This window comes from Ranitomeya variabilis, chromosome 3, assembly GCF_051348905.1.
Source record: "Ranitomeya variabilis isolate aRanVar5 chromosome 3, aRanVar5.hap1, whole genome shotgun sequence".
NCBI classification, from domain to species: Eukaryota; Metazoa; Chordata; class Amphibia; order Anura; family Dendrobatidae; genus Ranitomeya; species Ranitomeya variabilis.
This window is the reverse complement of record NC_135234.1, coordinates 455,895,717-455,967,805: the sequence shown is the minus strand read 5'-3', so window position 1 is coordinate 455,967,805 and position 72,089 is coordinate 455,895,717. Positions and strand designations below refer to the sequence as shown.

Genomic DNA, 72,089 nt, shown 5'->3' with positions numbered 1-72,089 from the left:
CGTTGTCTCCACTAGGGGCAGGATTTTTCTTTGTAGGTAAAAAGGATGGTTCATTGAGACCTTGTATCGACTATCGACTTTTGAATAAGATTACAATTAAATACCAGTACCCGTTACCTTTACTGACTGATCTGTTTGCTCGTATAAAGGGGGCTAAGTGGTTCACTAAGATCGATCTGCGTGGTGCGTATAATTTGGTGCGGATTAAGCAGGGGGATGAGTGGAAGACCGCATTTAATACGCCTGAAGGCCATTTTGAGTATTTGGTAATGCCTTTCGGTCTCGCAAATGCTCCTTCCGTTTTTCAGTCCTTTATGCACGATATTTTCCGTGAATATCTGGATAAGTTTATGATTGTGTATTTGGATGATATTCTTGTTTTTTCGGAGGACTGGGAATCTCACGTTCAACAGGTCAGGAGAGTTTTTCAGGTTTTGCGAGCTAATTCTCTTTTTGTAAAGGGCTCAAAGTGTAGTTTTGGAGTTCAGAGAATTTCCTTTTTGGGATATATTTTTTCCCCTTCATCTATGGAGATGGACCCTGTCAAGGTCCAGGCTATTTGTGATTGGATGCAACCTACTTCTTTGAAGAGTCTGCAAAAGTTCTTGGGTTTTGCTAATTTCTATCGCCGATTTATAGCGGGTTTTTCTGCCATTGCTAAACCTTTGACTGATTTGACCAAAAAGGGTGCTGATGTTGCTAATTGGTCCTCTGCGGCTGTGGAGGCCTTTCAAGAGCTTAAGCGCCGCTTTTCTTCCGCTCCTGTGTTGCGCCAACCTGATGTGTTACTTCCGTTCCAGGTTGAGGTGGATGCTTCGGAGATCGGAGCAGGTGCAGTTTTGTCGCAGAAAGATCCTGACTGCTCAGTAATGAGACCATGTGCGTTTTTCTCCCGAAAGTTTTCGCCCGCTGAGCGAAATTATGATGTGGGAAATCGGGAACTTCTGGCCATGAAGTGGGCGTTTGAGGAGTGGCGTCATTGGCTTGAGGGTGCTAGACACCAGGTGGTGGTCCTCACTGACCACAAGAATCTAATTTATCTTGAGTCGGCCAGGCGTCTGAATCCTAGACAGGCGCGCTGGTCGTTGTTTTTCTCCCGATTTAACTTTGTGGTGTCATATCTGCCTGGGTCCAAGAATGTGAAGGCGGATGCCCTCTCTAGGAGTTTTGAGCCTGACTCGCCTGGTGATTCCGAACCTACCGGCATCCTGAAGGATGGGGTGATATTGTCAGCTGTCTCCCCAGACCTGCGGCGTTCTTTGCAGGAGTTTCAGGTGGATAGGCCTGATCGCTGTCCGCCTGGTAGACTGTTTGTCCCTGATGATTGGACCAGTAGAGTTATCTCGGAGGTTCATTCTTCCGCGTTGACAGGTCATCCTGGAATTTTTGGCACCAGGGATTTGGTGTCTAGGTCCTTCTGGTGGCCTTCTTTGTCTCGAGATGTGCGCATGTTTGTGCAGTCTTGTGATGTTTGTGCTCGGGCCAAGCCCTGCTGTTCTAGGGCCAGTGGGTTGTTGTTGCCCTTGCCTATTCCTAAGAGGCCTTGGACGCACATCTCTATGGACTTTATTTCTGACCTTCCGGTTTCTCGTAGGATGTCTGTCATCTGGGTGATTTGTGACCGTTTTTCCAAGATGGTTCATTTGGTACCTTTACCCAAATTGCCCTCCTCCTCTGAGTTGGTTCCTCTATTTTTTCAGAATGTGGTGCGTTTGCATGGTATTCCTGAGAATATAGTGTCTGACAGGGGTACTCAGTTTGTGTCTAGATTTTGGCGGACGTTCTGTGCCAGGATGGGTATCGATTTGTCTTTTTCGTCTGCATTCCATCCTCAGACTAATGGCCAGACTGAGCGTACTAATCAGACCTTGGAGACTTACTTGAGGTGTTTTGTGTCCGCTGATCAGGATGATTGGCTTGACTTTTTGCCATTGGCAGAGTTTGCCCTTAACAATCGGGCTAGTTCTGCCACTTTGGTTTCTCCATTTTTTTGTAATTCAGGGTTTCACCCTCGGTTTTCGTCCGGTCAATTGGAGTCTTCGGATTGTCCTGGAGTGGATGCTGTGGTTGATAGGATGCATCAGATTTGGGGACAGGTTGTGGACAATCTGAAGTTGTCCCAGGAGAAGACTCAACAGTTCACTAATCGTCATCGGCGTATTGGTCCTCGTCTTTGTGTTGGGGACCTGGTGTGGCTGTCTTCTCGATTTGTTCCTATGAAGGTCTCGTCTCCTAAGTTTAAGCCTCGGTTTATCGGCCCTTATAGGATTCTGGAGGTTCTTAATCCTGTGTCCTTTCGTTTGGACCTCCCAGCATCTTTTAATATCCATAATGTTTTCCATCGGTCATTATTGCGGAGGTATGAGGTACCGGTTGTTCCTTCTGCTGATCCACCTGCTCCTGTGTTGGTTGAGGGTGAATTGGAGTATGTGGTGGAAAAGATCTTGGACTCCCGTGTTTCCAGACGGAAACTTCAGTATCTGGTTAAGTGGAAAGGTTATGGCCAGGAGGATAATTCTTGGGTGACAGCATCCGATGTTCATGCTCCCGATTTGGTTCGTGCATTTCATAGTGCTCATCCAGGTCGCCCTGGTGGTTCTGGTGAGGGTTCGGTGCCCCCTCCTTAAGGGGGGGGTACTGTTGTGAATTCGGTTTGTGGGCTCCCCCGGTGGTCTGTTATGGTAGTGTCTCTTATGTGCCTTCCTCCATCTCTGATTACCTGTCGCCACCCTCTTGGGGAGTTTCCTATTTAAGGCTGCTTGGCTGTTAGTCACATGCCGGCCAACAATGTGCTAGTAGCATTCTGTTGCATTCACCTGCCTCAAGTTCCAGTTCAGCTAAGTTGAATTTTGTTTCTTGTTTTGCTATTTTTGTCCAGCTATCTGCAATGTGACTCTTCAGTGCTGGAAGCTCTTGTGGACAGAAAATTACTACTCCAGTGGCATGAGTTGTCACTGGAGTTTAAAGTAGTTTCTGGATGGTGTTTTTGAATAGTGATTTTTAGGTCGACCGTGAAGTAACTCTTTCCTGTCCTTCTGCTATCTAGTAAGCGGACCTCACTGTGCTAAATCTGCTGTTCATCCTACGTATGTCATTTCCTCTGAACTCACCGTCAATATCTGTGGGGGCCTACTATCATCTTTTGGGGTTCCTCACTGGAGGTAAGGTAGGCCTGTATATTCCTCTTATAGGGGTAGTTAGATCTCCGGCTGGCGCGTGGTGTCTAGGGCATCGTAGGTACATCCCCCGGCTACTGTAAGTGTTGGGTCAGGTTCAGGTCACGGTCGACCTTAGTTTCCATCACCCGAGAGCTAGTCCGTTTGGTATTTTTTTCCCATGGTCATTGGGGTAACTATAACAGGTGCCCAAGGAAGGACTAGAAGCGAGATAGATTGTGCTGAGTGAGAAACGAGATCAAGCAAAAGGAGAAATACCAGTAGGGGTCGTGCTGTAAGACCGGAGCAACACCCTACTGAGGCGCATTACCGGTGGCCGGAACGCCGAGGGAGTATTATAACATTCAGCTTCAAGCAATACTCTAAACAGCGGCAGGACAGTCAGTCTTAGGCGGGCTGTCTAACTAAAATCACCTATGCAGTCTTGGGGGGCAACTTGTGGAGAGGGGCAACTCTAGGGTCCCGGAAGAGCTCCGAGCCTACCCGTCAAACGGGTGCCGTCCCAACCAGAACATCAGGGAGGGACGGAGGATTAGAAGAACATCATTTAATCGAGTTGTGAGGGAACTTAAGAAACAGACACAACGGTTGTGGGGGACTTTCCGTAAGCACAGCAGGGAAGGACCACAACACATAGCGCTAGAAGGAAGGCACCGATTTCCACCTGTGAGGAGAACTCTGGAGGTGCCATTGGACCGGCCGGACTTGCGCAGCCTGGTGAACCGTATTCCGGACTGAGGACCCAGAGATCTTCAGTAAAGAGGTAAAGAGACTGCAACCTGGTGTCCTCGTTATTTACTGCACCGCACCACCACAGCCTCACCCCCCATCTACATCATCCACACCTGTTATTCACTGTGCGCCCCACGGCAGGGTCACGGACCGGGGCCTAGCCGCCGTGACAACCCCAGAGCAGAGGCTCACCCAGGCCCGGTACCGGGTACCCCTCGGCCCTGCGGCGGTGGGGGCGCTACAGAAGCTTTCCACAATCTGATGGCGGTGGCCGTTCCAAGGTACTCGGTCCCAAACCGACACTATTTCTTCCGGTGTGCAGTCCCAGCATTACACAAGACGTGTCCCAAAACATTGCCCGTGCCCTCAACAATGTTGTTACTGGAAAAGTCCACCTAACCACGAACACGTGGACAAGTGATTGTGGGCACGCTGGGTTAACATAGAGGAAGCCGTAACCTAGTCGGACCTTGAGATGGAAGACGTCTTCCAGACGCCAAGGATTGCGGGCCCTACGTCAATCAGGGTTGCCCCAACAGTCTATAACTCCTGCACCTCCTCCTCCTCCTAATCTTCATCCTCCATCTTTGAAATGAGCACATCAGTCACAAGCTGGAAGCACTGCAGCACTGCCTCAGCCAAGTGGCAACAGGTTGTGCTGAAGCTAATATGCTTAGGTGACAAACCACACGATGCTGAAGAGTTGTGGACAGCTCTGAAAGAGCAGTCAGATTAGTGGCTGACACCGCTGAACCTACAGCCAGGCATAGTCATGTGTGACAATGGCTAGAACCTGGTGGCGGCTCTGAGGGTAGGCGAGCTCACACACGTACCATGCCTGGCCCATGTGCTAAACCTCGTCATTCAAGCCGGATCTTCTTGTGAAAGTACGCTGCCTGTATGCCCATTTTAGAAAGTCAGCTACAGCTTCAGCCGCTCTTGCCGTGCTTCAGCAGCATTTGCAGCTTCCGGCTCACCGACTGGTATGTGATGTCCCCATGCATTGGAACTCTACACTGTATATGTTGGAAAGGATTTGTGAGCAGAAGAGGGCAGTTGTTTACAACCAGCATCAACAAACAAGGCCGTCTTTATTCAGTTCAGACTCCACACATAAGACCTCAGGAGTGGGCATGGATGTCAGACATATGTACCATCCTACAAAACTTTAAGGACTCCACTAAGATGGTGAGCAGTGATGACACCATAATTAGCGTCACCATCCTGCTTCTCTGCATTCTGAAAAGCTCTCTGTTCACAATGAAAGAGGATGCATTGCAGGCGGAGCATGAGGACATGGAGCAAGGAACCATACAGATTGATTACACACAGCCCAGCTTCATGTCATCCCAGCGTGGATTGGTAGAAAATGAGGAAGAGGAGGAGGAGGAAGAACAGGAGCTACTTTCATTTGCTATTGATGGTACTACAAACACAACTGTCATACCGTCTGTTCAGCATGGATGGCCTGAGGACAGGGAGGACGAGGAGGAGGAGGACAGCATGGTCAGTCATTCTGTTAGTGAGGACACGGAAGTCTTGCCTGTTAGCAGTCTGGCACACATGGCTAACTTTATGTTGCGCTGCCTTTCCCGTGACCCTCGCATTATGAAAATTTTCGGTGACACTCATTACTGGTTGGTGACACTTCTAGACCCACACTACAAGGAGAACTTTCAATCTCTTCTTCCAGAGGCAGATAGGTGTACTAAAATGGTGCAGTACCAGAGGGCCCTTGTTGCGGAATTATTATAAAAATTCCCATCTGAAAACGCTGGCGGCAGACATCACAGTTTGTTGGACAACCAATGAGTACAGGCGAGAGCGACACAACTTCAATCCAGCAGAGGCAGGGGAACACTTGCAAAGTTCTGGGAAAGTTTTCTCAGACCCTCCCATGGCCCGGGTCCAGAGGCGTGGGGTACTGTTACAAGGAGTGCAATGTTTGGGAAGATGCTGAGGGAGTACCTTGCTGACCGTACCAATGTCCTCCGTGATTCCTCTGTGCCTTTTAATTATTGGGTATCCAAGCTGGACACGTGGCATGAACTGGCTTTCTACGCTTTGGAGTTCCTGGCCTGCCATGCGGCTAGTGTTTTGTCAGAACGGGTTTTTAGTGCCGCTGGGGGAATTATAACTGATAAGCGCATACGCCTGTCAACTGAAAATGCTGACAGGCTGACTTTTATAAAACTGAACAAGGGCTGGATTTGGCCAGACTTCTCTACACCACCGAATGTTAACAGAGAAACATAACCATGTCTTTTTTGGGGAGGTGTAGTTCCATGCACCTCTTCACACCAACACATGGGTACAAGCTTCCTGATTTTGGCTATTTGGTTTTATCCTCCTCCTTCTCCTCATCATCCACCACCACTAGAACAACAGGGTGAACATGTTCCGTGATGCTACAACCACTCTAGTTTTTTGCAAGGGTGTTTATGATGCCCATAAAAAATGTATTTTAAAAAAAGCTGATGTGTACCCCCCAGGGGGAAATGTTTGTCAACCCATTCACTTAGTGTATAGACATTACAAGTATAGGAAACCAGCTCCTTTAAATTGGGAAAAGATTCATAGGAGGACATCCTTCACGTCTCTTGAGACACCACCACTAGAACACAGTAGTGAACGTATTCTGTGATGCAACAGACACTCGTTTATGGCAAGGGTGTTTATGATGCCCATAAAAAAATGTAAACAACAAATGCTGATGTGTACCCCCAGGGGGAAATGTTTGTCAGCCCATATACTTAGGGTATGGGCATTACAAGTATAGAAGACCCGCTCCTTAATAATGGGAACATTTTTTTATGAGGCCACCCTCTACATCTCTTTCAAGGGGCATTGGAGTGCCTCCTAATTTTTTGCAGGCCTTGTAATCACTGCATAGGCAAACACTATGGGAGACCCACTTCCTAATAATGGGAACATTGTTTTCAGGAGGCCCACCTCTACGTCTCTTCCCAGGCTTATTGGGATGCACGTAACTTTGTGGCAGGGCAGGCCTTACATTCAATGCATAGGCTAATAGTATGGCAGTACCAAATGAAAAAAAAAGGGAACTTTGGTTTCATGTGGCCATCCAGGACGTCTGTGTTATAGGTTATTGTGGTGCGTCTAAATTTGGGAAAGGCATTGCATTCACTTCATGGGCAAACTGCATGGGAGTACAAAATTAATAATAATGGGAACTTTGGTTTCATGTAGCCATCCAGGACGTAGGTTCAAAGGCTTATTGGCGTGCGTGTTACTTTGGTGCAGGGCAGGCCTTGCATTAAATGCAAAAGAAAACAGTATGGGAGTACCGAATGCATAATGTGAACTTGGTTTTCATGTGGCCATCCAGTACGTCATTTCAAAGACTTATTGGGGTGCGGGGAACCTTGGGGCAGGGCAGGCCTTGCATTCAATGCAGAAGCAAAACAGTATGGCAGTACCAAATTAATAATGTGAATTTGGTTTTCCTGTGGTCATCCAGTATGTGGTTTCAAAGGCTTATTGGGGTGAGTTTAACGTTGGTGCAGGGCAGGCCTTGCATTCAATGCATAAGCAAACAGTGTGGGAGTACCAAATGAATAATATGAACTTGGTTTTTATGTGGCCATCCAGTACATGGGTTCAAAGGCTTATAGGGGTGCATGTAACTTTGGGGCAGGGCAGGCATTTCATTCAATGCATAAGCAAACAGTATGGGAGTGCCAATTGAATAATGTGAACTAGGTTTTCATGTGCCCATCCACTACATTGTTTCTAAGGCTTATTGGGGTGCGTGGAATTTTGGGGCAGGGCAAGCCTTGCATTCAATACATAGGCTAACAGTATGGCAGTATCAAATGAAAAATAATGGGAACTTTGGTTTCATAAGGCCATCCAGGACGTCTGTTCTAATGGTTATTGGGGTGCGTGTAACTTTAGGGCATAGGCAAACACTATGGGAGACCCACTTTCTTATAATGGGAAATTTTTTTCAGGAGGCCCTCCTGTGCGTCTCATTAAAAGGGGTATCGGGGTGCGTCCTAATTTTTAGCAGCCCGGCCACTCACTGCATAGGCAATAACAGTATAGGAGACCCACTGTTTAATAATAACCCTTTAAGAATATTAATGCTGCCTGATGCCCCTACAAAAATAGGCTTCGTGACTTTAAAGGTATGTTTCCATGTTCAGGAAACGCTGCGTTTTTGACGCTGCATTGAGCCGCAGCGTCAAAAATGCAGCATCCAGATGTTACAGCATAGTGGAGGGGATTTCATGAAATCCCGTCTCCACTATGCAGTAAAAGACGCATGCGGCAAACCCGCAAAAACGCACATGAGGCGCGTCTTTTAAGAACGCAGCATGTCCTTGCATTGCTGAAACAACGCAAGGACAATGCAGGTGACCTGCCAGTGACCTCAGGTGCAGATTTGGTCAGGATTTTACCTGCATAAAATCCTGACCAAATCCTGAGGCAATCCTGAACGTGGACACATACCCTACGAGTCCCTCATTCATAAAGGATACAAGATGTGTCTGATGATGTGCCACACATCACATGGCCAGCTAAGGTTGCTAAATGTTAAAATTACATTTCCCAGTGAATGCATTTGTATTGGTTGAAAGCAATGCTAAAGTTGAAAAATGCATAAAAAACGCTACGTATGAACATAGCCCAAGTGGTGCAGGTACATTTTTGGGAGGTTCTTTATTTTGCCTTACATACAAATTATTACCCTGGAGAGGATGTTCCTTAACATATTTCCAGGGAAAATCCATTTTGGTTTAGTTTTTGTATGTTTTAGTGTGCGCCAGTAAAAGTGGCGTCACACTCTGACAACATTGGTCACAGCTGTGACCTAGGAGTCAGAAATGCTTCAAGGGGTCTTCCCCATTATGTTACCATGTCATTTGAGCACTGTTCCCATCGATTTCAGATGCTTTTAGACTGCGGCAAAAATGCTTGGGCTTCCCATAGACTTACATTGGGCTCGTTGCTGAGATCGAGTACCTGAGTATTCCAATTTGCTCAACCCGAGCAACGAGCACCTGAGCATTTTAGTGCTCGCTCATCACTAGTGAAGAGGCCAATGATGTAAGAAATGATTATCAAAGAAAAATGTAACATAAGACAAGTGTATGGAAGAAGATGTGGACAGACTCAGACTGGCACACGGGGGAACAGGTGAATCCTCTAGAGTGCCCCTGTATAGGAGGGGTTTAGGCTGGTTTCACACTTGCGTTTTTGTCCGCAGCGTTTTTTGCACAAAAAACGCATGCGTTTTTTTCTCCTATATTTAACATTGAAAACGCATGCGTTTTTTTGCACATGCGTTTGGTCGCGTTTTCAAACGCATGCGTTTTTTGTCTGCATGCGTTCATTTTCAAAAATGCTATCTGCAGTATTTTCTTGCGCGTTTTTTTGCCGCGAAAAAACGCATGCGTTTTTTCGCGGCAAAAAAATGCATTGCTGTCTATGTAAACGCATGCGTTTTTAAGCACATGCGTTTGTTTGCGCTAAAAACGCATGCGTTTTTATAGAAAAAAACCAGAAAACACACTGAAAAGCCACCCACCACCATCAAGGTGATAAAGGGATCTAAACCCTAACCCTAACTCTACCCCTAACCTCACCCCTAACCGTTTAATGAACATTTTCTGACAGTCATATTGCCACGTATTTAAGTGCCACGTATCACGTATTTCAGTGCCACGTGCCACGTATTTAATACGTGGCACGTGGCACTTAAATATGTGCCACGTGGCACTTAAATACGTGGCACTTAAATATGTGGCACGTGGCACTTTAATACGTGGCACGTGGCACTTAAATACGTGGCAAGTGGCATACGTGGCACTGAAATACGTGGCACGTGGCACTTTAATACGTGGCACGTGGCACTTAAATATGTGGCACGTGGCACTTTAATACGTGGCACGTGGCACTTAAATATGTGGCACGTGGCACTTTAATACGTGGCACGTGGCACTTAAATATGTGGCACGTGGCACTTTAATACGTGGCACGTGGCACTTAAATATGTGGCACTTAAAGTGCCACGTGCCACGTATTTCAGTGCCACGTATTTGAGTGCCACGTATTTAAGTACCACGTATTTCAGTTGCACGTATTTCAGTGCCACGTATTTCAGTCACGTTTAGGGTTAGGGTTAGGGGTAGGGGTAGGGTTAGGGTTTTCTTGTTTTTTCTTGTGTTTTCTTGTGTTTTCTTGTGTTTTTCTATAAAAACGCATGCGTCTAAAAACGCATGCGTTTTACCGCGTTTACATGCGTTTTTCACACATGCGTTTTTTAAAAAAAACGCATGCAGACAAAAACGCAAGTGTGAAACCAGCCTTACTCATTTACATGAAGAATAGTTGGCACAAGACACTAGATTTATTATGTACAGACACAGGAAGCATGTAAAACTACCCAGTATATGATTATGTAGAAGCATAGGTAAATTTCTGAATGACAGTAATATATTTCCATGTGGCTGAACAGTGGGTCACTAGAGTCAATGTTACTTAGGGGCCTATGATGTAACTACTGGGGAAGACATGTGGCACTGTTAGCAGGGGGGCTGTGTTTTAGTGACATTTCTGGGTGGTGTGTTCGCCGCCATGCTTCTCATTATGCAGTGTCGTTTTTCTCTTCTGCTGAGTGGGTCATGTGCCACCCAGCTGTAACATCCCTATGAGTGATGAGTGATTGGAAAAGTTCCCATGCTCGAGTTCATATGAGGACATCCAGCAGAGGGCGCATCACCGTGACTCAAGGTAACTACAGGACATTCCCCTGCATTACATTCATTCACAACATTTTACAGACAGGAGCGACTGCATTAGCAGAGCTCCTGGGTGTAAAATTATTTAACCCCTTCAGATGGATTTACATCGTGGGACTGACTGAACGACGGAAGGTATGGGACATTGTTGATTTTTTATTTTACCTTTTTTACAGAACGAGGGTCTTCAGGTGGATTAACAGTATAATAAAATATTAAAACACCCTGTGTCTTTATTTCATTAAAATACTTTTAAATAATGTGTGTGTGTTTTATTAACCATTTCGTACTATTGGATTAATAATGGATAGGTGTCATAATTGACGCCTCTCCATTATTAATCTGGCTTAATGTCACCTTACAATAGCAAGGTGACATTAACCCTTCATTACCCCATATCCCACCTCTACACGGGAGTGGGAAGAGAGAGGCCAGAATAGGTGCATCTTCCAGATGTGCCTTTTCTGGGGTGGATGGGGGCAGATGTTTTTAGCCAGGGGGGCCAATAACCATGGACCCTCTCTAGGCTATTAATATCTGCCCTCAGTCACTGGCTTTACCACTCTGGCGGAGAAAATTGCGCGGGAGCCCACGCCAATTTTTTCCGCCATTTAACCCTTTATTTTAACAGCTAGAGCGCCCAAATTTTGCTCATACACACTACTAACATTAGTAGTGTGGAATATGCAAAAAAAAGGGATATGAGATGGTTTACTGTATGTAAACCATGTCTCATATCCTGTCGGGTTTGTGAAGGAGAAATGAAAAGCCGGCAATTGAATTACCGGCTTTTTTGCAATCTAGCGCTGAATTAAATATAAATACAGTATATATATATATATATATATATATATATACACTCACTGGCCACTTTATTAGGTACACCTGTCTAACTTCTTGTTAACACTTAATTTCTAATCAGCCAATCACATGGCGGCAACTCAGTGCATTTAGGCATGTAGACATGGTCAAGACAATCTCCTGCAGTTCAAACCGAGCATCAGTATGGGGAAGAAAGGTGATTTGAGTGCCTTTGAACGTGGCATGGTTGTTGGTGCCAGAAGGGCTGGTCTGAGTATTTCAGAAACTGCTGATCTACTGGGATTTTCACGCACAACCATCTCTAGGGTTTACAGAGAATGGTCCGAAAAAGAAAAAAAATCCAGTGAGCGGCAGTTCTGTGGGCGGAAATGCCTTGTTGATGCCAGAGGTTAGAGGAGAATGGGCAGACTGGTTCGAGCTGATAGAAAGGCAACAGTGACTCAAATCGCCACCCGTTACAACCAAGGTAGGCCTAAGAGCATCTCTGAACGCACAGTGCGTCGAACTTTGAGGCAGATGGGCTACAGCAGCAGAAGACCACACCGGGTACCACTCCTTTCAGCTAAGAACAGGAAACTGAGGCTACAATTTGTACAAGCTCATCGAAATTGGACAGTAGAAGATTGGAAAAACGTTGCTTGGTCTGATGAGTCTCGATTTCTGCTGCGACATTCGGATGGTAGGGTCAGAATTTGGCGTAAACAACATGAAAGCATGGATCCATCCTGCCTTGTATGGAGCATCTTTGGGATGTGCAGCCGACAAATCTGCGGGCACAAATAAGGAAGTTGGGGGTGGCGGTGGCATGGGGGGTGGGGTTAGAACAGTTAGTAATTTAAGAAAGAATAGAGGTACAGAGAGTAACATCAAGTGCATGTATACTAATGCCAGAAGCCTCGCCAACAAAATGGATGAATTAGAACTAATGTTGTTGGAGCATAATTATGACATGGTGGGGATATCTGAGACGTGGCTGGATGAGAGCCATGACTGGGCTGTTAACTTGCAGGGCTATAGCCTTTTCAGAAATGACCGTACAGATAAGCGAGGGGGTGGGGTGTGTCTGTATGTAAAATCGTCCTTAAAACCCATCCTGCGTGATAATATAGGTGAATTTAATGAAAATGTAGAGTCCCTGTGGGTGGAGATAAGGGGAGGGGGAAAAAATAATAAATTACTGATAGGGGTTTGTTATAAATCTCCAAAACTAATGGAAGCAATGGAGAATATCCTCGTAAAGCAAATAGATGAAGCTGCGACTCAAGGAGAAGTCATTATTATGGGGGACTTCAACTACCCTGAAATAGATTGGGGAACAGAAACCTGCAGTTCCAGCAAAGGTAATCGGTTTTTGACAACTATGAGAGACAATTACCTTTCACAACTGGTTCAGGACCCAACAAGGAGGGGGGCACTGCTAGACCTAATATTAACCAACAGGCCAGACCGCATATCAAATATAAGGGTTGGGGGTCACTTGGGGAATAGTGATCACAAAATAATAAGTTTTCATGTAACCTTTAATAAGATGGGTAGTAGGGGGGTGACAAGGACACTAAACTTCAGGAGGGCAAATTTCCAACGGATGAGAGAGGATCTTGGTGCAATTAACTGGGACGATATCCTGAGACACAAAAATACACAAAGAAAATGGGAGACGTTTATTAGCATCCTGGATAGGACCTGTGCACAGTATATACCGTATGGGAATAAACATACTAGAAATAGGAGGAAACCAATATGGCTAAATAGAGCTGTAAGGGGCGCAATAAGGGACAAAAAGAAAGCATTTAGAGAATTAAAGGAAGTAGGTAGTGATGAGGCATTAAATAAATACAGAAAATTAAATACATTCTGTAAAAAGCAAATCAAGGCAGCAAAGATTGAGACAGAGAGACTCATTGCCAGAGAGAGTAAAAATAATCCCAAAATATTCTTTAACTATATAAATAGTAAGAAACTAAAAAATGACAGTGTTGGCCCCCTTAAAAATAGTCTGGGAGAAATGGTGGATGGGGATGAGGAAAAAGCCAATATGCTAAATGACTTTTTTTCATCAGTATTTACAAAAGAAAATCCCATGGCAGACAAAATGACTAGTGATAAAAATTCCCCATTAAATGTCACCTGCTTAACCCAGCAGGAAGTACAGCGGCGTCTAAAAATAACTAAAATTGACAAATCTCCGGGCCCGGATGGGATACACCCCCGAGTACTGCAGGAACTAAGTACAGTCATTGATAGACCATTATTTTTAATCTTTAAAGACTCCATAATAACAGGGTCTGTACCACAGGACTGGCGTATAGCAAATGTGGTGCCAATATTCAAAAAAGGGGCAAAAACTGAACTCGGTAATTATAGGCCAGTAAGTTTAACCTCTACTGTGGGTAAAATCCTGGAGGGCATTCTAAGGGATGCTATGCTGGAGTATCTGAAGAGGAATAACCTCATGACCCAGTATCAGCACGGGTTTACTAGGGACCGTTCATGTCAGACTAATTTGATCAGCTTCTATGAAGAGGTAAGTTCAGGACTGGACCAAGGGAACCCAGTGGACGTAGTATATATGGACTTTTCCAAAGCTTTTGATACGGTGCCACACAAAAGGTTGTTACATAAAATGAGAGTAATGGGGATAGGGGAAAATATGTGTAAGTGGGTTGAGAGCTGGCTCAGGGATAGGAAACAAAGGGTGGTTATTAATGGAGCACACTCGGACTGGGTCACGGTTAGCAGTGGGGTACCACAGGGGTCAGTATTGGGCCCTCTTCTTTTTAACATATTTATTAATGACCTTGTAGGGGGCATTCAGAGTAGAATTTCAATATTTGCAGATGACACTAAACTCTGCAGGGTAATCAATACAGGGGAGGACAATTTTATATTACAGGCTGATTTATGTAAGCTAGAAGCTTGGGCTGATAAATGGCAAATGAGCTTTAATGGGGATAAATGTAAGGTCATGCACTTGGGTAGAAGTAATAAGATGTATAACTATGTGCTTAATTCTAAAACTCTGGGCAAAACCGTCAATGAAAAAGACCTGGGTGTATGGGTGGATGACAAACTCATATTCAGTGGCCAGTGTCAGGCAGCTGCTACAAAGGCAAATAAAATAATGGGATGTATTAAAAGAGGCATAGATGCTCATGAGGAGAACATAATTTTACCTCTATACAAGTCACTAGTGCGACCACACTTAGAATACTGTGCACAGTTCTGGTCTCCGGTGTATAAGAAAGACATAGCTGAACTGGAGCGGGTGCAGAGAAGAGCGACCAAGGTGATTAGAGGACTGGGGGGTCTGCAATACCAAGATAGGTTATTACACTTGGGGCTATTTAGTTTGGAAAAACGAAGACTAAGGGGTGATCTTATGTTAATGTATAAATATATGAGGGGACAGTACAAAGACCTTTCTGATGATCTTTTTAATCATAGACCTGAGACAGGGACAAGGGGGCATCCTCTACGTCTGGAGGAAAGAAGGTTTAAGCATAATAACAGACGCGGATTCTTTACTGTAAGAGCAGTGAGACTATGGAACTCTCTGCCGTATGAGGTTGTAATGAGTGATTCATTAATTAAATTTAAGAGGGGACTGGATACCTTTCTGGAAAAGTATAATGTTACAGGGTATATACACTAGATTCCTTGATAAGGCGTTGATCCAGGGAACTAGTCTGATTGCCGTATGTGGAGTCGGGAAGGAATTTTTTTCCCCATGGTGGAGTTACTCTTTGCCACATGGGGTTTTTTTGCCTTCCCCTGGATCAACATGTTAGGGCATGTTAGGTTAGGCTATGGGTTGAACTAGATGGATTTACAGTCTTCCTTCAACCTTAATAACTATGTAACTATGTAACTATGTAACTGTGTGATGCCATCATGTCAATATGGACCAAAATCTCTGAGGAATGCTTCCAGCACCTTGTTGAATCTATGCCACGAAGAATTGAGGCAGTTCTGAAGGCAAAAGGGGGTCCAACCCGTTACTAGCATGGTGTACCTAATAAAGTGGCCAGTGAGTGTATATATATATATATATATATATATATATATATATGTGTGTGTGTCTCAATTAAATATATATACAGTATATATACTGTATATATGTTTTAACGAACATTTGAGCCCATAAATCCATTAGATGTTGGTTTTGCAAGCCTGCGAGAAAATCTACCAGTACGGATGCCATACGGATTACATACGGAGGATGACATGCGCAAAATACGCTGCCACACCCTGCCTTCAGATGACATGCGGATCCCTATTTTTGGAACATTTCTGCGTATTACGGCCGTAAAATACAGACCGTATTTTCATACACTGAGTGTGACGCCGGCCTTAGGCTGCCGTCACACTAGCAGTATTTGGTCAGTATTTTACATCAGTATTTGTAAGCCAAAACCAGGAGTGGAACAATTAGAGGAAGAGTATAATAGAAACATATGCACCGCTTCTGTATTTATCACCCACTTCTGGTTTTGGTTTACAAATACTGATGTAAAATACTGACCAAATCCTGCTAGTGTGACGGCAGCCTTACAGAAAGGGCAGTAAGTTCCATTGTTCTGTACACATTGTACTTATCGCCCACAGGCCAAACACAAGACACATGTACTGTCAAGTGCTGCCAAGACCCGAGCCTCTACATCGCCAGAGTGCAGAGCCTTGCGTCCCCATGCCGGAATTAGTGGACGCTCCCGAGGACCGTCCGACAAGGGAGCGTGCCACACCAGAGGTGCGGAGAGAAGAGGAACAGCTACTGCAACATCTGGGACCAGAGCGGTAACCTGAATGGATGGTGGAACCTGCATCTCCAGGGTATGTTTCGCCACCATGGGAACCCGAAGATGCCGTGTCCACCTACAAGGAAAACCAAAAGAAAACCTTGTGCCCTAGCAATTCATGGATAAAACTTATTTATTGTTCACTTTAAAACATTGAACGCACAATCAACATGCAGACAACCATGCTAGACTAGAACTATCCCTCACACTGTTATTCTACTAAATAACCCCGCCTTGCAGCGGAGATTGGCACCCTATAATGCATATGAGATAGGCGCCCCCGCTCACCGGCGGCTGTCCCTGTTACTCCTATCTGTCAGCTATGAATAGTGTGATACAGCTAAACCACCACTCCAGCATGACAGGAAAAATGAAATGGACAGTGATTGCCTTTCAAATTAGTAGTCTACGGCAATCATTAGACAGTGTGAAGGAGAGTGTATAACAAGATAACATAAAGTGCAAAAAAGTGCATAATAGACACAAAATACCTCACTATAACTGTTCCCTGCTGTTTACAGCAGCCTACCTGACTGTGGGGGTTGGCACCCTACTGTTCAGCAGATATGGCGCCCCACTCCTCGACGGCTCACCCTAAGGACAGCTCTATAGATAAACTAATATCTTCCAGATGTGTAGCATGGTGGGCCCAAAAACCTGCAGCCACAAACATTAGTCTTGGATAGGCTGAATCTAGTTAACACAACATGAGCACAGTACTGATGTGAGACTATGCTCCCATTCTGTAGCATATAAATATGACAGTTATAACAACGGGGTACTCATCATTTCCGATGTTTGAGGACAAACACCTCTCACCTCAACGCGTTTCACCGATCATCAGGAGGCTTGGATAAACAGATGCTGCATGATGACCACCCATGTCACTACTAATTATAGATAACATGAATGGGCCCTAAACCAATGAGGAGACACCCTCTTAAACCAGTAGAGGTAAAGGAAGCATTTCCATATTAAGGGCCCAAAGTATATACGCCACTTACCCTCTACTTTATAATCATATCCACACACTTGAACTGGCACTTGATCATTGGTCTATCGCTAATGGGCTAATGCCTGCGGGTACCGCCAGACCGGAAGTCCGGTGTCCAGAGCGCATGGAGTCCCGGCATGTGTATGATTGACATTGCGCATGTCCGAATATACAGTAGTTTGAAGGCCATTTTACTGGGGAGCAGTGTGCTAAATCATGTTGCGCATGTCCAGTTGTATTGCGGCGGCCATTTTTCCAGGGATCAGGCATTGCGCATGTCCGGATGTAGTTCAGAGGCCATTTTGCCAGGGAACAATATGCTAACCCATATTGCGCATGTCCAGATGTGTAGCGGCGGCCATTTTGCCAAAGATCAGTCCGGATCCCAGTGCAGTGGAACGCTGATATGCGCTCCATCAATTTTGACCATTGCCTGTTCTGTCACGAAAACAATTGTCTGTTCCAGGCCCTTTATGAAGTAGCCTCCTTGGAACTTGTGCACACGTCTATGTGTGTGTCGCCCTAGTGGTCCGCTTTAGACAATAGAATAGGAGGGGTTGTGACAAGCTGCAAATATCAGTACACAACATAAACGATAATCCCCAATATCTGAACTAATATAGATGTTTAAGAATATGAACAGGAATGATTACATATTACACCTCAAATTCAGGGGAATAAATCATTTCATCATGTTATTACTGCGTATACTGGTAAGAAATTGAAGTTGACAGATGGGTGTTTAGATAACTATAAAAAGATTGATAATCAGCTATCAGTGATATTGAATGATAAGCCATAATAATTTATGGATCCCATTGAAAAATAGGATATACAAGCTGTATCATGACAAGACTAATTCATATTTATTGTACAGGAACCCTTCTTTCATAAAATAATGGTTATTTGGAAGCGCAAATCAGACTTTAGGTGCATGACCTTGTATGGTTCTGAAATTGAAATTAGGCATACTAGGTGTTGAAATCACAATAGGATTAGTGTTCCCCCTAGAGGAAACATGCATATGATGTCTTTTCATTTAAACTCCTTGGAGTGACACAATTAAACCGATGGATCCAGGCACATTCTTTTTGCAACAATAATCTATCAAAATTCCCACCTCGGGGATTTGGAGTGAATGTTTCAATAACACTGAATGAAATGTCACTCACGTTGCCGTAATGTGCCTCATTCATGTGTCTGGCAATAGGGGTATCCCGTTTGTGCCTAATATCCCCAATATGCTCTCCCACCCTCCTCCTCATCTCCCTCCTTGTTTTCCCCACATAATTTTTGGGGCACCCACAAGTGGCTACATACACTAAACCACTGGTTTTGCAATTAGAGAAATCACGCAGATAGTATTTCCTACCATCATATGCACTAATGATCGATCTACATGGCCGCATATACTGCAATTGACACAGTCTCCACATCTGAAAAATCCACATGTTCTACGATCCAACCAGGTGCCCATCGGGGCTGATCTCTTAAAATGACTGTGTACTAGTCTATCTCTAAGTGAGCGACCCCTTCTGTAGGTTACAAGTGGCCGAGGACCAACAAAGTCGGCTAGGTCCGGGTCAGCTGTCAGGATATCCCAGTGTTTGGAAAGAATTCTCATTATCCTGCTGTTTTGACAGTCATATAGTATGTTCCAATGATTCTGGTTTTAGTTAGAGTTGGACTTTCCTTGTGGCTAGGAGTCTGTGTTTGTAGTAGGGAATTTCTTTCCTGCTGGAGAGCATGACTAAAAGCCTCTTCAACAATTCCTCTTGGGTATCCTCTCTCGGTGACCTTTTCTTCTTGTTCACCACTTGTTGTAGGAAGACATCCATGTCAGAGCAGTTCCTCCTTAACCTCAAAAATTGGCCTTTATGGATGTCACTTTTTAGAGCGTTCGGATGGTGGCTCTCCCATCTAAGTAAACTATTCGTACTTGTGGGTGTTAGGGCTAGCGGAACGCACCAAATTATAAGAGAGATGATATAAGGTGCGTTCGCAGCCCGGGGTCCACCATGCAGAGAGTTAACTTCACCCTGTGTGAAGGAAGCAAACCCTGATGCATCACAGGGCCGCGGTACCGCACCAAGAGCGCAAGCAAGAAGTCTCAGGACTCTATCCCAAGACAAAGGATTAGAGTACGTTCAGACCACTTGCGCTCGACACCGCAACCGGGGTGTCAAGAGTAACAGAAAATATAACTTAAATGCACAAGAGTGCGTGCTGTGCTGCTTTGACGGACACCACTAACCACCCAGACTAGGGATAGGAAAGCGCTCTAATAGCACACGGCGCCGCACTGGTGGTCACAGCAATTAGATGCTGTTTCGTGTGTTAATTGCTGATAGCTCAGCCGGGCGCTAGATAGCAGACATCCACCTTACGCGAGCAGTCATACACAAGGGAGGGGATGATTAAAGAACGACTTGCACTCATCAACACACACACGTTTTCAAATGTATAATATGGCCGTGCGACCATGCAAACCTTTTATAGCTGTAGCAAGTTCAGGACCTTCCTAGAGGACCACAGAGAACTGCTACAGTAACTGAGCAACTTCAGGACCTTCCTAGAGGACCAATAGGAGCTACTGCAGTACCTGAGCATGTCACCCCAGACCTCCACTGAGACTGTCCCAGAAAGACCTGCTCGCTGCTGAACATTGCTGGCTACAAGGACAGAGCCTGGAAGGGCAGTAGTAACCAGTCGTCCAGTATCAGCCCGAGCTAGATGCTGGGACTGACGTCTCCGCTGAGCAGACTCCTCTGTGGCTAGAGAAGAATGGGAGACCGCAGCAGAGATGGTTCGATATTCCCCCTGTGCAGAGTCGGGAACTCGACACCTATCTGTGGCTTCACGAAAAATCTGTGATCTTAGTGATCCATTGACATTTCTGGACATCTAGGAATGATAGTGTAGTTTGATTAAGTTCAAAGGTGAACCTCATCCCTATTATGTTGTTATTGAGTTAACCCATAAAATCTTCAAATTCCTGTTGTGTCCCCTGCCATATAACAAAAATGTCATCAATGAATCTTGTTGTGAAATTGGATTCTGGGCTCCCCCGGTGGCCACTTGTGGAATTGAACTTGTGTGCATCATCCCCTCTGTTCACCTGCTCCTATCAGGATGTGGGAGTCGCTATATAACCTTGCTCCTCTGTCAGTTTCTTGCCGGTCAACAATGTAATCAGAAGCCTTCTGTGCTTGTTCCTGCTACTAGACAATTCCCAGCTAAGTTGGACTTTTGTCCTTGTGTGTTTTTGCATTTTGTTCCTGTTCACAGCTGCTGTTTCGTTACTGTGTCTGGAAAGCTCTTGTGATCGGAAATTGCCACTCTGGTGTTATGAGTTAATGCTAGAGTCTTAAAGGAATTTCTGGATGGTGTTTTGATAGGGTTTTCTGCTGACCATGAAAGTGTCCTTTCTGTCTTCCTGCTATCTAGAAAGCGGACCTCGATTTTGCTAAACCTATTTTCATACTACGTTTGTCATTTCATCTAAAATCACCGCCAATATATGTGGGGGCCTCTGTCTGCCTTTTGGGAAAATTTCTCTAGAGGTGAGCCAGGACTGTCTTTTCCTCTGCTAGGATTAGGTAGTTCTCCGGCTGGCGCTGGGCATCTAGGGATAAAAAACGTAGGCATGCTACCCGGCCACTTCTAGTTGTGCGGCAGGTTTAGTTCATGGTCAGTATAGTTTCCATCTTCCAAGAGCTAGTTCTCATATATGCTGGGCTATGTTCTCTCGCCATTGAGAATCATGACAGTTTGACCGGCCCAAAAAAGGGTTAAATTACTGGCTGAGAAAGGAGAGAAAAAAGAAGTCTGCTACAATTTTTTTTTTTTTTTTTTTCCTCTAGTTCTGAGTGTGCTCTTAATTGAATCACTTGCTAGTCTGCCTATACTGCAGCCTTCCTCTCTTTCTCTCCTTCTAATCCTTGAATGGCTCTGTGTTCACCTGTTTCAAATGGATCTTCAGAGTGTAGCTACAGGTTTGAATAATCTCGCCACAAAGGTACAAAATTTGCAAGATTTTGTTGTTCATGCACCTATGTCTGAGCCTAGAATTCCTTTGCCTGAATTCTTCTCGGGGAATAGATCTCATTTTCAAAATTTTAAAAATAATTGCAAATTGTTTTTGTCCCTGAAGTCTCGCTCTGCCGGAGACCCTGCACAGCAGGTCAGGATTGTAATTTCCTTGCTCCGGGGCGACCCTCAAGACTGGGCTTTTGCATTGGCACCAGGGGATCCTGCGTTGCTCAATGTGGATGCGTTTTTTCTGGCCTTGGGGTTGCTTTATGAGGAACCTCATTTAGAGCTTCAGGCGGAAAAGGCCTTGATGTCCTTGTCTCAGGGGCAAGATGAAGCTGAAATATACTGCCAAAAATTCCGCAAATGGTCTGTGCTTACTCAGTGGAATGAGTGCGCCCTGGCGGCGATTTTCAGAGAAGGTCTCTCTGATGCCATTAAGGATGTTATGGTGGGGTTCCCTGTGCCTGCGAGTCTGAATGAGTCCATGACGATGGCTATTCAGATCGATAGGCGTCTGCGGGAGCGCAAACCTGTGCACCATTTGGCGGTGTCTACTGAGAAAACGCCAGAAAATATGCAATGTGATAGGATTCTGTCCAGAAGCGAGCGGCAGAATTTTAGACGAAAAAATGGGTTGTGCTTCTATTGTGGTGATTCAACTCATGTTATATCAGCATGCTTTAAGCGTACTAAGAAGCCTGACAAGTCTGTTTCAATTAGCACTTTACAGTCTAAGTTTATTCTATCTGTGACCCTGATTTGTTCTTTGTCATCTATTACCGCGGACGCCTATGTCGACTCTGGCGCTGCTTTGAGTCTTATGGATTGGTCCTTTGCCAAACGCTGTGGGTATGATTTGGAGCCACTGGAGGCTCCGATACCTCTGGAAGGGATTGACTCCACCCCATTGGCTAGTAATAAACCACAATACTGGACACAAGTGACTATGCGTGTTAATCCGGATCACCAGGAGGTTATTCGCTTTCTGGTGCTGTATGATCTACATGATGTTTTGGTGCTGGGATTGCCATGGCTGCAATCTCATAACCCAGTCCTCGACTGGAGAGCTATGTCTGTGTTAAGCTGGGGATGTAAAGGAACTCATGGGGACGTACCTTTGGTTTCCATTTCATCATCTATTCCCTCTGAGATTCCTGAATTCTTGTCTGACTTTCGTGACGTTTTTGAAGAGCCCAAGGTTGGTTCACTACCTCCGCACCGGGAGTGCGATTGTGCCATAGACTTGATTCCGGGTAGTAAGTACCCTAAGGGTCGTTTATTTAATCTGTCTGTGCCTGAACACGCTGCTATGCGAGAATATATAAAGGAGTCCTTGGAAAAGGGACATATTAGTCCTTCGTCATCTCCCTTAGGAGCCGGTTTTTTCTTTGTGTCTAAGAAAGACGGCTCTTTGAGGCCGTGTATTGATTATCGACTTTTGAATAAAATCACGGTTAAATATCAATATCCGTTACCACTGCTTACTGATTTGTTTGCTCGTATAAAGGGGGCCAAGTGGTTCTCTAAGATTGATCTCCGTGGGGCGTATAATTTGGTGCGAATCAAGCAGGGGGATGAGTGGAAAACCGCATTTAATACGCCCGAGGGCCATTTTGAGTATTTGGTGATGCCTTTTGGTCTTTCAAATGCCCCTTCAGTCTTCCAGTCCTTTATGCATGACATTTTCCGCGATTATTTGGATAAATTTATGATTGTGTATCTGGATGATATTCTGATTTTTTCGGATGACTGGGACTCTCATGTCCAGCAGGTCAGGAGGGTTTTTCAGGTTTTGCGGTCTAATTCCTTGTGTGTGAAGGGTTCTAAGTGTGTTTTTGGGGTTCAAAAGATTTCTTTCTTGGGATACATTTTTTCCCCCTCTTCCATCGAGATGGATCCTGTCAAGGTTCAGGCTATTGGTGATTGGACGCAACCCTCTTCTCTTAAGAGTCTTCAGAAATTTTTGGGCTTTGCTAACTTTTATCGTCGATTTATTGCTGGTTTTTCTGATGTTGTAAAACCATTGACTGATTTGACTAAGAAGGGTGCTGATGTTGCTGATTGGTCCCCTGATGCTGTGGAGGCCTTTCGGGAGCTCAAGCGCCGCTTTTCTTCCGCCCCAGTGTTGCGTCAGCCTGATGTTGCTCTTCCTTTTCAGGTTGAGGTCGACGCTTCTGAAATCGGAGCTGGGGCGGTGTTGTCGCAGAGAAGTTCCGACTGCTCCGTGATGAGACCTTGTGCTTTTTTTTCCCGTAAATTTTCGCCCGCCGAGCGGAATTATGATATTGGGAATCGGGAGCTTTTGGCCATGAAGTGGGCTTTTGAGGAGTGGCGTCACTGGCTTGAGGGGGCCAGACATCAGGTGGTGGTATTGACTGACCACAAAAATTTAATTTACCTTGAGTCTGCCAGGCGCCTGAATCCTAGACAGGCGCGCTGGTCGTTGTTTTTCTCTCGGTTTAATTTTGTGGTGTCGTACCTACCGGCTTCTAAGAATATTAAGGCGGATGCCCTTTCTAGGAGTTTTGAGCCTGACTCCCCTGGTAATTCTGAGCCCACAGGTATCCTTAAAGATGGAGTGATATTGTCTGCCGTTTCTCCAGACCTGCGGCGGGCCTTGCAGGAGTTTCAGGCGGATAGACCTGATCGTTGCCCACCTGGTAGACTGTTTGTTCCTGATGATTGGACCAGTAGAGTCATCTCTGAGGTTCATTCTTCTGCGTTGGCAGGTCATCCTGGAATCTTTGGTACCAGGGATTTGGTGGCAAGGTCCTTCTGGTGGCCTTCCCTGTCACGAGATGTGCGAGGCTTTGTGCAGTTTTGTGACGTTTGTGCTCGGGCCAAGCCTTGTTGTTCTCGGGCTAGTGGATTGTTGTTGCCCTTGCCTATCCCAAAGAGGCCTTGGACGCACATCTCGATGGATTTTATTTCGGATCTGCCTGTTTCTCAGAAGATGTCTGTCATCTGGGTGGTGTGTGACCGTTTCTCTAAGATGGTCCATCTGGTTCCCTTGCCTAAGTTGCCTTCTTCTTCCGAGTTGGTTCCTCTGTTTTTTCAAAATGTTGTTCGTTTGCATGGTATTCCTGAGAATATCGTTTCTGACAGAGGGACCCAATTCGTGTCTAGATTTTGGCGGGCATTCTGTGCTAGGATGGGCATAGATTTGTCTTTTTCGTCTGCTTTCCATCCTCAGACTAATGGCCAGACCGAGCGGACTAATCAGACCTTGGAGACATATTTGAGGTGTTTTGTGTCTGCGGATCAGGATGATTGGGTTGCTTTTTTGCCTTTGGCGGAGTTCGCCCTCAATAATCGGGCCAGCTCTGCCACCTTGGTGTCCCCGTTTTTCTGTAATTTGGGGTTTCATCCTCGATTTTCCTCCGGTCAAGTGGAATCTTCGGATTGTCCTGGAGTGGATGCTGTGGTGGAGAGGTTGCATCAGATTTGGGGGCAGGTGGTGGACAATTTGAAGTTGTCCCAGGAGAAGACTCAGCTTTTTGCCAACCGCCGTCGTCGTGTTGGTCCTCGGCTTTGTGTTGGGGACTTGGTGTGGTTGTCTTCTCGTTTTGTCCCTATGAGGGTTTCTTCTCCTAAGTTTAAGCCTCGGTTCATCGGCCCGTACAAGATATTGGAGATTCTTAACCCTGTGTCCTTCCGTTTGGACCTCCCTGCATCCTTTTCGATTCATAATGTTTTTCATCGGTCATTGTTGCGCAGGTATGAGGTACCGGTTGTGCCTTCCGTTGAGCCTCCTGCTCCGGTGTTGGTTGAGGGTGAGTTGGAGTACGTTGTGGAAAAGATCTTAGACTCTCGTGTTTCCAGACGGAGACTCCAGTATCTGGTCAAATGGAAGGGATACGGTCAGGAGGATAATTCTTGGGTCACTGCCTCTGATGTTCATGCCTCCGATCTTGTCCGTGCCTTTCATAGGGCTCATCCTGATCGCCCTGGTGGTTCTGGTGAGGGTTCGGTGCCCCCTCCTTGAGGGGGGGGTACTGTTGTGAAATTGGATTCTGGGCTCCCCCGGTGGCCACTTGTGGAATTGAACTTGTGTGCATCATCCCCTCTGTTCACCTGCTCCTATCAGGATGTGGGAGTCGCTATATAACCTTGCTCCTCTGTCAGTTTCTTGCCGGTCAACAATGTAATCAGAAGCCTTCTGTGCTTGTTCCTGCTACTAGACAACTCCCAGCTAAGTTGGACTTTTGTCCTTGTGTGTTTTTGCATTTTGTTCCTGTTCACAGCTGCTGTTTCGTTACTGTGTCTGGAAAGCTCTTGTGATCGGAAATTGCCACTCTGGTGTTATGAGTTAATGCTAGAGTCTTAAAGGAATTTCTGGATGGTGTTTTGATAGGGTTTTCTGCTGACCATGAAAGTGTCCTTTCTGTCTTCCTGCTATCTAGAAAGCGGACCTCGATTTTGCTAAACCTATTTTCATACTACGTTTGTCATTTCATCTAAAATCACCGCCAATATATGTGGGGGCCTCTGTCTGCCTTTTGGGAAAATTTCTCTAGAGGTGAGCCAGGACTGTCTTTTCCTCTGCTAGGATTAGGTAGTTCTCCGGCTGGCGCTGGGCATCTAGGGATAAAAAACGTAGGCATGCTACCCGGCCACTTCTAGTTGTGCGGCAGGTTTAGTTCATGGTCAGTATAGTTTCCATCTTCCAAGAGCTAGTTCTCATATATGCTGGGCTATGTTCTCTCGCCATTGAGAATCATGACAGAATCTATACCAAACATTGACATACTGATGCCACCATTTTGTGTCAGCAGTAAAGACAATGGTTTCCTCCCACCAGCCCAGTAACAGGTTCGCAAATTTGGATGTTCTGAGAAGTTCGGACATTAAAGTGTTGCATTTCAAGTTTTACTGTGACTGTGCATCTGCTCATTCATCTAAGTGAGTCGCCCCATGGGCTAGGGATACTCGGTACCGGGTCCTGCGGTTCACAGGGGGATGTCATCGTGGCTGTGACCTGGTCCGTGGCCCTGGGTGCCCATGTAAAAGGGAAAGGTCTTTAAAGGGATAAAGTTTATGTTCGTGATGCCACCTGTGGTATTCGGTCAGGGTGACCGATGCTGCTTTAAGGGGTCCGATGGGGTGATGTTATGGCAGCTAGATGATATACCTTCCCAGAGGTGAAGTATATCCCCAGGGCTCCCGGTGTGTAGATGGTAGTATGGTGAGAGGTGCAGAAAAGAACAAGGACACAGGATTGCAGTCTCTTTACTTTGTTTACTGTTGGTTTCAGCAGCCACAGTCCAGGGCACCAGACGAAAGGGCAGGTAGGGTCCGGCCGGTTCAGAGGCAAGTCCAGAGTCCCCTTATCCAGGTGGAGAATAGAAGCCTTCCTTTGCACTGTAGTGGTGTAGTCTCTTACTGCTAAGCTTCACATAAGGTCCTCACAGATGTTATTTCTCTCTCTCTGTCCCCCGGATAGGATAGGACAAAACCCGTATGACTGGTGGCTTGAGCCTGTTTATAGGATCTCTTAGATGATCCGGCTCTGCGGGATGTCACCCTGCCCCCTGGGTGTGGGTGCGGACAGGTAACGTGCAATTAGCCGTCCTGCCGGTCTCTGATGTAAGGCGTGGAGGTCCTTACAACCTCGGTGTTCCGGCTACTGGTGTTTCTGCACCTCAGAAGGAGGCAGCCTGCTCGGGGCTGGTCCCCTTCTGGTATCCTCTCCTGTGCTTCCTCTCCTGCATGCTTGCTGCAATCAATTCTGCTTTCTAAATGTCTCTTTCCGGGAGCTGCAGCTCTGGGGGCAGGCACAGCTTCGTAAACCCTCTGTCCTCCTTAGATGGATGTCTGGAACTAAATAACTTTCCCTCCAAACTACCAGTTATATATATATATATGGGGAGTCATCTAGTAAATAGGATCAAAAGCTCCCCCTGATGGCCTGGAGTGTGAATGTGTTGCATGTTTGTGGTACCTGGTTGCAGTTATCCTTTCTTGCCTCCAAATGTAGCATCACTCTCCCCGAGAGGAAAGCAACGCCACTGTGATGACCAGGACCCTGGGGCGCCACATAAGGAGCATTACAGTCCCCAGTATGTAGAGAAAAGGATGCTCCACAAGATCCTGAGTGTGTCTTTGAGTGGAGGCCAGGGCTCAGGTGTTTCGGTGTCCTTGGTTATGACTACAAACCTGGCCGACCTTTACACATAATAGAGCAGGGGTTGGAGATTACTTTTCCCAAGGGGCCACATGAGAGACTGTGCCTGTTGTGGAGGCCGAAGCAAAAGGCTGAAATTAGTTCTGCTCAATATTAGCATATTAATTATATTATTTTTTATATGAATTTTATGACTTAATATTGAAAAGAATTAGGGATGCTGACATTACCCTATATACAATATGAGACCCCACGTGACCGCCTCAATCAATAACCAAAGCAATCAACCTATGAAGCTCTTATACATGTAAACCATAACAAAAAATCCCTGAACATATATAAATATATACAATATAGATACTAGTGGGCTGAGAGGTATTATCAATATTTTTCAACAATGTGACAAGAAAAAAAAAACCAACAAAGTCCAAGAAGAAGTCTTTGTAAAGCAAAGAATAACCCATCAGATCATAAATGGCCGGTCAATTGGCAGTGTAATTAATACCACAAAACATCCATATACCTCGATGTCACATATCTATAGACATGGACTATAGATATATATATATATATATATATATATATATATATATATATATATATATACAGTGGGTACAGAAAGTATGCAGACCCATTTAAATTTTAAATTTTTCACTCTTTGCTTCATTGCAGCCATTTGGTAAATTAAAAAAGTTCATTTTTTTTCTTATTAATGTTCACTCTGCACCCCATATTGACTGAAAAAAGCAGAAATGTAGAAATTTTTGCAAATTTAATAAAAAAGAAAAACAGAAATATCCCATGGTCATAAGTATTCAGACCCTTTACTCAGACACTCATGTTTAAGTCACATGCTGTCTATTTCCTTGTGATCCTCCTTGAAATGGTTCTACTCCTTCATTGGAGTCCAGCTGTGTTTAAACTGATTGGACTTGATTTGGAAAGGCACACACCTGTCTATATAAGACCTCACAGCTCACAGTGCATGTCAGACAAAATGAGACTCATGAGGTCAAAGAAACTGGCCAAGGAGCTCAGAGGCAGAATTGTGGCAAGTCACAGATCTGGCCAAGGTTACAACAGAATTTCTGCAGTTATCAAGGTTCCTAAGAGCACAGTGGCCTCTATAATCCTTAAATGGAAGAAGTTTGTGACCACAAGAAGTCTTCCTAAACCTAGCCGTCTAGCCAAACTGAGCAATCGTGCGAGAAGAGCCTTGTGAGAGAGGTAAAAAAGAACCCCAAGATCACTGTGGCTGAGCTCCAGAGATGCAGTAGGGAGATGGGAGAAAGTTCCACAAAGTCAGCTATCACTGCAGCTCTCCAACAGTCAGGCCTTTATGGCAGAGTGGCCCGACGGAAGCCTCTCCTCAATGCAAGACATATGAAAGCCTGCATAGAGTTTGCTAAAAAACACATGAAGGACTCCCAGACTATGAGAAATATGTTTTTTTGCAAAAAAATGTATACTAAGCTGCTCCACCAAATCGTCAAGGTATACCCTTATAGAGCAGTCCTAACTAATGTATAGAATCCCTATCTGATGTGTTTAAAACCTGATCATCTGTATAGTACCTGTATAAGCAGAGTTCAGAGAAGGACTATCCATGTGGACATGCAGGATGGAACAGCTTAAATGCAAATGACCCACAGAGGAGTGGTGGACTCCCCAGTCTTGTAGAAACAAGAGAACAATTATAGAACCAGAAACACATGGGCCACTTGTACATTGAACAAGTCTGTAGGAACCTGTTCACACCACCAGAAAACTTGAAGACACAAAAGAGCACAGTGAGGTCAAAAATACTCTGACGATTTGGTGGAGCAGCTTAGTATACATTTTTTTGCAAAAAAAGTATCAACTAAATACCCTGTTTTCTTTACATCTTTTGACTAGCACTTGCTGATTACTGTGATTTTTTTTACAACAGAGTATTTTTGACCTCACTGTGCTCTTTTGTGTCTTCAAGTTTTCTGGTGGTGTGAACAGGTTCCTACAGACTTGTTCAATGTACAAGTGGCCCATGTGTTTCTGGTTCTATAATTGTTCTCTTGTTTCTACAAGACTGGGGAGTCCACCACTCCTCTGTGGGTCATTTGCATTTAAGCTGTTCCATCCTGCATGTCCACATGGATAGTCCTTCTCTGAACCCTGCTTATACAGAAACTATACAGATGATCAGGTTTTAAATACATCAGATAGGGATTCTATACATTAGTTAGGACTGCTCTATAAGGGTATACCTTGACGATTTGGTGGAGCAGCTTAGTATACATTTTTTTGCAAAAAAACGTATCAACTAAATACCCTGTTTTCTTTACATCTTTTGACTAGCACTTGCTGATTACTGTGATTTTTTTTACAACAGAGTATTTTTGACCTCACTGTGCTCTTTTGTGTCTATGAGAAATATGGTAATCTTTGTGCGTGTCTGCTAATTGTTCCTGCACCCCTCGTCCTGTGACCGTCTTTTGTCCAAAACTTCACATAGAAACTACCCCCAACCCTCTTCAAGCATTGAATATGAGATATTAAAGTAATGAATCTTATATTATTATTATGAACCTTGCAAGAAAGGTGTTATAGTCACAGGATGTTGCTCATTTGGGTGTAGCAGACACATACTTCCACTAGATTACACTTTGAATTACCATATTAAATGTTAGTGTAAGGCGTTAGAGGTAGAAGTCACGTTCTAATTGTGTTCCTACAAAACAGGATGACATAGACATTTACATTTCACACACTTTTATTATTATTATTATTATTATTATTATTATTTATACAGCACCATTAATTCCATGGTGCTGTACATGAGAAAGGTATTACATACAGAGTTATAGATATAATTTACAGTAAATGAATTTTGCGGGCTTACATTCTACGGGATAATGGGGAAGAGACAGAAGGTCGGGGGTGCAGCAGTTCTGGTGGTGGTGAGGCAGCAGCTCAGGTGGTGAGGCAGCAGAATGGTTATTGCAGGCTGTAGGCTTTCCTGAAGAGATGGGTTTTCAGGTTCCGTCTGAAGGATCCAAGGGTGGTGGATAATCGTACGTGTTGAGGCGTGGAATTCCAGAGGAGGCGGTTGTGTGAGGAACGAATAAGTGTGGTGGAGAGTAGGAGGTCTTGGGAGGATCGAAGATTGCGTGAGGGAAGATATTGGGAGATTAGTTCAGAGATATAGGGAGGGGACAGGTTGTGGATGGCTTTGTATGTAGATCAATGTTAGTAGTTTAAACTGGATTAGTTGGGGAATTGGGAGCCAGTGGAGGGATTTGCAGAGAGGAGAAGCAGGGAAGTAGTGATGAGAGAGGTGGTTTATGCAGACAGCAAAGTTGAGGACAGACTGGAGTGGTGCAAGAGAGTTAATGGGGAGGCCACAGAGGAGGGTGTTGCAGTAGTCGATGCGGGAGATGATTAGAGCATGCACAAGAGTTTTAGTAGATTGAGGGCTGAGGAAGGGACGGATTCTGGCAATATTTTTGAGTTGGAGGTGACAGGAGGTGGCAAGAGTTTGGACGTGTGGTTTGAAGGACAGGGCAGAGTCGAGAATTACTGTGAGGTAGTGGATTACAGGTGCGGGAGAGAGCGTGATGTCATTTACCATAATAGATAGATCAGGTAGGGGACATACGTGAGATGAAGGAAAGATGATGAGTTCAGTTTTGTCTACATTGAGTTGTAGGAAGTGAGAGGTGGAGAAGGAGGATATGGATGATAGACACTCCGGGATTCAGGACAGCAGGGTGGTGACATCTGGGCCAGAGAGGTTGATCTCAGTGTCGTCCGCATACAGGTGGTACTGGAAGCCATAGGACTTTATGAGTTGTCCTAGGCCAAGGGTATAGATGGAAAAAAGTAGGGGCCCCAGGACAGAGCCTTGAGGGACACCAACAGAGAGAGGGTTGGATAAGGAGGTAGTGTGGGAGTGGGAAATGCTAAATGTGTGGTCAGAAAGGTAGGAGGCAATTCAGGACAGGGCAAGGTCTTTGATGCCAAGGTACGAAAGAATCTGTAGCAGTAGGCAGTGGTCGACTGTGTCGAATGCAGAGGACAGGTCGATAAGGAGGAGGATGGAGAACTGTCTGTTGGCTTTTGCTGTAATTCATTAGTAATTTTGGTCAGGGCAATTTCGGTGGAATGGTGGGGGCGGAAACCAGATTGGAGGTTGTCAAGGAGAGTGTTAAATGAGAGGTGGGAGGAAAGTTGAACATGGACATGCTGCTCAAGGAGTTTTGAAGCAAACAGGAGAAGTGATATGGGGCGATAGCTGGGCATAGCAGTTGGGTCAAGCCAAGGTTTGTTTTTTTGAGGATGGGTGTGCATGTTTGAAGGCAGAGGGGAAGATAGCGATAGGTTGAAGAGATGGGTTAGGGCTGGAATGAGCATGTTAGTGAGGTTGGGAGTGGGTGGGAAGGGATGGGGTCAAGTGCACAGGTGGTGAGTAGTAATAAATATAGCCAACTAACATGGTAACAATAATTAACACAGAAATCTGTACCATTAATATGAAAAGGACCTAATGACCTATCATCAAAATACATATTATCAACGAAAAAACAGATGATACAAGGTCACACAGTATCATATAAAAATATAAACTTTATTGAAAATTACTAAAAACCAATGCATGGAGGTGATACAGATAATGGCGCCACAGCGAAATACGCCGCAATAAACGCCAGAGGCGCGTACACAGGGATATCAGTCCTCAATACGTAATATACATTATTAATTAAAGGTATAATCCAAAAAACAGAATAAACAGAGCAAAAGAAAACTAAAAAATAAGCAAACCAAACTAAAGATAACAATATATAGCCTAATCACTGTGTAGTAAGAACTGAGTTACTGGCAGAAATGCACTAGAAATAGAAATAATCAAAAGACCTTACGCAGAGGTACACCTGATATATTAGCAGTGTACTATGTAAACATCCATATTGGATATAAAACCACTGTCACACAAAGTGGCAGTGAGAAGCACCGCTACCGGTCTCTAGTGTACACAGATACCGCCGCAGAAAAGTACCCACTGCAAGAGGACTGGAACTCCCGTGGACGCGCCTCCGCCCCAACGCGCGTTTCGGTAATAAACCTTCGTCAGAGGAGACTCTCCTTCAGGCCCTGGGATCCATATTCATGTAATAAATAAAGAATTAAAATAAAAAATATGGATATACTCACCCGTCCGGGGGCCCCTGGACCTTACCGATTGTAACCGGCAGCCTCCGTTCCTAAGAATGAGCAGTTTAAGACCTTCGATGACGTCGCGGCTTGTGATTGGTCGCGTGCCGCTCATGTGACCGCTCACGCGACCAATCACAGGCCGCGACATCATCGCAGGTCCTAAACTCCTCATTGAGGAAAAAGACTTTCGTCCGCAGCCCGGCCGAATGCTAGTGTGAGGCTAGCCTTACACAGTGTTGTTTTCACCTCTGCATACATTACACAGTGTACACACTTGTCCATGGATTTTATTACTGACCTACCAGTATCTGCAGGCAAGACTGTGGTTTTGGTGGTTGTAGGTTTGGTAAGATGGTTTACTTTGTCGCATTACCGGCACTTCTGAATGCCAAGACTCTTGCTCAGGTGTTTATAAATGAGATTGTGAAGCTTCACAGGGTTCCCTCCGATGTGGCGTCAGATCAGGGGACTCAGTTTGTTTCCAAGTTCTGGAGGGCATTCTGTTCTCAACTGGGGGTGCAGCTATCCTTTTCCTCTGAATTCCATCCCCAGTTGAATGGACAGACCGAATTAATCAGAATTTGGAGACTTACCTCATGTGTTTTGTCTCCGAAAATCAGGAGGATTGGGTATCCTATTTACCTCTGGCAGAATTTGCTATTAATAATCACCATCCAGACTCCACTGGCATACGATTACCATCCACAGTTTGGTACTTTTAGAGGGTGAGGGGCTTCGGGAGTTATGGAGGAAGAACATTTTGCTTTGTTGCTCTCCTCAGTGTGGCGGGGGTTCTGAGTAATTTGAAAATTATGGAGACAGGTACAAACATATGGCTGACAGAAGAAGCTTTCCAGGTCTGGACCTGAATGTGAATGACTTTGTGTGGCTGTCACCAGGAACATCAAGTTGAAGGTTCCTTCCTGGAAGTTGGGATCTAGATTTATTGATCTGTTGTGAATTCTGTTGTGGGTTCTGCTCTTGGGCTCCCTCCGGTGGTTATAAGTGGTAGTGCTGCTGTTTGTCCTTCACAACAGTCATCAGCTGCTTCCACTTTGGACGGGGCTATTTAGTCTGGCTCCTTCCTTTAGTGAGTGCCAGTTGTCCATTGTTTTCTAGGGATCCACATCTCTGCTTGGTTTCTCCTTCTGGATTGTCCAAATCATCAAAGATAAGTCCTGGCTCTGTTTTTGCAGTCCACATGCGGTGGACTTAATAGTTCTGTGAATTGCTATGTTTTTCTTGTCCAGCTTTGTCTGTGTAAAGATTTATTCAGCCAAGTTGGAAGCTCTGGAGTCACAGAGTTACCCTCCATGCCTTTAGTTAGGTGTGGAGATTTTTGTATTCTCTGTGGTGGATTTCTGTCCTGTCTTTCCTTTCTAGGTAGCGTGGCCTCCTTTGCTAAATTCTGTTTTCAGTCTGCGTTTGTAATTTCCCTCTCCTCTCACAGTCAATATTTGTTGGGGGCTGCCTTTCCTTTGGGAATTTTCTCTGAGGCAAGATAGTATTACTGTTTCTTTCTTTAGGGGTAATTAGTCCTCCGGCCATGACGAGGTGTCTAGGGAGTGACAGGAACATCCCACGGCTACTTCTAGTTGATGTGTTAAGTTCAGGGTCTGCGGTCAGTATAGAGGCCACCTACTCCAGAGCTCGTCCATGCTGCTCCTAGGCCACCAGTTCATAACATTGATCCCTATAAAATAACTGCCATCATTAACCCAGCAGCCTTTCGACTTGAGCTACCTCAGGCCCTTAAGATCCACAATGTCTTTCACAGCTCTTTGCTCAAGAAATATGTGGAATCTCTTAAGTCCTCATCCCTACCGCCACCCCTAATAATAGTTGATGGTAATCTAGAGTTTCAGATTTTGAGGATTGTAGATTTTTGCTTCCAACGTCGTTACCTACAATACTTGGTCCACTGGAAGGGTTATGATCCAGAGGAAAAGATGTGGGTTTCAGCATCAGAGATGAATGCCCCCAGGCTGGTTCATTCATTCCACATCTCTTATCCTGAGAAACCTGGTCCTGGGTGTCTGGAGGCCACTCATAGAGGGGAGGTACTATCACATACAGACAGTCACCCTACATCTGGCAAAAAGTCTCTGGGTTTGGCATTGCAGATGTCTTCTTAATCCTTCTGACTGTTGAACCTAGCGGCAACCTCCTTCCGGCTCTAATTAACACACCTGCCCTTGGTGTTTATAAACTCCCAGCCTGCTTCAGTGAGTCACCGGTGATATTCACTTTTTACCTTGTGAAGGATTGGAGCTGTAGCTGTCGGCTAACTTCCTCTCTGTTGCTCTTGGAAGACATTTGGTGTGATCTCTCTGTAGTCTGCTAAAGCTAAGTTCCTCTCTCCTAGTTTGCCTCCCTTGTTATCTTTAGTTATCAGTGGGGACTGTACAGTGCTCATTTCCCCCTCCCCATGCAGGGACTAGCTCTAGAGATATACAGGGCTTAGGTTTCCTGCTCGGTGATTGGTGTGGAACAAATTTAGGGAAGGTAGGGTAGGCAGGGTGTTATAAGATCTGCCTATGGGTCTCCACTCCCCCATTCCCTAATGTTTGGGCTTCCTTTCCCTCATCCCTTCATGTTGCACTTTCACTGTGCGTGACAATTTCTGAGTTCAATATATATATATATATATATGTATGTATATATATATATATATATATATATATATATATATTTATTAGTTAAACACCTCAGTATTGCAAAAGTTTTTAGATCAAAATCATCAATTGCAGATTTGGAGGTGATCATCTCATACGACCCTAAATTATAAGGAATGACCTGATGTTCCATGAGTCCTCCTCAGTTTACCCATGACTTGGCAGTTGATACAATTAATTGAGCAGTTTACAACACAAATTATTGAGACAATGATGTGAATCATCCTGTTAAAGACTATTTCCTACAACCACTTTTATTTCAAACCATCAATGAGTGGCTTCAATGTATCTCAAAGACTAAATGTGAGCAACATTCAAATTAGACATTTTGTTAATAGCATTGTTTTTTATTTAGTCTGTTTCACTATATTAGAATTTTCATTATGTTAACAAGAATGTGATGACCTGTTTCCTCAATCAATCTTTGAATTGTATTTGACAGCTGAGCCTTAAAAGTGCAGTCAAAGACTAACCATTGAGAAAAAATCCTTTCTCCCTTAATCAGTCAAATGGAAGCGGTGGAGAAGTATTCTGCAGTGCGTCATGCCCAGAAGATGCATTAAATGTCGTGCAGGAATGGACGTGGATTTATAGAGGTGTGCCTGGGTTATTTTAAGCTTTTGATGATGCCTATCCCTATTTTTATCACTAGACCATTTTTTTCACACAGTCGCTTTCCCCTTCCCCCTTAACTGTTTCCCCATAATTATTCATTTATTCTTCTCAAAAGCCATATAGCATTTTCTGACGTCCACCAACTGATCTATGACGAACAACGTTCCAGCTTTATAAGAATTTTCTTTTAATAAAGCCAATACGTTCTCAGTTGAGTCCAGTTTGTCAAGAACATGCCCAATTAAGTATCTAATAATCTTATAATAATCCCTACTATTAAATATTTTGTAAAAATTGGAAAAGGCAAAGACATTCTACAGGAAGAGGATTTGCTGCACTGGAAAGACAAGATTGTCAAGCATTCCACAGGTAAGACTAAGACTTTATTACTATAAATGGAAGCCATGACTTACATGACTATATACTGTCAGCCAAGACTAAACCTATGTTCATTCCTTGGTTGTATGACTACATACTCTCTGCCAAGACTAGACCTATTGTATGTCCATCCCTCGGTTGTATGAATGAATACTCTCAGCCAAGACTAACCCTAGATCTAATGCTTAGTTTTATGACTACATACTCTTAGCCAAGACTAAACCTATTTCTATCCCTCAGTTGTATGACTAAATATTCTCAGCCAAGACTAAAGCTATTTCCATCCCTCTAGTGACTACTTGTTTAGATTAAGCATTTTCCAATTCTGTAGTTATGATTAGGACCTAGGACAGTTCCACTGTAATAATGGATGTATTACCACAATAGCCAGACTGAAATTACATCAGACTCTGCATTTTCTTACGGAACATGATATATAGCCTCCACCTTCATGAGTTAAAAAGAATACATTTTCCCTAGAATTTTGACAGTATGATTTGACAGAGGAAAGCAGACTGCAGCTCTCAGGGGGTGGATTTTCTTTTTTAGTTGAATGAGAAGGGAATAGTGGAGTATAGGAGCAGCAGGGGGATAGTGCTCCTGCTTGTGAAGCAGGGTGTGTGCAGCCAGATGCAGAGCAAGGGAGTGGGCATAGACTGTGACTCGGAGGTGGCTGCTGAATGATGACAAGTGTTTGATGACCTATGCATAATGTGAGTATGAGACATTGGCAAAACCTAGGTATTTTCTAATTGATTAATATTTGCTAATTCAAAAATATATTTCAACTTTAATAGAAAAGTGCAAAGACTGATTCTGAAAAAGCTGATTCTTATCATGACCAGATAGGGCACATTTGTATAGTTGTTACTATTGTGAAACCATTGACTGGTTTAATGAATAAGAGAAAAAATGACAACAAGCAGTATAACTTTTTATCCTTTTACAGGGTCTTGTCTCCTTTTGTTTCATAGTTAGCAGATGCTTTGGACAATATTTTTTTAAACTGTGATTTTTCTTTTTGCATGTATTATATATGCATTGTATATTAGTATTAGGTGGGAGCAAGAGATAAATCAAGTTTCTTATCTGGGAACAATATTTATACCACATTCTAGCTGAACGTGAGATCTATAGCCATACATCCAGAATTACAATGATATACTGTTAGTTATGATCTGCTAATACACCCTATAGAAGTAAAATTGGATTTCTTGCCTTTTTATGGTGGAGTGATGCAGAGAAATCCCTAGCATTGTGAGACAGGCGGGAGTGATTGATGAAAGTAGGAGCTGGGTGCAGGCAGAGGAGCAGCTCTTTACAGGTGACTGACTTGTTGATATTTTCCTGTGACTTCCTAGATGGTTATTATCCTGCATAGCGGTACTGTGTCAGGAGGGATGTTAAGTTGATTGTCTCTATCTTTCTCACAGTTCTCCATGTACAAGGGGCACCAGAGCTGTAGCCACATAGAGACCTTCATGAAATAGCCAGACGTTCCTGTAGAAGATGGCTTTCCACGTGGAAGGGCTGGTGGCAATAATCCTTTTCTACTTGGCTATCTTATTTGTGGGCATCTGGGCAGCCTGGAGAACTAAAAACTCCCGTGGTGATGGAGATCCCAGAGAAGGCATTATTGTGGGTGGAAGAGATATAGGTCTCCTGGTTGGAGCTTTTACTACTACAGGTGAGGACCCACCTTCTTTCTTTATAAAGTTTTCTATCAGCAGCAGCTACTAAGGCTGACATATGAGCTTTATGAGGAGCCTGCTTTAATGAAGGAAATCTGCATTGATTTGCCTCTTGGCACATTATACGGATCCAGATAAGATGCAGAATAAGCTTACAGATTTTATTACTTGTTATTTACCACCTGTCATGTTGTTGTTTACTGGAGATGGCAAAATTCATGCTCCAGGTTCAAAATTCATTGCAAACTGTTCTGATTCCTGCCTTGAAGGCTCAGAGACCAGAATATTTTAAGATTCATTCCCTCTCTATTGCTGACTCCTCAATTATTATCTCTTGCTGTAGTACAGCTCCATTATACAGGCTGTGCATTTAGTGTATTCTCCAGCTGTGTATTATTTCATTACCTTCCACCTTCATTTTTATATATTGCTAAATTGTCTGCATAATTCATGTTAATGATGGAATGATTAACTGCAGCAATGTTTTCTCTGCTGGGACTTAGCTAGACTTGTTTAATATTAAATGGACATTGCAGGTATGTAGTTACTTTGTAAGCAAACGGTTAACTGAAGCACTAAATATTTCACTTTATTTTACAAATAGTGATTTATTTAACACACTTTCTCATTTCCAATTTATAGCAGTGGATCAAAAGAATCAATGAATAAAAGAATTAATTAATTAATTAATGAAAAAATGATATGCATATATTTTTAGTATTATTATATATATATATATATTTTATTATTATTTATTTTTTTAAATCTATTTTTCTATGTCAATACAATACACCAGCAACATGGGTTGGTGGAGGATACATCAATGGGACAGCAGAAGCAGTGTATGTGTCAGGGTATGGGCTGGCATGGGCTCAGGCACCTATTGGCTACTCGCTCAGTCTTATCGTGGGTAAGTCAAAATTAAATTACATGTATTGATATTTGTATCAGTCAAAACTAACTATGGTTATCCGCAAATCAAATAAGAGTTGAGGAATACAAATATCAGGGAGATGCGGAGGTTAATGCACGGCTAATTTAATAAGCAGACATATCTAATCAATTTTCCATTGAAAGGCTGCATTTAAATAACCTTTTCAGGCCTTGAATGCGGTGTGCTGTTTTATTTCAGGGCGTACAAAGGATAATGCAATGGAGTTCCTATTAGTGAAAAAATTATAATGAAAATTAATTTAAAAAATGTTCTACTAGTCTTGAAATCAAAGCAGGGAAAACTACATTTAATACATATTTTCCATATGTGATATTGCGAAAAATTTCAGAAGGCAAAATTTTCTAATGATGCACGTCTGGGCACACAAGAATTCATCTTTAGTGGGATTCTTTACTGTGGCATTACAGTCTGTCTTCTGACTTTTCACATTGCCTCTGAATTCTGTATTTTACAAATACTGAATTTCAATGAAAATCATGTAACGAAGCTGCAGACAGACTACCCTAGAAGTCACCCTCCGAAAAGTATGCTGCCCACAATAATGTTTTATAAACCATGTTTATATTGTTTTATGAGTTGTGTATGGTACATTAGCATGTCATACTTAAATATATGATGTGGTTATGGTACATGGCAGGGTGTAGTCATACCAATATGTATTATATATGGATAGTTATCTGGGGTCATCAGTTTAATTCTATTGACAATATATTCTATAATGGATCTAAACCCTGTTTAAAGACAAAAACCAAAATAGTCTACTGGTTTGGTCAATTTTTTCACCTGTGTTGCAAATTCAGTTTGCAAATTCTCAAAACGATTTTATTTTGGAAACTGTATTAAGAAGTAAAATGTGATTTTCTTGTCAGCAATATTGAATACTGTGAGCAAATATAATTAATTGTCAGACAGTAGAATACACCGACTATAATATGTACTGACACCTGTGACAGAGTATGGTGATCCAAGGCGAGAAAATATTTTACCAGTTTTGGGCTCACAAAAACAGTCATTGCAACCAAAAAACCATGTAATTAAGGGTTGTGTATTACAGATATTGTTTTTTTATTACATGACATTATGAAATGTAATCTATCTAAAAGGTTGGGTTCAGAATTCAGTAAACTATAAAGAAACGTAAAGAAATATGTGTAATTGCAGTTGTTGAGTCATTTTGGTCATGATGTTATTCTCATCAGTAAATTAAACAATGCTGGGCCAGTCCCTAATATGTTTTACAATTGGAGAAACCATAAGGTTAGGAATGTTCTGCCTTTATTCATATACGTGTTAATGAACAGTAGTTTAAATAAGGCGTGGTCCCTTCACAGCACTTGTAGATAAGGAATCCTGATGTGCTGACCAACAATTAAAGGTACCGTCACATTAAGCGACGCTGCAGCGATAGCGACAACGATGCCGATCGCTGCAGCGTCGCTGTTTGATCGCTGGAGAGCTGTCATACAGACCGCTCTCCAGCGACCAACGATGCCGAGGTCCCCGGGTAACCAGGGTAAACATCGGGTTGCTAAGCGCAGGGCCGCGCTTAGTAACCCGATGTTTACCCTGGTTACCAGCGTAAAAGTAAAAAAAACAAACAGTACATACTCACCTGCGCGTCCCCCAGCGTCTGCTTCCTGACACTGACTGAGCTCCGGCCCTAACAGCACAGCGGCTTTCACTTTCACTTTAGGGCCGGCGCTCAGTAAGTGTCAGGAAGCAGACGCTGGGGGAGGTATGACGCTGGGTGAGTATGTGCTGTTTGTTTTTTTTACTTTTACGCTGGTATCCAGGGTAAACATCGGGTTACTAAGCGCGGCCCTGCGCTTGGTAACCCGATGTTTACCCTGGTTACCAGTGTAATCGCTGGTATCGTTGCTTTTGGTGTCAAACACAACGATACACGGCGATCGGACGACCAAATAAAGTTCTGGACTTTAAGGCCCCGTCTCACATAGCGAGATCGCTAGCGAGATCGCTGCTGAGTCACAAGTTTTGTGACGCAACAGCGACCTCCATAGCGATCTCGCTATGTGTGACACGTACCAGCGATCAGGCCCCTGCTGCGAGATCGCTGGTCGTGTCAGAATGGCCTGGACCTTTTTTTGGTCGTTGAGGCCCCGCTGACATCGCTGAATCGGTGTGTGTGACACCGATCCAGCGATGTCTTCACTGGTAACCAGGGTAAACATCGGGTTACTAAAGGCCCCGTCTCACATAGCGAGATCGCTAGCGAGATCGCTGCTGAGTCACAAGTTTTGTGACGCAACAGCGACCTCCATAGCGATCTCGCTATGTGTGACACGTACCAGCGATCAGGCCCCTGCTGCGAGATCGCTGGTCGTGTCAGAATGGCCTGGACCTTTTTTTGGTCGTTGAGGCCCCGCTGACATCGCTGAATCGGTGTGTGTGACACCGATCCAGCGATGTCTTCACTGGTAACCAGGGTAAACATCGGGTTACTAAGCGCAGGGCCGCGCTTAGTAACCCGATGTTTACCCTGGTTACCAAAAAAAACAAACAGTACATACTCGCCTTTCGGTGTCCAGGTCCCTTGCCGTCTGCTTCCTGCTCTCACTGACTCCCGGCCGTACAGTGAGAAGTGAGAGTGCAGCAGTGACGTCACCGCTGCGCTCTGCTCTCACTGTACGGCCGGATCTCAGTCAGAGCAGGAAGCAGACGGCAAGGGACCTGGACACCGAAAGGCGAGTATGTACTGTTTGTTTTTTTTGGTAACCAGGGTAAACATCGGGTTACTAAGCGCAGGGCCGCGCTTAGTAACCCGATGTTTACCCTGGTTACCCGGGTGCTGCAGGGGGACTTCGGCATCGTTGAAGACAGTTTCAACGATGCCGAAGTCGTTCCCCTGATCGTTGGTCGCTGGAGAGAGCTGTCTGTGTGACAGCTCCCCAGCGACCACACAGCGACTTACCAACGATCGCGGCCAGGTCATATCGCTGGTCGTGATCGTTGGTAAATCGCTTAGTGAGACGGGGCCTTAAGCGCAGGGCCGCGCTTAGTAACCCGATGTTTACCCTGGTTACCAAAAAAAACAAACAGTACATACTCGCCTTTCGGTGTCCAGGTCCCTTGCCGTCTGCTTCCTGCTCTCACTGACTCCCGGCCGTACAGTGAGAAGTGAGAGCACAGCGGTGATGTCACCGCTGCGCTCTGCTCTCACTGTACGGCCGGATCTCAGTCAGAGCAGGAAGCAGACGGCAAGGGACCTGGACACCGAAAGGCGAGTATGTACTGTTTGTTTTTTTTGGTAACCAGGGTAAACATCGGGTTACTAAGCGCGGCCCTGCGCTTAGTAACCCGATGTTTACCCTGGTTACCCGGGTGCTGCAGGGGGACTTCGGCATCGTTGAAGACAGTTTCAACGATGCCGAAGTCGTTCCCCTGATCGTTGGTCGCTGGAGAGAGCTGTCTGTGTGACAGCTCCCCAGCGACCACACAGCGACTTACCAACGATCGCGGCCAGGTCATATCGCTGGTCGTGATCGTTGGTAAATCGCTTAGTGAGACGGGGCCTTTATTCAGCGACCAGCGACATCACAGCAGGATCCTGATCGCTGCTGCGTGTCAAACTAAACGATATCGCTAGCGAGGACGCTGCAACGTCACGGATCGCTAGCGATATCGTTTAGTGTGACGGTAAACCTGTTTAGGTTTACATGTCTTGTTTGCAAATAGCAGTTGTAATCCAATCATTTATATAGTACATCATTATAGTACATTATTACAGTATGTACAGTATACATCAGTGGTTATTGGATTAATGGCTTACCATTTCTATTGCTGTTGCTGCCATTAGTTAGTAGACCATAGCTGCAGCAAGCCAGTACCTACTTATAACAACATGTACACTAGATAAAATATATTCTGCATCTTATTCTAGGTGGTCTTTTCTTTGCTAAGCCCATGCGAACAAAGGGTTACGTTACCATGTTAGACCCTTTCCAGCAGATTTATGGCAAGCGAATGGGTGGATTACTTTTTGTACCAGCATTAATGGGAGAGATGTTCTGGGCTGCCGCAATACTTTCTGCATTAGGTAAGGCCCTTGTATACTTCAAATTATCTAGGTTATATGATATTTGATGTACGAACAAAAATTTGTAGTTTATTGTTTGCATTAATAAAAGCAATATGGCATTTACATGTCTTATACGTCTTAAATAATGTTACATTTACAAATAACTGTATGTTATTGAAATGTAAGGCAATCTTTAATAAATCAAAGAATATTAAAGAAAACTTGAGCAAATATTGGAAATTATTTTTGGGAAGTAACCATGGCATGCTCACACCTACTTACTGTATATGGAAAATGGAAGCGTTGCCATACATAGGATTTTAACTTGTATGTTTAGGATGTGATGATAATTGATCTCTACAAATCATTGTAGCTTCTGGTTGGCTTTTAGATTGTGTTAGGGTATGTTTCCACGGTCAGGAAACGCTGCTTTTTTGACGCTGCGCAGAGCTGCAGCGTCAAAAAAGCAGCGTCCAGATGTTCCAGCATAGTGGAGGGGATTTTAGGAAATCCCGTCTCCACTATGCGTGGAAACCCGCACGCGGCGGCCCTGCGACTCCGGACATGCTGCACATCTTTTCAGATCGCAGCATGTCCGTACACCTTGCGGGGACGCAGCGTCCCCGCAAGGCATATCACAGGGCCCTATGGCGAGGGGTGCGATGATCCCGGATGTGTACTGTACACATCCGGCACCATCGCGTCCCAGAAAGGGGGCGGGGCTTAGCGCCGAGCGGCTTCGCCGCTGCGGCGATACCGCCGCCCCTCTGGACTGTGGAGCCATACCCTAATGCAGTGGGGTTGGTGCAGTGTGACAGGTAGGCAGGGAACACAGGAGAGTTCACAGCAAATGTGTTTAATGTCCAAAAAACTCACACAGTGCACAGCACATGGTATCCTCCGGACCACAGCCGGGGCGTCACAACAGTTCATACAGAAGCCGAGGGTGACTGTGTTACCTCACACAGGCTGGACGCTGCAGAGCTACCTGCTCTGCTACTTACAAACAAATACTGACACACCCAAACCCTATACTGCAGGATTTTTAACAGGAATCTCTCGCCATGGGCCACAAGAAAGACCCGGCTTTGAGGAAGCGGGCCGCCCCACTACCATCTGTTATGCTGTAAGAATCAGGCTGCACTCAGATGTCACCCGAGTGCAGTCCTATTTGAGTGTGACGATTCAAAGAGAGAAAACGGAGAGTGGACCCTCTAGACCGCGATGACGAACCCCTCACGGACGAGCTGACCAGATAGACCGCCCCCTATACAGGGAGAGTTAGGGGCAGGCCCATGAGGGACTATCGCCACGGAAGCTGGAGGACCAGGACGGGAGAAGACCCAGAAGAGGCGGAGATAGTAGGAACACAGGATAGGTGAGTACTGCAGAGAAACAGGACTGATGGGTAAACTGCAGCAGTGCAGGGACTGGCGGAGGAACTGAGGAAACGCAGAGGCTAGCAGGATAAACCCAAAGTCAGAGGGAAAACGAACTTCACAGAGACTAAGAGCGGCCAGGAACACCTGAAGGAACAAATGATAACCAGGCACAGAGGGACGGCAGGAAGCAGTTTAAATACCTAAAGTCAGGGTAGCACTTCCAGGTAACAGACCTCCAGAACCATAGAGAGGACAATAAGGAGGACAGACTCCCGGGTACTAGTCCTCCAGGACCATAGAGGAGATGAAGAGGAGGACCGACAGAAGATCAGAAGTGCACACACGCAGCACTGAACCTGGTATGCGTGCGCGCACGAGAAGCAGAGGCCGGGAGCGAGCGAGGAGGGAGAGACGCTGACTGGGGAGGCAGCAGCAGCGGTATGATACCATCTTGCAGTCCGCTTCAAAAATAAAACCTTTCCTGAACATTGCCCTGGTCAAATAGCTTGACCAGGTCCACACTTACTTTTACTTTGCCTTGTGACTCACAGGCGTCCTGCTGTGACTACAAGACACTCCAGCAGGTCTAATAGGACTCCGTCCGCATCCTGGGGGATAGATATCGACCCTCACATATGATCTCCCTCACTGCCTCACAATTGCCACAGAATGTGTCTCCTCCTTCTTACTGAATATTTTATTACACAGCATAGGTTGCAACCAGAATAATCAAATCAGTTGTTTTTTTTTCAGAAAATCAGTTCAAATTTTGATTAAGAGTTCAGCCAACAAGCCAATTGGCTTCTATTATTAAATAGGGCTTGGGTGGTAAATTTAGGAAAAAATCACTAAGCTTAAAAGTAGGAGAAGTACGGTGGGACTGAGGCCACACAAGTTACCCAAATTGTTTAGAACTTCCACGGAATGCTATGAAATCCTGTAGAATGTAAGCCCGCATGTGTCATCCGTATGGCATCCATATGGCGATATAATGTATGGACAGATAATGTATCCATGGCCCCAAATATTGTTTAAAACATATATAGTCTATATATATATATATATATAAATATATATATATATATATATATATATATATATGTCAGTGAGACATATATATATATATGTGTATATATATATATATATATATATATATATATATATATATATATATATATATATATATACAGTACAGACCAAAAGTTTGGACACACCTTCTCATTTAAAGATTTTTCTGTATTTCATGACTATGAAAATTGTACATTCACACTGAAGGAATCAAAACTATGAATTAACACATATGGAATTATATACTTAACAAAAAAGCTTGAAACAACTGAAAATATGTCTTATATTCTAGGTTATTCAAAGTAGCCACCTTTTGCTTTGATGACTGCTTTGCACACTCTTGGCATTCTCTTGATGAGCTTCAAGAGGTAGTCACCGGGAATGGTCTTCCAACAATCTTGAAGGAGTTCCCAGAGATGCTTAGCACTTGTTGGCCCTTTTGCCTTCACTGTGCGGTCCAGCTCACCCCAAACCATCTCGATTGGGTACAGGTCTGGTGACTGTGGAGGCCAGGTGATCTGGCGTAGCACCCCATCACTCTCCTTCTTGGTCAAATAGCCCTTACACAGCCTGGAGGTGTGTTTGGGGTCATTGTCCTGTTGAAAAATAAATGATGGTCCAACTAAACGCAAACCGGATGGAATAGCATGCCGCTGCAAGATGCTGTGGTAGCCATGCTGGTTCAGTATGCCTTCAATTTTGAATAAATCCCCAACAGTGTCACCAGCAAAGCACCCCCACACCATCACACCTCCTCCTCCATGCTTCACGGTGGGAACCAGGCATGTAGAGTCCATCCGTTCACTTTTTCTGCGTCGCACAAAGACACGGTGGTTGGAACCAAAGATCTCAAATTTGGACTCGTCAGACCAAAGCACAGATTTCCACTGGTCTAATGTCCATTCCTTGTGTTCTGTAGCCCAAACAAGTCTCTTCTGCTTGTTGCCTGTCCTTAGCAGTGGTTTCCTAGCAGCTATTTTACCATGAAGGCCTGCTGCACAAAGTCTCCTCTTAACAGTTGTTGTAGAGATGTGTCTGCTGCTAGAACTCTGTGTGGCATTGACCTGGTCTCTAATCTGAGCTGCTGTTAACCTGCGATTTCTGAGGCTGGTGACTCGGATAAACTTATCCTCAGAAGCAGAGGTGACTCTTGGTCTTCATTTCCTGGGGCGGGCCTCATGTGAGCCAGTTTCTTTGTAGCGCTTGGTGGTTTTTGCCACTGCACTTGGGGACACTTTCAAAGTTTTCCCAATTTTTTGGCCTGACTGACCTTCATTTCTTAAAGTAATCATGGACACTCGTTTTTCTTTATATAGCTGCTTTTTTCTTGCCATAATACAAATTCTAACAGTCTATTCAGTAGGACTATCAGCTGTGTATCCACCAGACTTCTGCACAACACAACTGATGGTCCCAACCCCATTTATAAAGCAAGAAATCCCACATATTAAACCTGACAGGGCACACCTGTGAAATGAAAACCATTTCCGGTGACTACCTCTTGAAGCTCATCAAGAGAATGCCAAGAGTGTGCAAAGCAGTCATCAAAGCAAAAGGTGGCTACTTTGAAGAACCTAGAATATAAGACATAATTTCAGTTGTTTCACACTTTTTTGTTAAGCATATAATTCCACATGTGTTCATAGTTTTGATGCCTTCAGTGTGAATGTACAATTTTCTTAGTCATGAAAATACAGAAAAATATTTAAATACCGTATTTTTCGGACTATAGGACGCACCGGACTATAAGGCGCACCCAGGTTTTAGAGGTGGAAAATAGGGAAAAAAAATATTTGAAGCAAAAAAATGTGGTAAAATATTTAATAACATAAATAACATACTATTATATGTGGTGTTATTATATATAATAGTATGTTATTATGTTGGAAGCTGCGGGACCAGTGTGGTGGCTGTGAAGTACTATATGAAGATGCTGGAGGGTGAGTATAAGAATGGGGGCACAGGGCTTATATTGAAAGCACCACTCCAGCACTGCAAAATAACACTGGAGTGCTGCTTTAAAATCCCATGGGAGAACTATAACTCCCAGCATGTCCTGCAGATCCTATGACATGCTGGGAGTTATAGTTCACCACAGGAGTGGCAGAGTGCTTTATTGTGTATTGTAAAGACTAACCTCTTAATTGTGGCAGCCAGCCAGCCACTGTGGCGAGGTAAAAGCATCCCATGACTGCACACAGAGCCCTCCCTCTTGTTGCCTCTCCACAGCACAGGTTATGAGGAAGCTGCAGATTCTAGTGGGGAGCCTGAAGGACCTGTGATGATGTCAAGAAGAGGGAGGGCTCTGAGCTGCCATGTGATGCTCCAGCCCGCCCACTTCTGACATCATCACAGGTCCTGTTTGTGCACAACACTCGTCGTCCAAGCATGGCAGGCAGGTACGCAGCGATCTCCTCTCTCCTCTGGCCCCTGCTGCTGGTGCTGCCTCCTCCCCAGGACACACAAATCTCCCTAGCTGCTGCAGGAGTCAGCAGCTGAGGAAGCCATGTGTGTCGCTGCTTAAGTGCAGCATTCATTTGCTGCTCCCGGCTCACCGCTCAGCTGATCGGTGGGCGGGGAGCAGCTAATAAATTTTCACTGCACTTAATCAGCGGGGCCATGTGCTTTCCCCAGCAGCTGATTCCGGGCAGCGGGGACATCCTGAAGTGGGATAACAGTGCGATCCCACTCACTGCTGCCCCCTCCCCACATGCTATATCCGTACTATAAGACGCACCCACACTTTCCTCCCAAATTTGGTGTGTCTTATAGTCCGAAAAAAACGGTAAGAAGGTGCGTCCAAACTTTTGGTCTGCACTGTATATATATATATATATATATATATATATATATATATATATATATATACAGTATATTTATACTTCATACAGAGCTAGATAGCAGATGATTTTACAGAACCCGACAGGATATGAGACATGGTTTACATACAGTAAACCATTGCATATCCAATAAGACACCTATCCATTATTAATCCAATAGTATGAAAGGGTTAAAAATGCACACACACATTAAAAAATAAAGTCTTTTAATGAAATAATTAAACACACAGGTTTTACATCTTTATTGCACACTCAATGCAAGCGAAGCCCTCGTTCTCCTGTTAAAAATTCCAAAATAAAAAAGCAACAGTATCCCATACCTGTCTGCCGTACAGTCAGACCGGACATGAACTCTGTAGCGTGGGAAAGTTTCAGAACATTTTCCACGCTGTCAGTTCACTGCGGGTCACCTGAGGTGAACTTGACAGCGTGGGAAAATGTTCGGAAACTTTCCCACACTAATGAGTTCATGTTCGGTCAGGCAGGGAGGCTGTGCAGGCAGCATTTAATTATTATACACTAGTCACATGGTGTTATAACCTAGTTACATGGAGTCACCTTAGATATAGTATGTTAACCAGAATGTCTTTAGTTTCATCATAAATCAGTGAACTTGAATTGGGACTCATGTTTAAGGGGTAGTCCAAAATTAAAACAAAAATCTAATCTAATTCTAAATGCCCATCTGTTAAATGTAATAATTTAATCTCTTTTCTAATATAATTTCATTAAAAAGTCTCTACTGTTCCCTCAATATGCTATTAAACTTCTTTTTTTTACTACTACTTCCTCTTTGATAACTCTCCATTTGAGAACCCCACTGCATGCTGGAATAGTCAAACGAGTCATCATCAGGGGACAGGAGCAGTGATCACTGCCTCTCTGAAATGGAACGTCATCGGTGACATCCATTTCAAGGGCTGAGCTAGGCCTTGCTTTACTGAACATGTGTCAGTTGATAATTGTGACATACGCTCAGTAGATTCTTGTCACTTCACAATCTTCTGGTCTCTGCTTTTTCTGCATGCCAGGTATTCTTCTTACAATGCTCACTGACAGTGCGCTCCTTTGTTACTTCGTCACTTCAGATCAGAGCTGGCAAAGGAGCGCACTGTCACTGTGCATCATGCTCAGTAGAGCAAGGACTAGCCCAGCCCCAGAATCGGATGTCACTGATGATGCTTCATTTTAGGTAGGGGGCAGAGGCTGCCTCAGTGATTGCAGCCTCTGCTCCACTGATGATGACTAATTTTATTATCCCAGCAAGCACTTAAATAGCTAGGCATTTAGGATTAAAGTACATTTTAGCTTTGGACCACCCCATTAAGTTAAAAGTTGTCCTTTTTGAATGAGAGGGACCAAGCACCAATACAAATCAAATGCCATGGACAAGGGTGGCACAGTTTCTGGGGTAAATGAGGGAAAAAGACTCTTTTTCTTATCTTTGATAAGCCCTTTCATTTTAGTTTATTTAAATTTACAACCTTTTGCCTCCCCATCTCAAATGTAAATGTCGGAAGCAGTATTACAGCATACATGCATACCCCTAAGAAATTAAGAAAAATTAGTGACCATTTCTATATTATTATTATTATTATTATGTCAATTTTTCAGGAAGTCATGTATGACATTATATGTAGAGCTCATGTAGATGCATTAATAGTAATTACATGGACACTCTTTCATGTACAATGAATTAGGGATGTCCCTTTGAAATGTAATGAGAGAAGTAGGTGGCAATCTTTACATCATGCTGGGGAGAGGGGAAATGCTTCTATACTGTACAAGTGGGGGTCTAAGGTCTGGGCTTTCATCTCCCAGATAATGATATGAAATAAACATTTTAAATAAGCCACATTTTGTTTCTGGGAGCTTGTAATAACTTGACACTTGCATCTTGTGAGTCATCTTTGTAAGAATCCGAAATTGCTAGTGATTTACCTCTGTTGCTGCCACTTAGATTTGATTCAAGTGCATTTGTCATAGGTTGCCTGGTCTTTTTCTCCTGCTTCAGGCAAAGTTTTTCTGCCTCTAATAAACATAATTTACTCTAATTTCCAACTGTGTCTTGATTAGATGAAGCAATAAGGTGCTTGTTTACGTTCTGACTGTTTGAGATGACAATTATCTCAGTAATATTGATGTAATTATTTTGTTTTTAAACTTTAATAGTTTACAATAAAAATTGTAACATGCAAAAAAAGGGCTAATAAGACAGCAGACTAATCTTATGCACAAAATATCATCCTTAATCATTTTCAAAAATAGAAAAATAATAAAATATAATAGTAAAATTCTGAACATCATGACCTTGGCAGACTGGTCATGTGATATGTTGTTTGCAAATTGTCAAATTGTTAAAAATAAACCAGTACAAACCACCCAGAAATACTTTATAAAGGAAACCCCAGGATATTCACACTATTTATTATAATAGTATTATAATATTTATTTATTGTAATAGGTTGTCTCTCCACTTGGCAGCCCCTTAATAGTTACTTTGGAGCAGACAAATCCTTCTTAGAATTAATCCATCCCTCACCCATAATCTTCTGCTTATGTTTCTCTAATGATTGTTTTTCCTGCTGAAGATCTATCCGTTCTTTGAATGCTGAGCTCTGAATAAACCCGCAAACACCGCTGATGGATAGATTTCTGCCTATGCTGTGCATAGGCAAAAAAAGCTGCCAATCAGTGAGGCTGGGTTTATACAGAGCTCATGAATATGGAGACCTACATGACAGCAGGTTTACTAGTCTACTCATAACCTCCTACTGATGAAACAGTGACTTTATCAAAACTACAGTAAGTAGCCCAGTAAGTGATACATCACTGGAATCAAGGTCTCTTTCTCTACATCATGCTGCTGATGGGATATAACAATGCACTTCCATCTCATCAGCTTCACACTGTATTCAATGCCTCCTTTAGATGATTGACAGGTTATTGGCTCTAGTACACAACCAACGACCTGTCAGTCGACCTGAGGAGGTGCTAGGCAGGGAATAAAACCGAAGGCAGAGGAGCTGAAAATGCATCATCACACCCCATTGCGCTTCCAGACTGTTGTATAAAGATGTGTAGTGATAAATTAATTTATCTTTTAAAAAAAAGCTCCAAAAACCTATAAATGTTTTGGGGTATAAAATTCAATTGAACACATTTATTTTTAATTGCAAGGGTTAGCTTCTTATTTGCATTGAATTTTATAACGGTCACTTTATCAAAATGGCAGCTCACTATGGCTCAATAGTTAATTTGATGTCACATTACAGACCAATAAAATGTGTTCAAGTGCAGAAGGATACTAAATTATATATTCCAGATGGATGGGTGGGAGTAGGGGGTCCTAATGAGTATACATGAGCATCTGCATTGATAAAGATACACAGAAGTAATGTACAAGGACAATAGAGAGGGATCACAATGAAGGAGAATGACAAAGTGAGTCATCGATGAATGAAACCGCATATAAATAAAATATATTTATTGTGTCATTTGAAAATGATTAGTCTGCGGCTCTATTCGTGCTTGCTCCATATATAAGTGAGCTATGACAGCTATGCCAGAGCTGTTTGCAAATGATATAGACTAATCCTGACAGAGCTCATTGACTCACAATAGGCAATGTCAGGTATCTGTGAAGGTTTATGTATTTTTATAGGGAACCTGTCAGGATTTTCCCTCATTCCCCTTCCCCCCAAAAAAATATTTATATGTGCATGTAGCTCTTTCAAAGACAGACCTTTACATGAACAATCCATTCCTCCATTACTGAGAAATCAGCATTTGAATCAATATCTTCATGATCTGAAGCCTCTGTCACTCCAGCTCTGTTCCCCACCGAGCACCGCCTCTTCCTGCTTAGCTGATGACTCCTTTTCCCGAGGTCACATCGCTAACATCAGCTTCAAATGCCGATTTCTCAGTAATGGAGGAATGGACTGGCCATGTGAACTGGCAGAAAGTCCAACATGAACAGAGCTAAAAAATGCTCACAGGTAACATGTATGCAGCAAAATTAAAAGAAACTGAATTTGTTGAGCCAGTCTATTGAGCTTCAAATGATTCACCATCACAACAGTTGAAGGAATGTGTTGTAATTTCTTTGCATGTTTTGTATGTATTTCTCATAGGTGCCACCATAAGTGTTATAGTGGATATTGATATAAACCTTTCAGTGATAGTGTCTGCCCTGATTGCTATTTTCTACACCCTTGTTGGTGGCATGTATTCTGTCGCCTACACCGACGTTGTTCAGCTCTTCTGCATCTTTGTAGGATTGGTGAGTAAAAGCTAAAGGAACATTATTACATCTTTCCCCTTCTCGTCACTCACGTAAAACTCTACTATTGCACTATTGAACTGTGTGTGCTGCATATAATGTAGCCGGTAATGCCTATTCGTACAGTATTCAACAATTGTATTTTTCAGATCTAAACTGAACTGTGATTGAATTCATGTTTTTTGCCAAGTAAGAATGAACACTATCATTCAATTGGACGAAACTATGTTGTTATATATAGGGTACTGAATATTATTAAGCAATAATATATTAATAAATGGATTTTCCACTTTCAGCACAAGCCACTGAGCTTAGTGATTGGTTGCAGCTTTGATACGTGCTGTATCCATGACCAAGGCTGGCGTTAAGGAAGGCAAACTGGGCAATTGCCAAGGGCTCCAATCCTCAAAATGACCCAGGACATATCAGGGAGTAAACAAGACAATTCTTCTGATAACACGATACTGTATGGGACAGAACGATGGCATTAGTGACCATTCAGTCACCATTATTCTCCATCAGCATGTGTAAGAGCGCCAGTAAACAACTTGATTATAGTAGATCAGTGCTTGTTTAATGGTTTGAACTTGGTTCTTGTTAATGCTAGCTGCTCACATCTGTGATTCAAGAAAGGGTAATCACAACAACAAACAAAATTAGACCTTTAAAAACATATATTTTATTCCAAAAATATTATTAAAAACTTCCCCAAGAATGTAAAAGACAATAGATACTGAATATTCACACATATAAGTTTAGGTAATATGCACAGTGATATGAGGTAGCATCTCAATATATAGTAGAGATCAGATCATATTCCCAATAAGTGACTCATTGCACAGGATGCTTTCTCAAATCCTGAGAAGATTCACCTCAAATAAAGCATATTGGGTCGGTGCCCCCCAGCATCAGACTGTGCTCAGTTGATGCTTATACGCTATGTTCAATTCATGTCCAGCTTCTTCTTTTATTTAGTTTTTGTCAGGATTGAAACTCAGGACCTAAGTCATGGAGGCTACAAATATTGACAAAGAATCATAGGTGGCACTATTGAAAGGGCAGACGTTAACAACAGTGAGCCATAAGCTGCTGCGTATGGGTGAAATTTCTCTACCTAAAGACCTAGCATATACAGATTTTAATTTATATATCAGTTCATTATGGATTAAAAAAAGAAGCGGAAAACAAAACAAAAAAAACATTTCCTTATATTCACTTATATTAATATATAATGGTACAAAAATTATTTAAATAAATGCAATTTTTAGCAAACTTTTTTTTTAACCAGTTTTTAACCATTTATTTCCATTCCCGACCAGGCATATTTTCATTCATTCTGTAAAAGTTTTTCTCCTTCAAATATGCGAGTCATTTTTGCATCTTTTTTTCAAGATGTGATATGTTACTTTTATATTTTCTTTTTTTCTGAAAATGGGGCTTCATCTATATTTCACTGTTATATTATCTCTTTTTTTTTTGGGGGGGGGGAGCGATATCAGTGGGAAAATAAGGGAAATAAGTGTCTGTTTTTGCAAATTTTTTGCAATTTTATAACCACAAAGGACCACAAAATACAAAAATGTTTCCCGTTTTGTAACAATTATTTGTAGATGTCAGGCATGCTTTTTTTTCTTTACAGGGTGGGGCTATTAACAGCTATTTGGATTGACAGTGGCATTTTTATTTATTTTATTTTATATTTTTGACCTGCTGTTTTTTTCTGAGTATATGATGAGATGGGGAAGCCAAGACTCAGGTTCGTCAGCGGTGCCCTTGACTGTCAGTGTTCACGGCTGTTCCTGTCATTTTACCATTTAGCTAATTTTAAATACGGTACTTTGATTGCAAAACGTGTCCCTGTCATGTGACATTACATAAATTGCATTACCTTTTGTTTTTATTGTGCGAAATGGCAATGTTTAAGACCAGTGTCGCCTCAGACATGCCGGCTCTTTGTGTTGCAGTGGATCAGTGTACCTTTTGCAATGACTCATCCCGCAGTTACAGACATCACAGTGACAGCTGTAGAAGAAGTCTACAAGGATCCGTGGCTGGGCAGCATAAGGAGAGAAGATGCCTGGTCTTGGATTGACAGTTTCTTGCTGCTGGTAAACAATACTTTTCTCAAAATCTTTCTTTTGATGGATTGTAAAACTTGTGTGAAAAGAGCACAGTATGAGAAGAGAAAACTTAGGGTCAGGATGAATACTGGACATGAATAATCAATTTCCTCAATGTCACATTTAGAATCTATTCTAGCCTTAATATTTCTGGGCTATAAAATTAATGTATCTCACATATTAATTGGGCTAATGTCTGAATTAACTGAAACAATTGCATTTACATTACATATTAGTAAATTATATTTGAAGCCCTTTTTAAAAGTTTTATATCTATAAGTTGCAGACTTTATTCCTTGGAAGAACTGTGCCATTTTGATGCATTTTATGTTGCTGCTCCATATATCTGAGTGAGGTTTGCAGATGTCGAGATGTACAATATTCAGATCTTTGACATTTCTGCTGCAAATCTATCATTGTGAACTTACAGAAGTTTTCTTTTTGTGTTTTTATTCCCTAGCATTAGATAGGAGTGTATTAGGGGGAAACTATTAAGTAGTATAATATTACATACAAACATTTTTTAAGTTTCTTTCTGCTGTTACCTTCTTACCTGTCACCAAGTGTCATCTGCCCCTGCCGTCTGCTGCTGCCATTCTGATTTTGTGGTTTAATAGTGCTGCTTGTCTTTTCTCTGATCACTCATCCTGCTGCTTGGAGTTCTTGCTGTCCAGTCAATCACCCATAAGCTCCCCTTCTGGCTGGGTGACGCGGGCACAGACCGACAATTTAATTACTTATTTTGTGTTATGTAAATTAAATTTTGCCAGTCTTCAGACCAATGTTAGGACAGATTCAGCAGCCAAACATACGGTATGATGCCTTACTTAAATCCCCAAGTGACACATGTACCTGGCCAGCGTCAGACTGGAGCACCTTGGGCCCACCAGAGAAAATCATTCTTGGGGCCCACTATGTAGCTACATAGAAATAGAAACAAGACCACCAATTGTGCGGTAAAAAGCGCTAATATCAGGGTATTATATAAGGTAGTTCACGTCTTAATTATGTAGCAAGGGTTGGGGTAGCCCCCCACAGAATATAATGTAGCCCCCTCATAAAATATAATGCGGTCCCCTCTCATAGAATATAATGCAGCATTCCACAAAATATAATGCAACCCCCTCAGGTATGACGCAGTCCCCACCATAGAATATAATGTAGCACCCCCATAGGGTATAATGCAGCCCCCCCTCATATAGCATAATGCCACCAACCACAGAATATAATGTAGTCCCCTGAGAGCATGCAGTTCCACCACAGAATATAATGCAGCCCCCCATAGTGTACTGTAGCCCCCTCATATAGTATGATGTAGCCCCCATAATATAATGTAGTCCCCTGAGAGAATAATGCAGCCCCACCACAGAATATAATGCAGCCCCCCATAGAGTATACTGTAACCCCTCATATAGTATGATGTAGCCCCCCATAATATAATGTAGTACCCTGAGTACAATGCAGTCCCCCCACAGAATATAATGTAGCCCCCCAGGGCCATATTTAGAGTTTCTGCTGCCCCAGGCACTTTTAGTGCTGCCTCCCCCTTTGGTGAGTATGACACTATCGGCAGTGACTTTGGCAAGAATTGCTGATGGGAAAGTTGCCTTTTGCAGCAGATCTGGCAGTTTTTCTGCATCTGCCGCGTAACGGATCACTTACAGCAACACTGCGTTCAGCCTCATTCCCTATGGGATTTGCGGCACTTGCCGTGATCTGGCAAATGTGGTACCATACCTCCCAACTTTTGAAGAAGGGAAGGAGGTATAAAGTTTGCGGTGCACGTAGGCAAATTTTAGGCCACGCCTCTGACCACACCCATTTCACAATTAGTCACACCCATATCCACGTCCCAACCACAGCCATTTAGCACTGCTGATCACACTGTTTTATATACAATAATTATAAACAAGAAAAAATATGGCCACACAGTGCTCCATACTGTATAATGGCCACACATGATACTCAATACTGTATAACGGCCACCACACATGATGCTCCATACTGTATAATGGCCACACACAGTTCTCCATACTGTATAATGGCCACACATGATGCTCAATACTGTATAATGGCCACACATGATGCTCCATAGTGTATAATGGCCACACATGATGCTCCATAATGTATAATGGCCACACAGTGCTCCATACTGTATAATGGCCACACAGTGCTCCATACTGTATAATGGCCACACATAGTGCTCCATACTGTATAACGGCCACACACAGTTCTCCATACTGTATAATGATCCCACATGATGCTCAATACTGTATAATGGCCACAAATGATGCTCCATACTGTATAACGGCCACACATGATGCTCCATACTGTATAATGTCCATTGGCCACACATGATGCTCCATACTGTATAATGGCCACACATGATGCTCAATACTGTATAATGGCCACACACAGTTCTCCATACTGTATAATGATCCCACATGATGCTCAATACTGTACAATGACCCTCCTCCTGTATGCATGGCTCATATTCCCCCTGTATGCATGGCTCATATTCCCCCCTGTATGCATGGCTCATATTCCCCCCTGTATGCATGGCTCATATTCCCCCCTGTATGCATGACTCATATTCCCCCCTGTATGCATAGCTCATATTCCCCCCTGTATGCATGGCTCATATTCCCCGCTGTATGCATGGCTCATATCCCCTCTGTATGCATGGCTCATATTCCCCCCGTATGCATGGCTCATATTCCCCCCCCGTATGCATGGCTCATATCCACCCCTGTATGCATGGCTCATATCCCCCCGCCTGTATGCATGGCTCATATCCCCCCCTGTATGCATGGCTCATATCCCCCTGTATGCATGGCTCATATCCCCCCCGTATGCATGGCTCATATTCCCCCCCTGTATTCATGGCTCATATCCCCCCCTGTATGCATGGCTTATATCCCCCCCTGTATGCATGGCTCATATCCCCCCCTGTATGCATGGCTCATATCCCCCCGTATGCATGGCTCATATTCCCCCCCTGTATGCATGGCTTATATCCCCCCCTATATGCATGGCTCATATCCCCCCCTGTATGCATGGCTCATATCCCCCCCTATATGCATGGCTCATATCCCCCCCTGTATGCATGGCTTTTATCCCCCCCTGTATGCATGGCTTATCTCTTCCCCCGTATGCATGGCTCATATTCCCCCCCTGTATGCATGGCTTATATCCCCCTGTATGCATGGCTCATATCCCCCCGCCTGTATGCATGGCTCATATCCCCCCGCCTGTATGCATGGCTCATATCCCCCCCTGTATGCATGGCTCATACCCCCGTATGCATGGCTCATATTCCCCCCCTGTATGCATGGCTTATATCCCCCCCTGTATGCATGGCTCATATCCCCCCCTGTATGCAAGGCTCATATCCCCCCTGTATGCATGGCTTATATCTCCCCCTGTATGCATGGCTTATCTCTCCCCCCGTATGCATGGCTCATCTCTCCACCCAACCCCCCCGCGCTCCTGCTCCTGCTCCTATCTTGCATGGCACGCTGGCTTATGTCCTCCTTCATCCCCCAGTCCAACCCGTCCCCCCGTCCCTCATACTCACCTGTCCCACACCGCGCGGCCATGCCGACATCCCTCTGGCTCTGTCCTGACTCCCAGCGCAGCACCTTCTTCCTGCGTGAGCGGTCATGTGATACCGCTCATTAAGGTCATGAATATGCGCATATTCATGACCTTAATGAGCGGTACCACGTGACCGCTCATTCAGGACGAGCTGCAGCCTGCAGACGCCGAGACCAGGCATTGCTGGAGCATGGTGAGTATCGTCTTCAAGGAGGGTGGGTGGGAGGCGGGCAGCCGGGGGGGGGCCCTGGAGCAGTGGGGGCCCTAGGCAGCTGCTGGCCAGTATGCCAGCAGGTGTCAGTGCCTGGGCCCACCGGAGAATCCTCCGGTTCTCCGGTGGGCCAGTCCGAGCCTGTACCTGGCCATTTATTGTTGACCTGACGATGTCACTGAACTTTTAATCTGTCGTCCCCACCACTCTTCAATTGATCTCGCTTGTTTTTCATTCTACTCAATCTCATCTCATCCATCACTATCCTCAAATTGAAGAACACCTCACATGGGAAAGCTGCTTTTCTATTGGAGGAAGCTGATGGTCTGATCTCATGCTCCTTTATCAGTAGTCGTTAAACATCATCAACCACCCGAAATATTGGATCACATTAGCAAGAATATTGTCAACAACGTAGAAAGTGAACATAAAAGGGATTACTTTGAGGGAACCAATGAAATTGAAATTCTATTTTTTTGGGGAAAAAACATGGTGTTAATATTATTACATAGTATTGCTATGTGGATTCTATATGGAGACAATATGACACATGACAATACTATCACTACTGCTGAAATACAAGTGTTTATATGCTTCAAATTCTTAATTTTGCAGATTCTTGGAGGAATTCCCTGGCAGGCGTATTTCCAAAGGGTTCTGTCAGCATCCTCAGCAACCTATGCCCAAGTTCTCTCTATTTTAGCTGCCTTTGGCTGCTTATTGATGGCTATTCCCTCAATTCTCATTGGTGCTATAGGCGCTTCCACAGGTATGGATGGTAGACTTACATGTTTCAATATTTACATTCTTCATTTTGAGAAATTGATGATCTCATACTTATAAAGCCCAATATATGAAGACAAGGGCTGTTCATGCCAGTCTTGATGAGGAGATGTGCTGGAGTCAGACTCCTTATTCATGATTAGGCTCATGCCTCTTCATGAATCAGGAGCGTCGGACAAGTAGCATTAACTAAATGGACAAGTAGCATAAACCTCTGTGTGCACCTCACCACAAATCCTACTCCAGCTACTGCCGGAATAAGATTTGTGATGTAACAAACACAGTTGCTCATGATGAATTTGACAAGCAGTGGTCATCACTCCACTGTCCCACCACAGCTCAGGCCACTTTGTTGTAGCTGAGAAAAAAATGACATATGAATGCTAAAAGTCACAACATTTTATCGAACTCTCAACTGCCAAAATAATGCAACTTTTCAAAGCTTTCTGTGGTGCCTAAAAAAGCATTGGTGAATAGGGTCCAAAGTGTATATTATTTTGCATGTGTAGAGGTTTTAATGTACACATACAGTCATGGCCGAAAGTGTTGGCACCCTTGAAGTTATTCCAGAAAATGAAGTATTTCTACCAGAAAATTATTGCAATTACACATTTTGTTATACAGATGTTTATTTCTTTTGTGTGTATTGGAACAACACAAGAAAACACAGATAAAAGCAAATTGGACAACATTTCACTAAAAAACCCCAAAATGGTGCAGACAAAATTGTTGGCACCCTTCCAGAATTGTCGGTAAACAACTTTGTTGCGCTCGTTGAAACTCACTTGTGGCAAGTAACAGGTGTGGGAAATATGTAAATCATGTCTGAAATCAGATAAAAAGGGAGAAATTGACTCAATCTTTGCATTCTGTGTCTGAGAACCAAAATTGTAAAACAATATCAGCAATCTCAAGGTTACAAGTCCATCTCCAGACATCTTGATGTTCCCTTGTCCATGGGGCAACATAATCAAGAAGTTTACAACCCATGGCACTGTAGCTAATCTCCCTGGATGGGGAAAGCAGAGAAAAGTTGATGAAAGGTTGCAACGCAGGATAGTCCAGATTTGTGGATAAGCAGCCCCAATTAAGTTCCAAAGAAATTCAAGCTGTCCTGCAGGCTCATCAGTGTCAGTGCGAACTATCCATCAACATTTGAATGAAATGAAACGCTATGGCAGGAGGCCAGAAGGACCCCACTGATAACACAGAGAAATAAAAAAGCTAAACCACTGACTGAGGTGTACAAACTATTAAAATGTAACCTTTATTGATATCCTTAAAATTAAAACATAATCCTATCCACTGTGCTTGTTGCAGTCTATCCGTTATGCCTCAATAGGTTCACGGATACTAATAATAAACTATTTTGTCACTGATGCATTCTATTTATCAATACACAGTCGTGACATATTATGTTTAGACTGCAGTTTGCTAAACTGTATGGGAGTAAAGGTACCGTCACATTAAGCGACGCTGCAGCGATATCGACAACGATGCCGATCGCTGCAGCATCGCTGTGTGGTCGCTGGAGAGCTGTCACACAGACAGCTCTCCAGCAACCAACGATGCCGAAGTCCCCGGGTAACCAGGGTAAACATCGGGTTACTAAGCGCAGGGCAACGCTTAGTAACCCGATATTTACCCTGGTTACCATTGTAAATGTAAAAAAAAAACAGTACATACTCACCTTCTGATGTCCGTCAGGTCCCTGGCCGTCTGCTTCCCGCACTGACTGTGAGCGCCGGCCGTAAAGCGCTCACAGTCAGTGCGGGAAGCAGATGGCCAGGGACCTGACGGACATCAGAAGGTGAGTATGTACTGGTTTTTTTTACATTTAAAATGGTAACCAGGGTAAACATCGGGTTACTAAGCGCGGCCCTGCGCTTAGTAACCTGATGTTTACCCTGGTTACCATTGTAAAACATTGCTGGCATCGTTGCTTTTGCTGTCAAACACGACGATACACGCCGATCTGACGACCAAATAAAGTTCTGGACTTTCAGCAATGACCAGCGATATCACAGCAGGATCCATATCGCTGCTGCGTGTCAAACACAACGATATCGCTATCCAGGACGCTGCAATGTCATGGATCGCTATCATTATCCTTGCAAAGTCGTTTAGTGTGAAGGTACCTTAAGCCAAAATCCTTCTGGGAAAGTGTCTTGTGGGCAGAAAAGACCAAGACAGAGCTTTTTGGTAAAGCACATCATTCTACTGTTTACCAAAAATGGAATGAGGCAAAGAAAAGAACACAGTACCTACAGTCAAACATGGTGCAAGTTCAAATATGTTTTGGTAATGTTTTGCTGCCTGTGGCACTTGGTGCCCTGACTGTGTGCAAGATATCATGAAATCTGAAGATTACCAAAGGATTTTGGGTTGCAATGTAGTGCCAAGTGTCAAAAAGTGGTGTTTGCATCCTAGGTCATGAGTTTTTCAGTAGGACAATGGCCCCAAACATACTTCAAGAAGCACCAATAAATGGAAGGAAACAAAGCACTGGAGGGTTCTGAATAGGACAGCACTAAGTCTAGATATAAATCCCAATGAACACCTGTGGGTGGAGAGATCTTAAAATTGCTATTGGCAGAAGGCACCCTTCAAATATGAGAGACCTGAAGCAGTTTGCAAAAGAAGAGTGGTCCAAAATTCCAGTTGGAAGGTGTAAGAAGCTTTGTAGATGGTTAATGGAAGCGATTGATTGCAGTTATTTATTCCACAGGGTGTGCAACCAAATATTAAGTTGAAGGTGCCAACAATTTTGTCCACCCCATTTTTGTTTTTGGGGGGCAAATTATATTCAATTTGCCTTTTTTCTTGTGTTGTTCCAATACATATCAAGGAAATAAACATGTATAACAAAACATGTGCAATTGTAATAATTTTCTGGGAGAAATACTGCATTTTCTGGAACAATTTCAAGGGTGCCAATACTTTTGGCCATGAGTTTATATGAGTATATCAGAGATTTTGTCTAAGTGCTTAATAAAAAATGTTCTAGCATATTCTTCATAAGGTTGCATTCTTAATTTTCTATTTATATTAATATAACAGATCTAAACTTTGTCAAATGTTTGACTTATTTGATATTTATCCTTGTAAGACATTAATTTGCATGACTGAATATTGTGCAACCTTTATTTACCATTTAATGTAATAGTCTAATCTCTTTTCTAATACACTTTAATTAAAAATTCTCTAACATTCCCTCACTATGCTATCTAACCGCTTTCATTTTCTTTCTCCCTACTTCCTGTTTGATGAGTCTTCATTTGAGAACCTCCAGTGCATGCTGGGATTCTCATACAAGACGTCATCAGGGGACACTTCCGCAGCCTCTATCCCCATCCTGAAATAAAGCATCATCAGTGACATCCTTTTCAGGGCTGGGCTAGTTCCTGCTCTACTAAGCAAGTGTTGGTTGTCAATTCACTGCCTCACTGGCTCTACTAACAATGTGCACAGATAGTGGGCTCTCTTGCTGACTCGTCACTTCTCATCAGAGCTGGTGAGGGAGTGCACTGTCACTGAGCATTGAAAGAATATGCAGATTAACAAGAGAGCTTGTCTGAGCATATGTCAAAAAGGACAACTGATACATGCTCAGTAGAGCAGGAACTAGCCCAGTCCTTGAAACGGATGTTATTGATGAGGCTTCATTTCAGGGTACGGACAGATACTGTGGAGATGACCGCAGACTCTGCCGTCTGATGAAATCTTATTTGAGAATCCCAGCATGCACTGAGGATTCTCAAATGAAGCGTCATCAAACATGAAGTAGGGAAAAAAATTAATAGCTGTTAAATAGTGTAGTGAAGGAACTATAAGGAACTTTTAATTAAAGTGTATTAGAAAAGAGATTAGATTAATACAATTAATAGACAAACATTTAGAACAAAAGTAAATCTTAGTTTCGGACCACCCCATTAATAATAATAATAATAATAATAATAATAATAATAATAATAATAAGTATTCTTTGAACAAAAAAGCTTGTGTTTTCCCGTTATTTTCAGAGTGGAATCAAACCGACTATGGTTTGCCTGATCCACAGTCAAGAAATGAAACAGATATGATCTTGCCCATTGTTCTTCAGTATCTGTGCCCTCCTTACATTTCTTTCTTCGGACTTGGTGCCGTATCCGCTGCTGTGATGTCATCCGCTGACTCTTCAATCTTGTCTGCCAGCTCTATGTTTGCCAGAAACATCTATCAGCTTTCATTTAGGCAAAATGTAAGTAACTTCTGAGAATTTTCAGATTGTAGATGTATGCAGTATATGAATTGCCGTAATTAAAAAGCTATAATATGTTTGGTGTAAAACTTTAATTAAAGGAAATGGGTCACTATAATAGAGGCTGAATTTCAATTATTTTGTTACATTCCAATTTTGCAAACTACAACACACAGTGTTTAATCATTATTTACATGTTTTTATATTACTGAGAGCAACAGATGAGAATAAAGGGAGCCGGAATCAATTGCTGGTGATTTGGGTGTCAGATATATTCCCTATGCTACGAGACAAGGCATAAAAGGAACCTAGAAATAAAATAGCGAGTACCTTAAAGAGGTTATGTGGTTTCAAAAACTCATTTTCATGTACCATACTGTAGCTTTCTAAGTTGATACATAACAGGTCTTCTTCATGCAATACAGCTGTCAGACTTGAGCAGATAGCTGCTGTATAGAGTTTATCTCACTATGAAATATGCACAATGTCCATTCATCACATGGACTGCCCAATGATTTCAGTGGGCTTCATGTAATGATGATCCTCTTTTCCGGCAGATGTGCTGCAAGGGAATGAAATATTTTCTTTCAGTTGAAATGACACAATTCAAATTACCGAAATCTGCCAGATGGGAAAGTCAAATCGTAGCTAATTTATTCTTCACAAATTAACTGTCCCTTATAAGTCTGATCTGGAGAGACCTCAGAGCATAAAGAACGTAACATGTAGAAAACAAAACAATCAATAGTCACCTCACTATACCCCTCTTCTGCTCACGGTCCCTCGTACAGTCCTTGGGTCCTTTTATTAACTACTACTGAAACTCCAGGCATATTCATGTTAGGCCAGGACTTCCAGAAACATTTGGGCTGGGATGTCCCTGCATAGAGTGCCCATAGTAGTTTATCAGTCGAGTGAAGAGACCCTGGGTTGCAGCATGTGGTTACAGTAAGGCTACTTTCACACTTGCGTTTTTTGCAATCCGTCGTTTTGGGAAAAAAACGGATCCTGCAAATGTGCCCGCAGGATGCGTTTTTTCCCATAGACTTGTATTAGCGATGGATCGCGGCGGATGGCCACACAGCGCGTCCGTCGTGCAACGGATCCGTCGTGTTTTGGCGGACCGTCGGCACGAAAAAATGTTCAAGTGAACGTTTTTTGTCCGTCGCGTCCGCCATTTTCTACCGCGCTTGTGCGGCCTAAACTCCGCCCCCTCATCCCCGGGCTTTAGACTGGGCACTGGATGCATTGAAAAACTGCATCCGCTGCCCACGTCGTGCATAAATTTCACAACGTGCGTCGGTACGTCGGCCCAACGCATAGCGACGAACCCGTACCGACGCTAGTGTGAAAGTAGCCTAAGAAGACGAGGCGAAGACCTACAAGCAGAACGTGAAGCAGAAGTAGCTGGGTTGTGAGTGGAGAGATGAGTATTAGTTTTTTTTTAAAAAAAAACCTTTTTCTGGTTCTCTTCAGTTCAACAAAATCGCAGCTCGTACAGAGAGAATTACAGGAAATCTACATTCTGGAAAATACACATTTTCCACTCTAATAAATTCGCACAACTCTACCAGCTACATCCTTCAATAAATTGCAGATGACTGCAGAAAGACCCCAGCACTTAGAGATTTGTTTTCTGTTAACTGCCTCCACCAACGAAGAATTGGAAAAAAAACTAATTAAGCTGACTGTATAAGCAAAGATTTTCAGTCTTTTTACACATTTTGAGGTACTTGAAAAAAATGTCTTCCATACACATGACAAAAATTTTTTTTTTACTAAATCAAATATCATTTATTTCCCAGGCATCAGAAAGGGAGATTTCCTTGGTTATGAAGAGCACTGTCTTTATATTTGGAGCTGCTGCAACAGCCATGGCATTACTGGCAAAGTCGGTGTATGGACTGTGGTATCTGAGTTCTGACTTGGTCTACATTGTCATTTTCCCACAGCTGCTTTGTGTCTTGTTTATCAAAGGAACCAACACTTATGGCTCTATAGTAGGGTATATCCTTGGGCTTTTTCTACGGATAAGTGGAGGAGAACCATATCTACATCTTCAGGCTCTGATATGTTATGGTGACTGCTATGTAGACAAGAATAATATATATTTACAAAGATTCCCATTTAAAACACTCTCTATGCTGGTTTCATTTCTAAGCAATATATCCATCTCTTACTTGGTCAAGTATCTATTTGAAAAGGGAACATTGTCACCAAAGTTTGATTTCCTAAATGCTGTGGTGGCCAAGCACAGTGAAGAGAACATGGACAAGACAACTCTTGTGAAGAATGACAATATCAATTTGTCGGAGTTAGCTCCTGTGAAGCCAAGACACAGCATAACATTGGGGAACACATTTGTAAATAAGGAGGCCATCAGTGACTTGGACTCAAGCCCAGAGTCTCCAGAATTTGAAAACAAGGACCTCTGATATAGCCATAATAAGAATGCTGCTTCTACATAAATAGCAATGAAAACTCTATAAACTGAAATAAAGATGGTAAGCAGCGTTTTACTACAGATATATATGGTTTTATATATGTATGTCATTGCACAATTCAGCATACACTTCATATCACCCTCCCAGTATGAAGGCACATAAACTTAATCTAAATTGAATTTTATTCTTCAGACAAACTATAATATGATGTGGTTAGTTCGCAGCTTGAGTTTGTTATATAAACCCAGCAATAATAAAAAGACACACATACACTTAGTCTGCCACCATCCAATGAAATCACTGCGACAAAAATAGTTATTGTATATATCTGAATCATTTTTTAACTATAGAATACCCTTTTGAATCATATGATTATTTTCTAAAAAAAAAAAAAAAGTGGTTGCCATATATGATATAAAAAAGGTTGACATACAATTAAATACTGTAAAACATTTCATATTACATGGATTTTTATTTTTATGATATGTTTTCATGACATCAGTGGTGGTTATCTGTTGATTTTAACAGAGATAACTAATCTAATAATTTATGTTTAATTGCTCATTTAACTGAGTATACATACTGTACAATATGTATTCAAAAATGTAACCTCTACAAGGAGTGTGCATAGAATATCAAGAAGTATATGTATGTTGTATATTTATGGAGCATTATTAATTGTATGGACATACTTTAGGTATCCCTCTACTTGTTATTAAACAGCTGACCTAAAGTCAAATCATTTTCACCAGTCATTGAACTTGCCAACACCCTTCTCATTTCCCCCAACATTTTTTTAGATTGTCATTTTTGCCAGAGATTAGGACCTGGTCTAATCCTATTATCTTAGCAAAATATTACCATACATATACATACTGTACATACATATTAGATAAAATTCAAAGTGGCCAATTTTGACCATGTTGTCTAATCATAGAATGGTAATTTTGGCCTGTTAGATCGGATTGATTTAGCCTTAAATGCTTGAAAATACAAGTGAATTCAGTTGATCATCATTTGCCACTTTATGAAAGCCACGTTAGACTAGTTGTATTGAACAGACCAAACTAGTATTAAAAATCCTTAACCTTTTTTTGAAAATTAAGGAACCTATTAAAGAAAACAAAGGATTTGGAGTCATCCATCCCAATATCACAATACTGAGCCAAAAAAACATTAACGATAGTTGTCGTTCATTTTGTTTAAAATAGCAGTAATTGATTTATTGTTTACAGAGTACCTAAACTATTTTGTTATTAGTTTTCCTAATTGAAAAATGATAAATGTTGGTAATAGACTTTATTAAATAATTTTTCTTCTTTTTCTCCGAACCCTATCCTAGAGTGCTGTTTCATTTGGCCAAGCTCCTTTAGAAGCTGCTTTGAACTGCTGCACAGCTAAGATCCATATTGTACTTACAAACATCCAGAATAGAGGAATTTCCTGATCTGATTATAGGAGTGGAGAGCAGAGAAGTTCAGAGAAGGAAACTCTCCTACTATGATTACAAATAGAGTACAGATCTTGGGTGAGCAGCAGTTGATATTGTGTTCTCCATCATAGTGCAGAGCTCAATAACCAAGAAACATTGGTGTGCTTGTGTGCTGGTAACTATGTTCTGTAGGATGGGCTGAATATTCAGGAGACAGAAAACAGCTATATAATGCAGAAATGACTGTAAAGGAAACAGAAAAGAGAGATACACTGCTGGATGTGCTTTATATAGAGAGAACAGGAATTAAAGAGATATACTGCATGGTGGGCTTTATATAGACAGGTCAGAAAGGAGGGATATACTTGAGGAAAGACTGTATATACAGTGGGTAGAAAAATATATATTCTGAAGGGTGGGCTTTTTATATGGTGGACTGAAGGAAGAGATATCTTCAGGATAATATGCATATACAGTAGAGTGGACAAAAAGGAGAGATATACTGCTGCAGGTACCGGATCAGGAACAGACAGAATAAGTTCAGGAACACAGGACGGCCTCAGGTACGGGATCGCAGGTGAAGGTTCAAACTGGACTGGTGAAGGTATCGGTATAAGTGCTGACAAGACGGATCAGGGTCAGGACTTAGTAGAGGGAAGAGAGACTCCAGATCAGGATGCAGCAGGGTGGACAGGTACCAATTCAGGCTGGACAGGCAAAATCGGATGCAGGCAGGGTGGACAGGCTCAGGTTTGGACAGAGCACATTTACAGGGACCTTACAACTTGGTAGCAGAAAACAGACTGAATACTGAAGTTTATAAGACACTTCACAATAGGGCAGGGTTCCTTTAATATCATACATCTCTCAGCTATTGGCTGGAGAAGTTTTCAGAAGCCTGCCTGCTGTACCTTTAAGAGGCAGGGAGTGTGTGCGCACTCTAAGCACAATCCCAAGAGACCTGCATGCTGTGTGCAGGTCCTGGGAGGAAACAGTTGCTCAGGAAGCATGGATGGGTAGGTTGACTCGCCGATGTCCCTGCAGAGAGGGAAAGGGAATTTGTCCTGGGGAGCAGGCTCTGTTCTAACAGTACCCTGCTCTGTAGGATATGTGGAGCAAGATTTTTTATTTGGGCTGCCACGACCTTTATTCTGGTCCAAATCTCTTCCAATTGACTAAGAAAAATGTATTTCCTCTCACCTTCTTCAAGGCTATGATATTCTTCACCTCAAAAGACATCATTGGGACTGATGTGAGCAGGCATAGCACCAGAATACTTGAAGAAGGGACTCAGGCTGACCAGCTTCCATAGGGACACATGAAAGGAATTGGGCACACACGAAAAGAGGGTAGCAGCATCAACTTATAAGACATGGCATTAGTTTGCTTGATGACTTCAAAAGGACCGATGAAGCAAGGACCCAACTTGTAGGACGGAACCTAGAGATGTGTACTTAGAAAATAGCAACACCTTATCCCCTGGATGATAGCAAAGTGACTATGCTTCTCTTGTCCTCATGCCTCATCATACACTCATACGATTTCTCTAAAGTGGCTTTGGTGTCCTCCCATACCTTTGAGAAATGCTTCATGAAAGCACAGGCCACAGATACACCAGAAGCGGGATTCCTGGCTGTAGACCAAAGACAATAAAGAATGGAGAACTTACCAAAGACTCACTTATGTGGTTCTTATAGGAGAACTCTGCCCATGGTAAGAGCTTGACTCAATCATTATAATGTGCATTAGTGAAGTGCCTCAGGATAGGCCAGAATCTGATTGACTCTCTCCACCTGTCCATTGGATTGAAGGTGCTATGCAAACAAGTAGTCCAGCACTGCATTCAGAAGTTTGTGCAAAGCTTGCCAGAATCGGCATGTGTACTGGACACCTCGGTTGGACATGATATAATGAGGAAACACGTGAAGATGGAAGATGTGCTAGATGAATTTCTCTGCAAATTCCGGAGCAGAGGAAAAATGTGCCATTTGTGATAAGTGATCCACCACTACCCAGGTAAAGGAAAGGCCCAAGGAAGGAAGGTCTGTAGTAAAGTCCATGGCAATATGCTGCCAAGGCACCGAGGGCACAGGGAGAGGTAGGGGTCACCCGGACGGGAGTTGCCTAGGTGTTTTGTTGCAGGAATAGGAAGGACAGGCACCAACTAACACCATGATCTCCTTACGCATGTTGGGCCACCAATAGTGATGTGGCATGAACTGGAATTTCTTGCTGCAATGTGTTTCCCTGCACAGCATGACTGGCCACTTTGGAGGAGTGCCCCCATAGCAGAACCCACCTCATATCCGATTCTAGTACCAAGGTCTTTCATGGAGGAATTTGGGAACAAGTTTACCAGTTTACCAGGGTCAAAGTTACTATCTTGGATGTCTCGATGATGAGTTGAGGTTCCTCCTCTTGGTTGATGGGCAGGAAGGATCGAGAAAATGCAACAGCATTGATGTTCTTGCCAGCTGGCTGAAAATGCAGAACAAAGTCAAAACGGTCAAAAGATAGTGACCACCTAGCCTGTCGTTGGTTCAGTCTTTGTGTGGACTGCAGATAGGCCAGGTTCTTATGGTCTGCATGTATGACAACCAGATGGACTGCTCCTTCGAGAAGGTACCACCACTCCTCTACAGCCATGTTAATTGCCAAAAACTCTCAGTCACCAATCGAGTAGGACAGAGAAGACCTTGGAGAAGAACCCGTAGGTCACCATATGGCCAGAGAAAGTCTTTTGGGTTAGAACTGCTCTGGCCCCAGAAGATGAAGCATCTAGCTCCAGAAAGAATTGTTTGTTCACCTCTGGTCGATGTAATACTGGAGCAGAAGAAAAGGCCTGTTTCAGGGAGACAAAAGCTTTCTAAGCCTCTGGAGTCCATACCTTTGGATCAGCACTCTTTTTGATCATAGTGGGGATGAGAGCAGTCCGGAATGAGAAATGCAGAATGAATTGTCGGTAGCAATTGGCGAATTCTAGGATTCGCTAAATAGCCTTTACGCCAGCAGTGTGTGGCCACTTGAGGATGGAAGACACTTTCTCTGGATCCATCTTCAGGCTCATGTCCAAGATGATATAACCTAAGAAAGGAAAAGAAGATATTTCAAACACTCATTCACACGATTCTAAGTTGCTGCAGGACTTGGCAAATGTTCCGCCTATGAGAGGGCAGATCTGGAGAGAAGAGCAAGATATCGTCCAGATAAACCATGACACAAGCATAAAGGAGGTCACTGAAGATGTCATTTACAAATTCTTGGAAGACAGCTGTAACAATGTTGAGCCCAAACAGCATGACTCAGTGCTCATAATGACTCTCACAGGTAATGAAAGCTGTCTTCCATTCATCCTCTTGACAAATCTGGATCAGATTGTAAGCTCTTCTCAGATCCAGTTTGGTAAAAATCCTGGCACCTCTGACAACTCTACAATCAAGGATAACAGATATTTGTTCTTGGCTGTTATCTGATTGAGACCCCTATAATCTGCGCAAGGCAAGAGAGTCCCATCCTTCTTCTTGACAATGAAGAAGCTGGCTCCTGATGGAGAAAATGACTTCTGAATGAATCCCCTAGCCAGATTTTCCTTAATATACTCTCACATAGCCAAGGTCTCCACCTACGACAGGGGGTAAATACAGCCTGGAGGAGAAGAGGATCCTGGAAGCAGGTCTATAGGGCAGTCGTATAGCCTATGTAGAGGTAGCATCTCTACGACCTTCTTGTTAAAGATATCAGTACAGTATACGACCAATAAGCAGATGGTAACCCTGACAAGGAAGATGATGCCACCGGTGGCCAACTGGTTATACAGGTACGAGACACTTCTCATTGAAAGACTGTCTCCAAAGTAGCACCTCTCTGGATCTCCAGTCAAAGATGGGTTTATGCACACAGAGGCCATGGAAGACCCAGGAGAAGTGGATGAGACAGACTAGGCGATTTTCTCAGTGTGCAGCATTCCTATGCAAAGCTTTACTTGCTCAGTGACCAGCAGAACGGCTTCGTACAGTGGCCTCCCATCGACAGATGACACCAACAATGGGTATGGGGACCTGGGAGCGATCTACCACTGCTTGCTGTATGAAGTTCCCTGCTACGCCGGAATCCAGATATGCCATCTCAACAAACTGGGAACCACCACAACTCACAGAGACAGTCAAGATCTCTGGCAGAGAGGAATTGCTCTCACCCAGGCTAACCTCTCCTGTGGACCCTAGGCTTGGGAGTTTCCCGGCCTCTTGGGACAGGAGCAAATGAGGTGTCAGGTAGTTCTACAATAGGAGCACAAGCCCTTGTCCCCTGCCATTTCCCAGCTAGCTCTATGTTGTCAACTTGCATAGGTTCAAGAGATGCTGCACCCATGGAAGGCTGGGGGCTGTGTGAACTTTGGAAGGACAGAACCTGGCTAAGCAGTTTCCTCTCACGCTAAGTATCTTAGGAGCCCTCCTGGAACAGGAGTTCAATTCGGGTAGCCAGGGAAACTGGATCATCCACTGCAATGGGAATGTCTCGACTTGCTAATCTTTGAACCTTCTGGATTATCTTTCCCAGTAGGCGGCTGCCAGTACCTCACTATTCAAGCCAAGATCAGAAGCCAGGGTGCAGAACCGGACAGCATATCATGCAAGGACAGACTGGCGAGACGTAGTCTGAGGAGAGATGAGGCCACAGAATCGGATGCAGGCAGGGTGG

At 43.4% G+C, this 72,089-nt stretch overlaps 1 protein-coding gene across 3 annotated transcripts; it reads left to right on the top strand.

The window, feature by feature from the left end:
- The first annotated feature begins 36,161 nt into the window (after nucleotides 1-36,161).
- SLC5A7 (solute carrier family 5 member 7) lies at nucleotides 36,162-67,294 on the top strand. Of its 3 annotated transcripts, none has more exons than XM_077296595.1 (9): nucleotides 36,162-36,295; nucleotides 37,738-37,991; nucleotides 38,792-38,905; nucleotides 42,852-43,007; nucleotides 52,416-52,564; nucleotides 54,529-54,672; nucleotides 59,108-59,261; nucleotides 63,298-63,515; nucleotides 65,321-67,294. In XM_077296595.1, exons 2-9 carry the CDS (start codon nucleotides 37,814-37,816, stop codon nucleotides 65,948-65,950), a joined length of 1,743 nt encoding a protein of 580 aa, XP_077152710.1. In that variant the 5' UTR covers nucleotides 36,162-36,295; nucleotides 37,738-37,813; the 3' UTR covers nucleotides 65,951-67,294. The 3 variants fall into 3 exon arrangements, with proteins under 3 accessions (XP_077152710.1, XP_077152708.1, XP_077152711.1); XM_077296593.1 differs by lacking the exon at nucleotides 36,162-36,295 and adding an exon at nucleotides 36,860-37,017; XM_077296596.1 differs by lacking the exon at nucleotides 36,162-36,295 and adding an exon at nucleotides 37,610-37,628.
- Nucleotides 67,295-72,089: the final 4,795 nt, after the last annotated feature.

Bases quoted from the DNA above. Each gene is read 5' to 3' on its own strand.
- SLC5A7 (XM_077296595.1), top strand. From the start codon at position 37,814: ATGGCTTTCCACGTGGAAGGGCTGGTGGCAATAATCCTTTTCTACTTG. The intron at 52,565-54,528 runs GTGAGTAAAAGC...TTTGTGTTGCAG, and splicing joins TCTGCATCTTTGTAGGATTG to TGGATCAGTGTACCTTTTGC. The intron at 54,673-59,107 runs GTAAACAATACT...TTAATTTTGCAG, and splicing joins TTGACAGTTTCTTGCTGCTG to ATTCTTGGAGGAATTCCCTG.